The following is a 70278-nucleotide window of genomic DNA, read 5'->3' as shown; positions in this document are numbered from 1 at the left end:
AAATGCCCCTTGGAAGTGCGGTGGAGGTCGCTGTAGCTTAACAAGACAGTTTAAATGCCCCTTGGAAGAGACATGCAGGCCGCAGCAGCTTAACAAGACCGTTTAAATGCCCCTTGGAAGAGACGTGCAGGTCGCAGTAGCTTAACAAGACGGTTTAAATGCACCTTGGAAAAGACATGAAGGTCGCAGTAGCTTAACAAGACGGTTTAAATGCCCCTTGGAAAAGTGGTGGAGGTTACAGTAGCTTAACAAGACGATTTAAATGCCCCTTGGAAGAGGCTTGCAGGTCGCAGTAGCTTAAAAAGACTATTTAAATGTCCCTTGGAAGAGACGTGCAGGTCGCAGTAGCTTAATAAGACAGTTTAAATGCCCCTTGGAAGAGACGTGCAGGTCACAGTAGCTTAACAAGATGGTTTAAATGCCCATTGGAAGAGCGGTGGAGGTCGCAGTAGCTTAACAAGACAGTTTAAATGCCCCTTGGAAGAGACGTGCAGGTCGCAGTAGCTTAACAAGACGGTATAAATGCCCGTTGGAAGAGGCTTGCAGGTCGCAGTAGCTTACCAAGACTATTTAAATGTCCCTTGGAAGAGACGTGCAGGTCGCAGTAGCTTAACAAGACGGTTTAAATGCCAATTGGAAGAGACGAGCAGGTCGCAGATGCTTAACAAGACAGTTTAAATGCCCCTTGGAAGAGACGTGCAGGTCGCAGTAGCTTAACAAGATGGTTTAAATGCCCCTTGGAAGAGACATGCAGGTCGCAGTAGCTTAACAAGACGGTTTAGATGCCCCTTGGAAAAGTGGTGGAGGTTACAGAAGCTTAACAAGACGGTTTAAATGCCCCTTGGAAGAGACGAGCAGGTCGCAGAAGCTTAACAAGACGCTTTAAATGCCCCTTGGATGAGAGGTGGAGGTCGCAGTAACTTAACAAGATGGTTTAAATGCCTCTTGGAAGAGAGGTGGAGGTCGCAGTAGCTTAACAAGACAGTTTAAATGCACCTTGGAAGAGACGTACAGGTCGCAGTAGCTTAAAAAGACGGTTTAAATGCCCCTTGGAAGAGACATGCAGGTCGCAGTAGCTTAACAAAGCCCTTTAAATGCCCTTTAACAGAGACATGCAGGTCGCAGTAGCTTAACAAAGCGTTTTAAATGCCCCTTGGAAGAGACATGCAGGTCGCAGTAGCTTAACAAGACGGTTTAAATGCCCCTTGGAAGAGACATGCAGGTCGCAGAAGCTTAACAAGACGGTTTAAATGCCCTTGGAAGAGACGTGCAGGTCGCAGTAGCTTAACAAGACGGTTGAATTGCCCCTTGAAAGAGAGGTGGAGGTCGCAGTAGCTTAACAAGACAATTTAAATGCCCCTTGGAAGAGACATGCAGGTCGCAGTAGCTTAATAAGACGGTTTAAATGCCCCTTGGAAGAGACGTGCATGTCGCAGTAGCTTAACAAGACGATTTAAATACCCCTTAGAAGAGACGTGCAGGTCGCAGTAGCTTAACAAGACGGTTTAAATGCCCCTTGCAAGAGACGTGCAGGTCGCAGTAGCTTAACAAAATGGTTTAAATGCCCCTTGGAAGATCGGTGGAGGTCGCAGTAGCGTAACAAGACGGTTTAAATGCCCCTTGGAAAAGACGTTCAGTTCGCAGTAGCTTAACAAGATGTTTTAAATGCCCCTTGGAAGAGACATGCAGGTCGTAGTAGCTTAACAAGACGGTATCAATGCCCCTTGGAAAAGACTTGCTGGTCGCAGTAGCTTACCAAGACGGTTTAAATGGCCCTTCGAAGAGAAGTGCGGGTCGCAGTAACTTAACAAGACGTTTAAATGCCCCTTGGAAGAGCGGTGGAGGTCGCAGTAGCTTAAAAAGACGGTTTAAATGCCCCTTGGTAGAGACATGCAGGTCGCAGTAGCTTAACAAGACGGTTTAAATGCCCCTTGGAAGAGACGTGCAGGTCACAGTAGCTTAACAAGACGGTTTAAATGCCCCTTGGAAGAGACGTGCAGGTTGCAGTAGCTTAACAAGATGGTTTAAATGCCCCTTGGAAGAGACGTGCAGGTTGCAGTAGCTTAACAAGACGGTTTAAATGCCCCTTGGAAGAGACGAGCAGGTCGCAGTAGCTTACCAAGACGATTTAAATGCCCCATGGAAGAGACGTGCAGGTCGCAGTAGCTTAAAAAGACGGTTTAAATGCCCCATGGAAGAGACGTGCAGGTCGCAGTAGCTTACCAAGACGATTTAAATGCCCCGTGGAAGAGACGTGCAGGTCACAGTAGCTTATCAAGAAGGTTTAAATGCCCCTTGAAAGAGCGGTGGATGTCGCAGAAGCTTAACAAGACAGTTTAAATGCCCCTTGGAAGAGACATGCAGGTCGCAGCAGCTTAACTAGACTGTTTAAATGCCCCTTGGAAGAGACGTGCAGGTCGCAGTAGCTTAACAAGACAGTTTAAATGTCCCTTGGTAGAGACATGCAGGTCGAAATACCTTAACAAGACGGTTTAAATGCCCCATGGAGGAGACGTGCAGGTCGCAGTAGCTTAACAAGAAAGTTTAAATGCCCCTTGGAAGAGCGATGGAGGTCTCAGTAGCTTAACAAGACAGTTTAAATGCCCCTTGGAAGACACATGCAGGTCGCAGCAGCTTAACAAGACTGTTTAAATGCCCCTTGGAAGAGACGTGCATGTCACAGTAGCTTAACAAGACGGTTTAAATGCCCCTTGGAAAAGACGTGCAAGTCGCAGTAGATTAAAAAGACGGTTTAAATGCGCCTTGGAAGAGACGTGCAGGTCGGAGTAGCTTAGCAAGACGGTTTAAATGCCACTTGGAAAAGTGGTGGAGGTTACAGTAGCTTAAAAAGACGGTTTAAATGCCCCTTGGAAGAGACATGCAGGTCGCAGTAGCTTAACAAGATGGTTTAAATGCCCCTTGGAAGAGACGAGCAGGTCGCAGCAGCTTAACAAGACTGCTTAAATGCCCCTTGGAAGAGGCTTGCAGGTCGCAGTAGCTTAACAAGACAGTTTAAGTGCCCCTTGGAAGAGCGGTGGAGGTCACAGTAGCTTAACATGATGATTTAAATGCCCCTTGGAAGAGGCTTGCAGGTCGCAGTAGCTTACCAAAACAGTTTAAATGCCCCTTGAAAGAGCGGTGGATGTCGCAGTAGCTTAACAAGAAAGTTTAAATGCCCCTTGGAAGAGACGTGCAAGTCGCAGTAGCTTAAAAAGGCGGTTTAAATGCGCCTTGGAAGAGACGTGCAGGTCGCAGTAGCTTACCAAGATTGTTTAAATGCCCCTTGGAAGAGACGTGCAAGTCGCAGAGGCTTAACAAGACAGTTAAAATCCCCCTTAGAAGAGACGTGCAGGTCGCAGTAGCTTAACAAGATGGTTTAAATGCCCCTTGGAAGAGACGTGTAGGTCGCAGTAGCTTAACAAGAGGGTGTAAATGCCCCTTGGAAGAGGCTTGCAGGTCGTAGAAGCTTACCAAGACGGTTTAATTGCCCCTTGGAAGAGACGTGCAGGTCGCAGTAGCTTAACAAGAAGGTTTAAATGCCCCTTGGAAGAGACGTGCAGGTCGCAGTAGCTTAACAACACGGTTTAAATGCCCCTTGGAAAAGTGGTGGAGCTTACAGGAGCTTAACAAGACGGTTTAAATGCCCCTATGAAGAGATGTACAAGTCGCAGAAGCTTAAAAAGACGGTTTAAATGCGCCTTGGAAGAGACGATCAGGTCGCAGTAGCTTAACAAGACGGTTTATATGCCCCTTAGAAGAGACGTGCAGGTCGCAGTAGCTTAACAAGACGGTTTAAATCCCCCTTGGAAGAGACGTGCAGGTCGCAGTAGCTTAACAAGAGTGTTTAAATGCCCCTTATAATAGGCTTGCAGGTCGCATTAGCTTAACAAGACAGTTTAAATGCCCCTTGAAAAAGTGGTGGAGGTTACAGTAGCTTAACAAGACAGTTTAAATGCCCCTTGGAAGAGACGTGCAGGTCGCAGTAGTTTAAAAAGACTGTTTAAATGCGCCTTGGAAGAGACGTTCAGGTCGCAGTAGCTTAACAAGATGGTTTAAATGCCCATTGGAATAGACAAGCAGGTCGCAGTAGCTTAACAAGATGGTTTAAATGCCCCTTGGAAGAGACGTGCAGGTCACAGTAGCTTATCAAGACAGTTTAAATGCCCCTTGAAAGAGACGTGCAGGTCGCAGTAGCTTAACAAGACAGTTTAAATGCCCCTTGGAATAGACATGCAGGTCACAGCAGCTTAACAAGACTGTTTAAATGCCCCTTGGAAGAGACATGCAGGTCGCAGCAGCTTAACAAGACTGTTTAAATGCCCCTTGGAAGAGTCTTACAGGTCGCAGTAGCTTAACAAGACGGTTTAAATGTCCCTTGGAAGAGACGTGCAAGTCGCAGTAGCTTAACAAGACGGTTTAAATGCCCCATGGAGGAGACGTGCAGGTCGCAGTAGCTTAACAAGACGGTTTAAATGCCCCTTGGAAGAGACGTGCAGGTCACAGTAGCTTAACAAAACGGTTTAAATGCCCCTTGGAAGAGACATGCAGGTCGCAGTAGCTTAACAAGACTGTTGAAATGCCCCTTGGAAGAGACGTGCAGGTCGCAGTAGCTTAACAAGACAGTTTAAATGCCCCTTGGAAGAGACGTGCAGGTCGCAGTAGCTTAACAAGACGGTTTAAATGCCCCTTGGAAGAGACATGCAGGTCGCAGTAGCTTAACAAGAGTGTTTAAATGCCCCTTATAATAGGCTTGCAGGTCGCATTAGCTTAACAAGACAGTTTAAATGCCCCTTGGAAAAGTGGTGGAGGTTACAGTAGCTTAACAAGACAGTTTAAATGCCCCTTGGAAGAGACGTGCAGGTCGCAGTAGCTTAACAAGACGGTTTAAATCCCCCTTGGAAGAGACGTGCAGGTCGCAGTAGTTAACAAGAATGTTTAAATGCCCCTTGGAATAGGCTTGCAGGCCGCATTAGCTTACCAAGATGTTTTAAATGCCCTTTGGAAAAGTGGTGGAGGTTACAGTAGCTTAACAAGACGGTTTAAATGTCCCTTGGAAGAGACGTGCAAGTCACAGTAGCTTAAAAAGACGATTTAAATGCCCCTTGGAAGAGACGTGCAGGTCGTAGTAGCTTAACAAGTCGGTTTAAATCCCCCTTGGAAGAGACATGCAGGTCGCAGTAGCTTAACAAGACGGTTTAAATGCCCCTTGGAAGAGACGTACAAGTCGCAGTAGCTTAATAAGACTTTTTAAATGCCCCTTGGAAGAGATGTGCAAGTCGCAGTTGCTTAATAAGACGGTTTAAATGCCCCTTGGAAGAGAGGTGGAGGTCGCAGTAGATAAACAAGACAGTTTAAATGCCCCTTGGAAGAGTCGTGCAGGTCGCAGTAGCTTAACAAGATGGTTTAAATACCAATTGGAAGAGACTTGCAGGTCGCAGTAGCTTAACAAGACGGTTTAAATGCCCCTTGGAAGTGCGGAGGAGGTCGCAGTAGCTTAACAAGACTGTTTCAATGCCCCTTGGAAGAGACACGCAGGTCGCAGCAGCTTAACAAGACGGTTTAAATGCCCCTTGGAAGAGACATGCAGGTCGCAGTAGCTTAACAAAGCGTTTTAAATGCCCCTTCGAAGAGACGTGCAGGTCACAGTAGCTTAACAAGACAGTTTAAATGCCCCTAGGAAAAGTGGAGGAGGATACAGTAGCTTAAAAAGACGGTTTAAATGCCCCTTGGAAGAGACGTGCAAGTCGCAGTAGCTTAACAAGACAGTTTAAATGCGCCTTAGAAGAGACGTGCAGGTCACAGAAGCTTAACAAGACAGTTTAAATGCCCCTTGGAAGTGCGGTGGAGGTCGCAGTAGCTTAACAAGACGGTTTAAATGCCCCTTTTAAGAAACATGCAGGTCGCAGCAGCTTAACAAGACGGTTTAAATGCCCCTTGGAAGAGCGGTGGAGGTTGCAGTAGCTTAACAAGACAGTTTAAATGCCCCTTGGAAGAGACGTGATGGTCGCAGTAGCTTAACAAGACGGTTTAAATGCCCCTTGGAAGTGCGGTGGAGGTCGCAGTAGCTTAACAAGACGGTTTAAATGCCCCTTTTAAGAAACATGCAGGTCGCAGCAGCTTAACAAGACGGTTTAAATGCCCTTTGGAAGAGACGTGCAGGTCGCAGTAGCTTAACAAGACGGTTTAAATGCCCCTTGGAAAAGTGGTGGAGGTTACAGTAGATTAACAAGACGATTTAAATGCCCCTTGGAAGAGACGTGAAAGTCGCAGTAGCTTAACAAGACTGTTTAAATGCCCCTTAGAAGAGACGTGCAGGTCGCAGATGCTTAACAAGACAGTTTAAATGCCCCTTGGAAGAGACGTGCAGGTCGCAGTAGCTTAACAAGATGGTTTAAATGCCCCTTGGAAGTGCGGTGGAGGTCGCTGTAGCTTAACAAGACAGTTTAAATGCCACTTGGATGAGACATGCAGGCCGCAGCAGCTTAACAAGACCGTTTAAATGCCCCTTGGAAGAGACGTGCAGGTCGCAGTAGCTTAACAAGACGGTTTAAATGCACCTTGGAAAAGTGGTGGAGGTTACAGTAGCTTAACAAGACGATTTAAATGCCCCTTGGAAGAGGCTTGCAGGTCGCAGTAGCTTACCAAGACTATTTAAATGTCCCTTGGAAGAGACGTGCAGGTCGCAGTAGCTTAATAAGACAGTTTAAATGCCCCTTGGAAGAGACGTGCAGGTCGCAGTAGCTTAACAAGATGGTTTAAATGCCCATTGGAAGAGCGGTGGAGGTCGCAGTAGCTTAACAAGACAGTTTTAATGCCCCTTGGAAGAGACGTGCAAGTCGCAGTAGCTTAACAAGACGGTATAAATGCCCGTTGGAAGAGGCTTGCAGGTCGCAGTAGCTTACCAAGACTATTTAAATGTCCCTTGGAAGAGACGTGCAGGTCGCAGTAGCTTAACAAGACGGTTTAAAAGCCCCTTGGAAGAGCGGTGGAGGTTACAGTAGCTTAACAAGACGGTTTAAATGCCCCTTGGAAGAGAAATGCAGGTCGCAGTAGCTTAGCAAGACGGTTTAAATGCCCCTTGGAAGAGACGTGGAGGTCGCAGTAGCTTAACAAGACTGTTTAAATGTCCCTTGGAAGAGACATGCATGTCGCAGTAGCTTAACAAAGCATTTTAAATGCCCCTTGGAAGAGACGTGCAGGTCGCAGTAGCTTAACAAGACGGTTTAAATGCCCCTTGGAAAAGTGGTGGAGGTTACAGTAGCTTAAGAAGACGGTTTAAATGCCCCTTGGAATAGGCTTGCAGGTCGCAGAAGCTTAACAAGACGGTTTGAATGCCACTTGGAAGAGACGTGCAGGTCGCAGTAGCTTACCAAGACAGTTTAAATGCCCCTTGGAAGAGACATACAGGTCGCAGTAGCATAATAAGACAGTTTAAGCGCCCCTTGGAAGAGACATGCAGGTCGCAGTAGCATAATAAGACAGTTTAAATGCCCCTTGGAAGAGATGTGCAGGTCGCAGTAGCTTAATAAGATGGTTTAAATGCCCCTTGTAAGAGAGGTGGAGGTCGCAGTAGCTTAACAAGACAGTTTAAATGCCACTTGGAAGAAACATGCAGGTCGAAGCAGCTTAACAAGACTGTTTAAATGCCCCTTGGAAGAGTCTTACAGGTCGCAGTAGCTTAACAAGACGGTTTAAATGTCCATTGGAAGAGACGTGCAAGTCGCAGTAGCTTAACAAGACGGTTTAAATGCCCCATGGAGGAGACGTGCAGGTCGCAGTAGCTTAACAAGACGGTTTAAATGCCCCTTGGAAGAGACGTGCAGGTCGCAGTAGCTTAACAAGACAGTTTAAATGCCCCTTGGAAGAGACGTGCAGGTCGCAGTAGCTTAACAAGACGGTTTAAATGCCCCTTGGAAGAGACATGCAGGTCGCAGCAGCTTAACAAAACGGTTTAAATGCCCCTTGGAAGAGACGTGGAGGTCGCAGTAGCTTAACAAGACTGTTGAAATGCCCCTTGGAAGAGACATGCAGGACGCAGTAGCTTAACAAAGCGTTTTAAATGCCCCTTGGAAGAGACGTGCAGGTTGCAGTAGGTTAACAAGACGGTTTAAATGCCCCTTGGAAAAGTGGTGGAGGTCGTAGTGGCTTAACAAGACAGTTTAAATGCCCCTTGGAAGAGACTTGCAGGTCGCAGTAGCTTAACAAGACGGTTTAAATGACACTTGGAAGAGACTTGCAGGTCGCAGTAGCTTAAGAAGACGGTGTAAATGCCCCTTGGAAGAGACGTGCAAGTCGCAGAAGCTAAACAAGACAGTTTAAATGCCCCTTGGAAGAGACGTGCAGGTCGCAGTAGCTTAACAAGATGGTTTAAATGCCCCTTGGAAGAGCGGTGGAGGTCGTAGTAGCTTAAGAAGACAGTTTAAATGCCCCTTGGAAGAGACATGCAGGTCGCAGTAGCTTAACAAGAGGGTTTAAATGCCCCTTGGAAGAGGCTTGCAGGTCGCAGTAGCTTACCAAGACGATTTAAATGCCCCTTGGAAGAGACGTGCAGGTCGCAGTAGCTTAGCAAGACAGTTTAAATGTCCCTTGGAAGAGCGGTGGAGGTCGCAGTAGCTTAACAAGACAGTTTAAATGCCACTTGGAAGAGACGTGCAGGTCGCAGTAGCTTAACAAGACGGTTTAAATGCCCCTTGGAAGAGGCTTGCAGGTCGCAGTAGCTTACCAAGACGGTTTAAATGCCCCTTTGAAGAGACGTGCAGGTCGCAGTAGCTTAACAAGACGGTTTAAATCCCCCTTGGAAGAGACGTGCAGGTCGCAGTAGCTTAACAAGAGTGTTTAAATGCCCCTTATAATAGGCTTGCAGGTCGCATTAGCTTAACAAGACAGTTTAAATGCCCCTTGGAAAAGTGGTGGAGGTTACAGTAGCTTAACAAGACAGTTTAAATGCCCCTTGGAAGAGACGTGCAGGTCGCAGTAGTTTAAAAAGACTGTTTAAATGCGCCTTGGAAGAGACGTTCAGGTCGCAGTAGCTTAACAAGATGGTTTAGATGCCCCTTGGAATAGACAAGCAGGTCACAGTAGCTTAACAAGATGGTTTAAATGCCCCTTGGAAGAGACGTGCAGGTCACAGTAGCTTATCAAGACAGTTTAAATGCCCCTTGAAAGAGACGTGCAGGTCGCAGTAGCTTAACAAGACAGTTTAAATGCCCCTTGGAATAGACATGCAGGTCACAGCAGCTTAACAAGACTGTTTAAATGCCCCTTGGAAGAGACATGCAGGTCGCAGCAGCTTAACAAGACTGTTTAAATGCCCCTTGGAAGAGACTTACAGGTCGCAGTAGCTTAACAAGACGGTTTAAATGTCCCTTGGAAGAGACGTGCAAGTCGCAGTAGCTTAACAAGACGGTTTAAATGCCCCATGGAGGAGACGTGCAGGTCGCAGTAGCTTAACAAGACGGTTTAAATGCCCCTTGGAAGAGACGTGCAGGTCACAGTAGCTTAACAAAACAGTTTAAATGCCCCTTGGAAGAGACATGCAGGTCGCAGTAGCTTAACAAGACTGTTGAAATGCCCCTTGGAAGAGACGTGCAGGTCGCAGTAGCTTAACAAGACAGTTTAAATGCCCCTTGGAAGAGACGTGCAGGTCGCAGTAGCTTAACAAGACGGTTTACATGCCCCTTGGAAGAGACATGCAGGTCGCAGCAGCTTAACAAAACGGTTTAAATGCCCCTTGGAAGAGACGTGGAGGTCGCAGTAGCTTAACAAGACTGTTGAAATGCCCCTTGGAAGAGACATGCAGGTCGCAGTAGCTTAACAAAGCGTTTTAAATGCCCCTTGGAAGAGACGTGCAGGTTGCAGTAGCTTAACAAGACGGTTTAAATGCCCCTTGGAAAAGTGGTGGAGGTCGTAGTAGCTTAACAAGACAGTTTAAATGCCCCTTGGAAGAGACTTGCAGGTCGCAGTAGCTTAACAAGACGGTTTAAATGCCCCTTGGAAGAGACGTGCATGTCGCAGTAGCTTAACAAGACGGTTTAAATCCCCCTTGGAAGTGACGTGCAGGTCGCAGTAGTTAACAAGACGGTTTAAATGCCCCTTGGAAGAGACGAGCAGGTCGCAGTAGCTTAACAAGACGGTTTAAATGCCCCTTGGAAGAGACGTGCAGGTCGCAGTAGCTTAACAAGACGGTTTAAATCCCCCTTGGAAGAGACGTGCAGGTCGCAGTAGTTAACAAGAGTGTTTAAATGCCCCTTGGAATAGGCTTGCAGGCCGCATTAGCTTACTAAGATGTTTTAAATGCCCCTTGGAAAAGTGGTGGAGGTTACAGTAGCTTAACAAGACGGTTTAAATGTCCCTTGGAAGAGACGTGCAAGTCACAGTAGCTTAAAAAGACGGTTTAAATGCCCCTTGGAAGAGACGTGCAGGTCGTAGTAGCTTAACAAGTCGGTTTAAATCCCCCTTGGAAGAGACATGCAGGTCGCAGTAGCTTAACAAGACGGTTTAAATGCCCCTTGGAAGAGACGTACAAGTCGCAGTAGCTTAATAAGACTTTTTAAATGCCCCTTGGAAGAGATGTGCAAGTCGCAGTTGCTTAATAAGACGGTTTAAATGCCCCTTGGAAGAGAGGTGGAGGTCGCAGTAGATAAACAAGACAGTTTAAATGCCCCTTGGAAGAGTCGTGCAGGTCGCAGTAGCTTAACAAGATGGTTTAAATACCAATTGGAAGAGACTTGCAGGTCGCAGTAGCTTAACAAGACGGTTTAAATGCCCCTTGGAAGTGCGGAGGAGGTCGCAGTAGCTTAACAAGACTGTTTCAATGCCCCTTGGAAGAGACACGCAGGTCGCAGCAGCTTAACAAGACGGTTTAAATGCCCCTTGGAAGAGACATGCAGGTCGCAGTAGCTTAACAAAGCGTTTTAAATGCCCCTTCGAAGAGACGTGCAGGTCACAGTAGCTTAACAAGACGGTTTAAATGCCCCTAGGAAAAGTGGAGGAGGATACAGTAGCTTAAAAAGACGGTTTAAATGCCCCTTGGAAGAGACGTGCAAGTCGCAGTAGCTTAACAAGACAGTTTAAATGCGCCTTAGAAGAGACGTGCAGGTCACAGAAGCTTAACAAGACAGTTTAAATGTCCCTTGGAAGTGCGGTGGAGGTCGCAGTAGCTTAATAAGACGGTTTAAATGCCCCTTTTAAGAAACATGCAGGTCGCAGCAGCTTAACAAGACGGTTTAAATGCCCATTGGAAGAGCGGTGGAGGTCGCAGTAGCTTAACAAGACAGTTTAAATGCCCCTTGGAAGAGACGTGCAAGTCGCAGTAGCTTAACAAGACGGTATAAATGCCCGTTGGAAGAGGCTTGCAGGTCGCAGTAGCTTACCAAGACTATTTAAATGTCCCTTGGAAGAGACGTGCAGGTCGCAGTAGCCTAACAAGACGGTTTAAATGCCCCTTGGAAGAGCGGTGGAGGTTACAGTAGCTTAACAAGACGGTTTAAATGCCCCTTGGAAGAGAAATGCAGGTCGCAGCAGCTTAGCAAGACGGTTTAAATGCCCCTTGGAAGAGACGTGGAGGTCGCAGTAGCTTAACAAGACTGTTTAAATGTCCCTTGGAAGAGACATGCAGGTCGCAGTAGCTTAACAAAGCATTTTAAATGCCCCTTGGAAGAGACGTGCAGGTCGCAGTAGCTTAACAAGACGGTTTAAATGCCCCTTGGAAAAGTGGTGGAGGTTACAGTAGCTTAAGAAGACGGTTTAAATGCCCCTTGGAATAGGCTTGCAGGTCGCAGAAGCTTAACAAGACGGTTTGAATGCCACTTGGAAGAGACGTGCAGGTCGCAGTAGCTTACCAAGACAGTTTAAATGCCCCTTGGAAGAGACATACAGGTCGCAGTAGCATAATAAGACAGTTTAAACGCCCCTTGGAAGAGACATGCAGGTCGCAGTAGCATAATAAGACAGTTTAAATGCCCCTTGGAAGAGATGTGCAGGTCGCAGTAGCTTAATAAGATGGTTTAAATGCCCCTTGTAAGAGAGGTGGAGGTCGCAGTAGCTTAACAAGACAGTTTAAATGCCACTTGGAAGAAACATGCAGGTCGAAGCAGCTTAACAAGACTGTTTAAATGCCCCTAGGAAAAGAAGTGCAGGTCGCAGAGGCTTAACAAGACGGTTTACATGCCCCTTGGAAGAGACGTGCAGGTCGCAGTAGCTTAACAAGACGGTTTAAATGCCCCGTGGAAAAGTGGTGGAGGTTACAGTAGCTTAACAAGATGGTTTAAATGCCCCTTATAAGAGACGTGCAAGTTACAGTAGCTTAACAAGACGGTTTAAATGCCCCTTGGAAGAGATGCGCAGGTCGCAGTAGCTTAACAAGATGGTTTAAGTGCTCTTTGGAAGAGACATGCAGGTCACAGCAGCTTAAAAAGACGGTTTAAATGCCCCTTGGAAGAGACGTGCAGGTCGCAGAGGCTTAACAAGATGGTTTAAATGCCCATTGGAAGAGACATGCAGGTCGCAGCAGCTTAACAAGACTGTTTAAATGCCCCTTGGAAGAGTCTTACAGGTCGCAGTAGCTTAACAAGACGGTTTAAATGTCCATTGGAAGAGACGTGCAGGTCGCAGTAGCTTAACAAGAGTGTTTAAATGCCCCTTATAATGGGCCTGCAGGTCGCATTAGCTTAACAAGACAGTTTAAATGCCCCTTGGAAAAGTGGTGGAGGTTACAGTAGCTTAACAAGACAGTTTAAATGCCCCTTGGAAGAGACGTGCAGGTCGCAGTAGTTTAAAAAGACTGTTTAAATGCGCCTTGGAAGAGACGGTCAGGTCGCAGTAGCTTAACAAGATGGTTTAAATGCCCCTTGGAATAGACAAACAGGTCGCAGTAGCTTAACAAGATGGTTTAAATGCCCCTTGGAAGAGAAGTGCAGGTCACAGTAGCTTATCAAGACAGTTTAAATGCCCCTTGAAAGAGACGTGCAGGTCGCAGTAGCTTAACAAGACAGTTTAAATGCCCCTTGGAATAGACATGCAGGTCACAGCAGCTTAACAAGACTGTTTAAATGCCCCTTGGAAGAGACTTACAGGTCGCAGTAGCTTAACAAGACGGTTTAAATGTCCCTTGGAAGAGACGTGCAAGTCGCAGTAGCTTAACAAGACGGTTTAAATGCCCCATGGAGGAGACGTGCAGGTCGCAGTAGCTTAACAAGACGGTTTAAATGCCCCTTGGAAGAGACGTGCAGGTCACAGTAGCTTAACAAAACGGTTTAAATGCCCCTTGGAAGAGACATGCAGGTCGCAGTAGCTTAACAAGACTGTTGAAATGCCCCTTGGAAGAGACGTGCAGGTCGCAGTAGCTTAACAAGACAGTTTAAATGCCCCTTGGAAGAGACGTGCAGGTCGCAGTAGCTTAACAAGACGGTTTAAATGCCCCTTGGAAGAGACATGCAGGTCGCAGCAGCTTAACAAAACGGTTTAAATGCCCCTTGGAAGAGACGTGGAGGTCGCAGTAGCTTAACAAGACTGTTGAAATGCCCCTTGGAAGAGACATGCAGGTCGCAGTGGCTTAACAAAGCGTTTTAGATGCCCCTTGGAAGAGACGTGCAGGTTGCAGTAGCTTAACTAGACGGTTTAAATGCCCCTTGGAAAAGTGGTGGAGGTCGTAGTAGCTTAACAAGACAGTTTAAATGCCCCTTGGAAGAGACTTGCAGGTCGCAGTAGCTTAACAAGACGGTTTAAATGACACTTGGAAGAGACGTGCAGGTCGCAGTAGCTTAAGAAGACGGTGTAAATGCCCCTTGGAAGAGACGTGCAAGTCGCAGAAGCTAAACAAGACAGTTTAAATGCCCCTTGGAAGAGACGTGCAGGTCGCAGTAGCTTAACAAGATGGTTTAAATGCCCCTTGGAAGAGCGGTGGAGGTCGTAGTAGCTTAAGAAGACAGTTTAAATGCCCCTTGGAAGAGACATGCAGGTCGCAGTAGCTTAACAAGAGGGTTTAAATGCCCCTTGGAAGAGGCTTGCAGGTCGCAGTAGCTTACCAATACTATTTAAATGCCCCTTGGAAGAGACGTGCAGGTCGCAGTAGCTTAGCAAGACAGTTTAAATGTCCCTTGGAAGAGCGGTGGAGGTCGCAGTAGCTTAACAAGACAGTTTAAATGCCACTTGGAAGAGACGTGCAGGTCGCAGTAGCTTAACAAGACGGTTTAAATGCCCCTTGTAAGAGGCTTGCAGGTCGCAGTAGCTTACCAAGACGGTTTAAATGCCCCTTGGAAGAGGCTTGCAGGTCGCAGTAGCTTACCAAGACGGTTTAAATGCCCCTTTGAAGAGACGTGCAGGTCGCTGTAGCTTAACAAGACGGTTTAAATGCCCCTTGGAAGAGACGTGCAGGTCGCAGTAGCTTAACAAGACGGTTTAAATCCCCCTTGGAAGAGACGTGCAGGTCGCAGTAGTTAACAAGACGGTTTAAATGCCCCTTGGAAGAGACGAGCAGGTCGCAGTAGCTTAACAAGACGGTTTAAATGCCCCTTGGAAGAGACGTGCAGGTCGCAGTAGCTTAACAAGACGGTTTAAATCCCCCTTGGAAGAGACGTGCAGGTCGCAGTAGTTAACAAGACTGTTTAAATGCCCCTTGGAATAGGCTTGCAGGCCGCATTAGCTTACCAAGATGTTTTAAATGCCCCTTGGAAAAGTGGTGGAGGTTACAGTAGCTTAACAAGACGGTTTAAATGCCCCTTGGAAGAGACGTGCAAGTCACAGTAGCTTAAAAAGACGGTTTAAATGCCCCTTGGAAGAGACGTGCAGGTCGTAGTAGCTTAACAAGTCGGTTTAAATCCCCCTTGGAAGAGACATGCAGGTCGCAGTAGCTTAACAAGACGGTTTAAATGCCCCTTGGAAGAGACGTACAAGTCGCAGTAGCTTAATAAGACTTTTTAAATGCCCCTTGGAAGAGATGTGCAAGTCGCAGTTGCTTAATAAGACGGTTTAAATGCCCCTTGGAAGAGAGGTGGAGGTCGCAGTAGATAAACAAGACAGTTTAAATGCCCCTTGGAAGAGTCGTGCAGGTCGCAGTAGCTTAACAAGATGGTTTAAATACCAATTGGAAGAGACTTGCAGGTCGCAGTAGCTTAACAAGACGGTTTAAATGCCCCTTGGAAAAGTGGTGGAGGTTACAGTAGCTTAACAAGACGATTTAAATGCCCCTTGGAAGAGGCTTGCAGGTCGCAGTAGCTTACCAAGACTATTTAAATGTCCCTTGGAAGAGACGTGCAGGTCGCAGTAGCTTAATAAGACAGTTTAAATGCCCCTTGGAAGAGACGTGCAGGTCGCAGTAGCTTAACAAGACGGTATAAATGCCCGTTGGAAGAGGCTTGCAGGTCGCAGTAGCTTACCAAGACTATTTAAATGTCCCTTGGAAGAGACGTGCAGGTCGCAGTAGCTTAACAAGACGGTTTAAATGCCCCTTGGAAGAGCGGTGGAGGTTACAGTAGCTTAACAAGACGGTTTAAATGCCCCTTGGAAGAGAAATGCAGGTCGCAGCAGCTTAGCAAGACGGTTTAAATGCCCCTTGGAAGAGACGTGGAGGTCGCAGTAGCTTAACAAGACTGTTTAAATGTCCCTTGGAAGAGACATGCAGCTCGCAGTAGCTTAACAAAGCATTTTAAATGCCCCTTGGAAGAGACGTGCAGGTCGCAGTAGCTTAACAAGACGGTTTAAATGCCCCTTGGAAAAGTGGTGGAGGTTACAGTAGCTTAAGAAGACGGTTTAAATGCCCCTTGGAATAGGCTTGCAGGTCGCAGAAGCTTAACAAGACGGTTTGAATGCCACTTGGAAGAGACGTGCAGGTCGCAGTAGCTTACCAAGACAGTTTAAATGCCCCTTGGAAGAGACATACAGGTCGCAGTAGCATAATAAGACAGTTTAAACGCCCCTTGGAAGAGACATGCAGGTCGCAGTAGCATAATAAGACAGTTTAAATGCCCCTTGGAAGAGATGTGCAGGTCGCAGTAGCTTAATAAGATGGTTTAAATGCCCCTTGTAAGAGAGGTGGAGGTCGCAGTAGCTTAACAAGACAGTTTAAATGCCACTTGGAAGAAACATGCAGGTCGAAGCAGCTTAACAAGACTGTTTAAATGCCCCTAGGAAAAGACGTGCAGGTCGCAGAGGCTTAACAAGACGGTTTACATGCCCCTTGGAAGAGACGTGCAGGTCGCAGTAGCTTAACAAGACGGTTTAAATGCCCCGTGGAAAAGTGGTGGAGGTTACAGTAGCTTAACAAGATGGTTTAAATGCCCCTTATAAGAGACGTGCAAGTTACAGTAGCTTAACAAGACGATTTAAATGCCCCTTGGAAGAGGCTTGCAGGTCGCAGTAGCTTACCAAGACTATTTAAATGTCCCTTGGAAGAGACGTGCAGGTCGCAGTAGCTTAATAAGACGGTTTAAATGCCCCTTGGAAGAGACGTGCAGGTCGCAGTAGCTTAACAAGATGGTTTAAATGCCCATTGGAAGAGCGGTGGAGGTCGCAGTAGCTTAACAAGACAGTTTAAATGCCCCTTGGAAGAGACGTGCAAGTCGCAGTAGCTTAACAGGACGGTATAAATGCCCGTTGGAAGAGGCTTGCAGGTCGCAGTAGCTTACCAAGACTATTTAAATGTCCCTTGGAAGAGACGTGCAGGTCGCAGTAGCCTAACAAGACGGTTTAAATGCCCCTTGGAAGAGCGGTGGAGGTTACAGTAGCTTAACAAGACGGTTTAAATGCCCCTTGGAAGAGAAATGCAGGTCGCAGCAGCTTAGCAAGACGGTTTAAATGCCCCTTGGAAGAGACGTGGAGGTCGCAGTAGCTTAACAAGACTGTTTAAATGTCCCTTGGAAGAGACATGCAGGTCGCAGTAGCTTAACAAAGCATTTTAAATGCCCCTTGGAAGAGACGTGCAGGTCGCAGTAGCTTAACAAGATGGTTTAAATGCCCCTTGGAAAAGTGGTGGAGGTTACAGTAGCTTAAGAAGACGGTTTAAATGCCCCTTGGAATAGGCTTGCAGGTCGCAGAAGCTTAACAAGACGGTTTGAATGCCACTTGGAAGAGACGTGCAGGTCGCAGTAGCTTACCAAGACAGTTTAAATGCCCCTTGGAAGAGACATACAGGTCGCAGTAGCATAATAAGACAGTTTAAACGCCCCTTGGAAGAGACATGCAGGTCGCAGTAGCATAATAAGACAGTTTAAATGCCCCTTGGAAGAGATGTGCAGGTCGCAGTAGCTTAATAAGATGGTTTAAATGCCCCTTGTAAGAGAGGTGGAGGTCGCAGTAGCTTAACAAGACAGTTTAAATGCCACTTGGAAGAAACATGCAGGTCGAAGCAGCTTAACAAGACTGTTTAAATGCCCCTAGGAAAAGACGTGCAGGTCGCAGAGGCTTAACAAGACGGTTTACATGCCCCTTGGAAGAGACGTGCAGGTCGCAGTAGCTTAACAAGACGGTTTAAATGCCCCGTGGAAAAGTGGTGGAGGTTACAGTAGCTTAAAAAGACGGTTTAAATGCCCCTTGGAAGAGATGCGCAGGTCGCAGTAGCTTAACAAGATGGTTTAGTGCTCTTTGGAAGAGACATGCAGGTCGCAGCAGCTTAAAAAGACGGTTTAAATGCCCCTTGGAAGAGACGTGCAGGTCGCAGAGGCTTAACAAGATGGTTTAAATGCCCATTGGAAGAGACATGCAGGTCGCAGCAGCTTAACAAGACTGTTTAAATGCCCCTTGGAAGAGTCTTACAGGTCGCAGTAGCTTAACAAGACGGTTTAAATGTCCATTGGAAGAGACGTGCAAGTCGCAGTAGCTTAACAAGACGGTTTAAATGCCCCATGGAGGAGACGTGCAGGTCGCAGTAGCTTAACAAGACGGTTTAAATGCCCCTTGGAAGAGACGTGCAGGTCACAGTAGCTTAACAAAACGGTTTAAATGCCCCTTGGAAGAGACATGCAGGTCGCAGTAGCTTAACAAGACTGTTGAAATGCCCCTTGGAAGAGACGTGCAGGTCGCAGTAGCTTAACAAGACAGTTTAAATGCCCCTTGGAAGAGACGTGCAGGTCGCAGTAGCTTAACAAGACGGTTTAAATCCCCCTTGGAAGAGACATGCAGGTCGCAGCAGCTTAACAAGACTGTTGAAATGCCCCTTGGAAGAGACGTGCAGGTCGCAGTAGCTTAACAAGACAGTTTAAATGCCCCTTGGAAGAGACGTGCAGGTCGTAGTAGCTTAACAAGTCGGTTTAAATCCCCCTTGGAAGAGACATGCAGGTCGCAGTAGCTTAACAAGACGGTTTAAATGCCCCTTGGAAGAGACGTACAAGTCGCAGTAGCTTAATAAGACTTTTTAAATGCCCCTTGGAAGAGATGTGCAAGTCGCAGTTGCTTAATAAGACGGTTTAAATGCCCCTTGGAAGAGAGGTGGAGGTCGCAGTAGATAAACAAGACAGTTTAAATGCCCCTTGGAAGAGTCGTGCAGGTCGCAGTAGCTTAACAAGATGGTTTAAATACCAATTGGAAGAGACTTGCAGGTCGCAGTAGCTTAACAAGACGGTTTAAATGCCCCTTGGAAAAGTGGTGGAGGTTACAGTAGCTTAACAAGACGATTTAAATGCCCCTTGGAAGAGGCTTGCAGGTCGCAGTAGCTTACCAAGACTATTTAAATGTCCCTTGGAAGAGACGTGCAGGTCGCAGTAGCTTAATAAGACAGTTTAAATGCCCCTTGGAAGAGACGTGCAGGTCGCAGTAGCTTAACAAGACGGTATAAATGCCCGTTGGAAGAGGCTTGCAGGTCGCAGTAGCTTACCAAGACTATTTAAATGTCCCTTGGAAGAGACGTGCAGGTCGCAGTAGCTTAACAAGACGGTTTAAATGCCCCTTGGAAGAGCGGTGGAGGTTACAGTAGCTTAACAAGACGGTTTAAATGCCCCTTGGAAGAGAAATGCAGGTCGCAGCAGCTTAGCAAGACGGTTTAAATGCCCCTTGGAAGAGACGTGGAGGTCGCAGTAGCTTAACAAGACTGTTTAAATGTCCCTTGGAAGAGACATGCAGGTCGCAGTAGCTTAACAAAGCATTTTAAATGCCCCTTGGAAGAGACGTGCAGGTCGCAGTAGCTTAACAAGACGGTTTAAATGCCCCTTGGAAAAGTGGTGGAGGTTACAGTAGCTTAAGAAGACGGTTTAAATGCCCCTTGGAATAGGCTTGCAGGTCGCAGAAGCTTAACAAGACGGTTTGAATGCCACTTGGAAGAGACGTGCAGGTCGCAGTAGCTTACCAAGACAGTTTAAATGCCCCTTGGAAGAGACATACAGGTCGCAGTAGCATAATAAGACAGTTTAAACGCCCCTTGGAAGAGACATGCAGGTCGCAGTAGCATAATAAGACAGTTTAAATGCCCCTTGGAAGAGATGTGCAGGTCGCAGTAGCTTAATAAGATGGTTTAAATGCCCCTTGTAAGAGAGGTGGAGGTCGCAGTAGCTTAACAAGACAGTTTAAATGCCACTTGGAAGAAACATGCAGGTCGAAGCAGCTTAACAAGACTGTTTAAATGCCCCTAGGAAAAGACGTGCAGGTCGCAGAGGCTTAACAAGACGGTTTACATGCCCCTTGGAAGAGACGTGCAGGTCGCAGTAGCTTAACAAGACGGTTTAAATGCCCCGTGGAAAAGTGGTGGAGGTTACAGTAGCTTAACAAGATGGTTTAAATGCCCCTTATAAGAGACGTGCAAGTTACAGTAGCTTAACAAGACGATTTAAATGCCCCTTGGAAGAGGCTTGCAGGTCGCAGTAGCTTACCAAGACTATTTAAATGTCCCTTGGAAGAGACGTGCAGGTCGCAGTAGCTTAATAAGACGGTTTAAATGCCCCTTGGAAGAGACGTGCAGGTCGCAGTAGCTTAACAAGATGGTTTAAATGCCCATTGGAAGAGCGGTGGAGGTCGCAGTAGCTTAACAAGACAGTTTAAATGCCCCTTGGAAGAGACGTGCAAGTCGCAGTAGCTTAACAAGACGGTATAAATGCCCGTTGGAAGAGGCTTGCAGGTCGCAGTAGCTTACCAAGACTATTTAAATGTCCCTTGGAAGAGACGTGCAGGTCGCAGTAGCCTAACAAGACGGTTTAAATGCCCCTTGGAAGAGCGGTGGAGGTTACAGTAGCTTAACAAGACGGTTTAAATGCCCCTTGGAAGAGAAATGCAGGTCGCAGCAGCTTAGCAAGACGGTTTAAATGCCCCTTGGAAGAGACGTGGAGGTCGCAGTAGCTTAACAAGACTGTTTAAATGTCCCTTGGAAGAGACATGCAGGTCGCAGTAGCTTAACAAAGCATTTTAAATGCCCCTTGGAAGAGACGTGCAGGTCGCAGTAGCTTAACAAGATGGTTTAAATGCCCCTTGGAAAAGTGGTGGAGGTTACAGTAGCTTAAGAAGACGGTTTAAATGCCCCTTGGAATAGGCTTGCAGGTCGCAGAAGCTTAACAAGACGGTTTGAATGCCACTTGGAAGAGACGTGCAGGTCGCAGTAGCTTACCAAGACAGTTTAAATGCCCCTTGGAAGAGACATACAGGTCGCAGTAGCATAATAAGACAGTTTAAACGCCCCTTGGAAGAGACATGCAGGTCGCAGTAGCATAATAAGACAGTTTAAATGCCCCTTGGAAGAGATGTGCAGGTCGCAGTAGCTTAATAAGATGGTTTAAATGCCCCTTGTAAGAGAGGTGGAGGTCGCAGTAGCTTAACAAGACAGTTTAAATGCCACTTGGAAGAAACATGCAGGTCGAAGCAGCTTAACAAGACTGTTTAAATGCCCCTAGGAAAAGACGTGCAGGTCGCAGAGGCTTAACAAGACGGTTTACATGCCCCTTGGAAGAGACGTGCAGGTCGCAGTAGCTTAACAAGACGGTTTAAATGCCCCGTGGAAAAGTGGTGGAGGTTACAGTAGCTTAACAAGATGGTTTAAATGCCCCTTATAAGAGACGTGCAAGTTACAGTAGCTTAACAAGACGGTTTAAATGCCCCTTGGAAGAGATGCGCAGGTCGCAGTAGCTTAACAAGATGGTTTAAGTGCTCTTTGGAAGAGACATGCAGGTCGCAGCAGCTTAAAAAGACGGTTTAAATGCCCCTTGGAAGAGACGTGCAGGTCGCAGAGGCTTAACAAGATGGTTTAAATGCCCATTGGAAGAGACATGCAGGTCGCAGCAGCTTAACAAGACTGTTTAAATGCCCCTTGGAAGAGTCTTACAGGTCGCAGTAGCTTAACAAGACGGTTTAAATGTCCATTGGAAGAGACGTGCAAGTCGCAGTAGCTTAACAAGACGGTTTAAATGCCCCATGGAGGAGACGTGCAGGTCGCAGTAGCTTAACAAGACGGTTTAAATGCCCCTTGGAAGAGACGTGCAGGTCACAGTAGCTTAACAAAACGGTTTAAATGCCCCTTGGAAGAGACATGCAGGTCGCAGTAGCTTAACAAGACTGTTGAAATGCCCCTTGGAAGAGACGTGCAGGTCGCAGTAGCTTAACAAGACAGTTTAAATGCCCCTTGGAAGAGACGTGCAGGTCGCAGTAGCTTAACAAGACGGTTTAAATCCCCCTTGGAAGAGACATGCAGGTCGCAGCAGCTTAACAAGACTGTTGAAATGCCCCTTGGAAGAGACGTGCAGGTCGCAGTAGCTTAACAAGACAGTTTAAATGCCCCTTGGAAGAGACGTGCAGGTCGTAGTAGCTTAACAAGTCGGTTTAAATCCCCCTTGGAAGAGACATGCAGGTCGCAGTAGCTTAACAAGACGGTTTAAATGCCCCTTGGAAGAGACGTACAAGTCGCAGTAGCTTAATAAGACTTTTTAAATGCCCCTTGGAAGAGATGTGCAAGTCGCAGTTGCTTAATAAGACGGTTTAAATGCCCCTTGGAAGAGAGGTGGAGGTCGCAGTAGATAAACAAGACAGTTTAAATGCCCCTTGGAAGAGTCGTGCAGGTCGCAGTAGCTTAACAAGATGGTTTAAATACCAATTGGAAGAGACTTGCAGGTCGCAGTAGCTTAACAAGACGGTTTAAATGCCCCTTGGAAAAGTGGTGGAGGTTACAGTAGCTTAACAAGACGATTTAAATGCCCCTTGGAAGAGGCTTGCAGGTCGCAGTAGCTTACCAAGACTATTTAAATGTCCCTTGGAAGAGACGTGCAGGTCGCAGTAGCTTAATAAGACAGTTTAAATGCCCCTTGGAAGAGACGTGCAGGTCGCAGTAGCTTAACAAGACGGTATAAATGCCCGTTGGAAGAGGCTTGCAGGTCGCAGTAGCTTACCAAGACTATTTAAATGTCCCTTGGAAGAGACGTGCAGGTCGCAGTAGCTTAACAAGACGGTTTAAATGCCCCTTGGAAGAGCGGTGGAGGTTACAGTAGCTTAACAAGACGGTTTAAATGCCCCTTGGAAGAGAAATGCAGGTCGCAGCAGCTTAGCAAGACGGTTTAAATGCCCCTTGGAAGAGACGTGGAGGTCGCAGTAGCTTAACAAGACTGTTTAAATGTCCCTTGGAAGAGACATGCAGCTCGCAGTAGCTTAACAAAGCATTTTAAATGCCCCTTGGAAGAGACGTGCAGGTCGCAGTAGCTTAACAAGACGGTTTAAATGCCCCTTGGAAAAGTGGTGGAGGTTACAGTAGCTTAAGAAGACGGTTTAAATGCCCCTTGGAATAGGCTTGCAGGTCGCAGAAGCTTAACAAGACGGTTTGAATGCCACTTGGAAGAGACGTGCAGGTCGCAGTAGCTTACCAAGACAGTTTAAATGCCCCTTGGAAGAGACATACAGGTCGCAGTAGCATAATAAGACAGTTTAAACGCCCCTTGGAAGAGACATGCAGGTCGCAGTAGCATAATAAGACAGTTTAAATGCCCCTTGGAAGAGATGTGCAGGTCGCAGTAGCTTAATAAGATGGTTTAAATGCCCCTTGTAAGAGAGGTGGAGGTCGCAGTAGCTTAACAAGACAGTTTAAATGCCACTTGGAAGAAACATGCAGGTCGAAGCAGCTTAACAAGACTGTTTAAATGCCCCTAGGAAAAGACGTGCAGGTCGCAGAGGCTTAACAAGACGGTTTACATGCCCCTTGGAAGAGACGTGCAGGTCGCAGTAGCTTAACAAGACGGTTTAAATGCCCCGTGGAAAAGTGGTGGAGGTTACAGTAGCTTAACAAGATGGTTTAAATGCCCCTTATAAGAGACGTGCAAGTTACAGTAGCTTAACAAGACGATTTAAATGCCCCTTGGAAGAGGCTTGCAGGTCGCAGTAGCTTACCAAGACTATTTAAATGTCCCTTGGAAGAGACGTGCAGGTCGCAGTAGCTTAATAAGACGGTTTAAATGCCCCTTGGAAGAGACGTGCAGGTCGCAGTAGCTTAACAAGATGGTTTAAATGCCCATTGGAAGAGCGGTGGAGGTCGCAGTAGCTTAACAAGACAGTTTAAATGCCCCTTGGAAGAGACGTGCAAGTCGCAGTAGCTTAACAGGACGGTATAAATGCCCGTTGGAAGAGGCTTGCAGGTCGCAGTAGCTTACCAAGACTATTTAAATGTCCCTTGGAAGAGACGTGCAGGTCGCAGTAGCCTAACAAGACGGTTTAAATGCCCCTTGGAAGAGCGGTGGAGGTTACAGTAGCTTAACAAGACGGTTTAAATGCCCCTTGGAAGAGAAATGCAGGTCGCAGCAGCTTAGCAAGACGGTTTAAATGCCCCTTGGAAGAGACGTGGAGGTCGCAGTAGCTTAACAAGACTGTTTAAATGTCCCTTGGAAGAGACATGCAGGTCGCAGTAGCTTAACAAAGCATTTTAAATGCCCCTTGGAAGAGACGTGCAGGTCGCAGTAGCTTAACAAGATGGTTTAAATGCCCCTTGGAAAAGTGGTGGAGGTTACAGTAGCTTAAGAAGACGGTTTAAATGCCCCTTGGAATAGGCTTGCAGGTCGCAGAAGCTTAACAAGACGGTTTGAATGCCACTTGGAAGAGACGTGCAGGTCGCAGTAGCTTACCAAGACAGTTTAAATGCCCCTTGGAAGAGACATACAGGTCGCAGTAGCATAATAAGACAGTTTAAACGCCCCTTGGAAGAGACATGCAGGTCGCAGTAGCATAATAAGACAGTTTAAATGCCCCTTGGAAGAGATGTGCAGGTCGCAGTAGCTTAATAAGATGGTTTAAATGCCCCTTGTAAGAGAGGTGGAGGTCGCAGTAGCTTAACAAGACAGTTTAAATGCCACTTGGAAGAAACATGCAGGTCGAAGCAGCTTAACAAGACTGTTTAAATGCCCCTAGGAAAAGACGTGCAGGTCGCAGAGGTTTAACAAGACGGTTTACATGCCCCTTGGAAGAGACGTGCAGGTCGCAGTAGCTTAACAAGACGGTTTAAATGCCCCGTGGAAAAGTGGTGGAGGTTACAGTAGCTTAACAAGACGGTTTAAATGCCCCTTGGAAGAGATGCGCAGGTCGCAGTAGCTTAACAAGATGGTTTAGTGCTCTTTGGAAGAGACATGCAGGTCGCAGCAGCTTAAAAAGACGGTTTAAATGCCCCTTGGAAGAGACGTGCAGGTCGCAGAGGCTTAACAAGATGGTTTAAATGCCCATTGGAAGAGACATGCAGGTCGCAGCAGCTTAACAAGACTGTTTAAATGCCCCTTGGAAGAGTCTTACAGGTCGCAGTAGCTTAACAAGACGGTTTAAATGTCCATTGGAAGAGACGTGCAAGTCGCAGTAGCTTAACAAGACGGTTTAAATGCCCCATGGAGGAGACGTGCAGGTCGCAGTAGCTTAACAAGACGGTTTAAATGCCCCTTGGAAGAGACGTGCAGGTCACAGTAGCTTAACAAAACGGTTTAAATGCCCCTTGGAAGAGACATGCAGGTCGCAGTAGCTTAACAAGACTGTTGAAATGCCCCTTGGAAGAGACGTGCAGGTCGCAGTAGCTTAACAAGACAGTTTAAATGCCCCTTGGAAGAGACGTGCAGGTCGCAGTAGCTTAACAAGACGGTTTAAATCCCCCTTGGAAGAGACATGCAGGTCGCAGCAGCTTAACAAGACTGTTGAAATGCCCCTTGGAAGAGACGTGCAGGTCGCAGTAGCTTAACAAGACAGTTTAAATGCCCCTTGGAAGAGACGTGCAGGTCGTAGTAGCTTAACAAGTCGGTTTAAATCCCCCTTGGAAGAGACATGCAGGTCGCAGTAGCTTAACAAGACGGTTTAAATGCCCCTTGGAAGAGACGTACAAGTCGCAGTAGCTTAATAAGACTTTTTAAATGCCCCTTGGAAGAGATGTGCAAGTCGCAGTTGCTTAATAAGACGGTTTAAATGCCCCTTGGAAGAGAGGTGGAGGTCGCAGTAGATAAACAAGACAGTTTAAATGCCCCTTGGAAGAGTCGTCCAGGTCGCAGTAGCTTAACAAGATGGTTTAAATACCAATTGGAAGAGACTTGCAGGTCGCAGTAGCTTAACAAGACGGTTTAAATGCCCCTTGGAAAAGTGGTGGAGGTTACAGTAGCTTAACAAGACGATTTAAATGCCCCTTGGAAGAGGCTTGCAGGTCGCAGTAGCTTACCAAGACTATTTAAATGTCCCTTGGAAGAGACGTGCAGGTCGCAGTAGCTTAAAAAGACAGTTTAAATGCCCCTTGGAAGAGACGTGCAGGTCGCAGTAGCTTAACAAGACGGTATAAATGCCCGTTGGAAGAGGCTTGCAGGTCGCAGTAGCTTACCAAGACTATTTAAATGTCCCTTGGAAGAGACGTGCAGGTCGCAGTAGCTTAACAAGACGGTTTAAATGCCCCTTGGAAGAGCGGTGGAGGTTACAGTAGCTTAACAAGACGGTTTAAATGCCCCTTGGAAGAGAAATGCAGGTCGCAGCAGCTTAGCAAGACGGTTTAAATGCCCCTTGGAAGAGACGTGGAGGTCGCAGTAGCTTAACAAGACTGTTTAAATGTCCCTTGGAAGAGACATGCAGGTCGCAGTAGCTTAACAAAGCATTTTAAATGCCCCTTGGAAGAGACGTGCAGGTCGCAGTAGCTTAACAAGACGGTTTAAATGCCCCTTGGAAAAGTGGTGGAGGTTACAGTAGCTTAAGAAGACGGTTTAAATGCCCCTTGGAATAGGCTTGCAGGTCGCAGAAGCTTAACAAGACGGTTTGAATGCCACTTGGAAGAGACGTGCAGGTCGCAGTAGCTTACCAAGACAGTTTAAATGCCCCTTGGAAGAGACATACAGGTCGCAGTAGCATAATAAGACAGTTTAAACGCCCCTTGGAAGAGACATGCAGGTCGCAGTAGCATAATAAGACAGTTTAAATGCCCCTTGGAAGAGATGTGCAGGTCGCAGTAGCTTAATAAGATGGTTTAAATGCCCCTTGTAAGAGAGGTGGAGGTCGCAGTAGCTTAACAAGACAGTTTAAATGCCACTTGGAAGAAACATGCAGGTCGAAGCAGCTTAACAAGACTGTTTAAATGCCCCTAGGAAATGACGTGCAGGTCGCAGAGGCTTAAGAAGACGGTTTACATGCCCCTTGGAAGAGACGTGCAGGTCGCAGTAGCTTAACAAGACGGTTTAAATGCCCCGTGGTAAAGTGGTGGAGGTTACAGTAGCTTAACAAGATGGTTTAAATGCCCCTTATAAGAGACGTGCAAGTTACAGTAGCTTAACAAGACGATTTAAATGCCCCTTGGAAGAGGCTTGCAGGTCGCAGTAGCTTACCAAGACTATTTAAATGTCCCTTGGAAGAGACGTGCAGGTCGCAGTAGCTTAATAAGACGGTTTAAATGCCCCTTGGAAGAGACGTGCAGGTCGCAGTAGCTTAACAAGATGGTTTAAATGCCCATTGGAAGAGCGGTGGAGGTCGCAGTAGCTTAACAAGACAGTTTAAATGCCCCTTGGAAGAGACGTGCAAGTCGCAGTAGCTTAACAAGACGGTATAAATGCCCGTTGGAAGAGGCTTGCAGGTCGCAGTAGCTTACCAAGACTATTTAAATGTCCCTTGGAAGAGACGTGCAGGTCGCAGTAGCCTAACAAGACGGTTTAAATGCCCCTTGGAAGAGCGGTGGAGGTTACAGTAGCTTAACAAGACGGTTTAAATGCCCCTTGGAAGAGAAATGCAGGTCGCAGCAGCTTAGCAAGACGGTTTAAATGCCCCTTGGAAGAGACGTGGAGGTCGCAGTAGCTTAACAAGACTGTTTAAATGTCCCTTGGAAGAGACATGCAGGTCGCAGTAGCTTAACAAAGCATTTTAAATGCCCCTTGGAAGAGACGTGCAGGTCGCAGTAGCTTAACAAGATGGTTTAAATGCCCCTTGGAAAAGTGGTGGAGGTTACAGTAGCTTAAGAAGACGGTTTAAATGCCCCTTGGAATAGGCTTGCAGGTCGCAGAAGCTTAACAAGACGGTTTGAATGCCACTTGGAAGAGACGTGCAGGTCGCAGTAGCTTACCAAGACAGTTTAAATGCCCCTTGGAAGAGACATACAGGTCGCAGTAGCATAATAAGACAGTTTAAACGCCCCTTGGAAGAGACATGCAGGTCGCAGTAGCATAATAAGACAGTTTAAATGCCCCTTGGAAGAGATGTGCAGGTCGCAGTAGCTTAATAAGATGGTTTAAATGCCCCTTGTAAGAGAGGTGGAGGTCGCAGTAGCTTAACAAGACAGTTTAAATGCCACTTGGAAGAAACATGCAGGTCGAAGCAGCTTAACAAGACTGTTTAAATGCCCCTAGGAAAAGACGTGCAGGTCGCAGAGGCTTAACAAGACGGTTTACATGCCCCTTGGAAGAGACGTGCAGGTCGCAGTAGCTTAACAAGACGGTTTAAATGCCCCGTGGAAAAGTGGTGGAGGTTACAGTAGCTTAACAAGATGGTTTAAATGCCCCTTATAAGAGACGTGCAAGTTACAGTAGCTTAACAAGACGGTTTAAATGCCCCTTGGAAGAGATGCGCAGGTCGCAGTAGCTTAACAAGATGGTTTAAGTGCTCTTTGGAAGAGACATGCAGGTCGCAGCAGCTTAAAAAGACGGTTTAAATGCCCCTTGGAAGAGACGTGCAGGTCGCAGAGGCTTAACAAGATGGTTTAAATGCCCATTGGAAGAGACATGCAGGTCGCAGCAGCTTAACAAGACTGTTTAAATGCCCCTTGGAAGAGTCTTACAGGTCGCAGTAGCTTAACAAGACGGTTTAAATGTCGATTGGAAGAGAAGTGCAAGTCGCAGTAGCTTAACAAGACGGTTTAAATGCCCCATGGAGGAGACGTGCAGGTCGCAGTAGCTTAACAAGACGGTTTAAATGCCCCTTGGAAGAGACGTGCAGGTCACAGTAGCTTAACAAAACGGTTTAAATGCCCCTTGGAAGAGACATGCAGGTCGCAGTAGCTTAACAAGACTGTTGAAATGCCCCTTGGAAGAGACGTGCAGGTCGCAGTAGCTTAACAAGACAGTTTAAATGCCCCTTGGAAGAGACGTGCAGGTCGCAGTAGCTTAACAAGACGGTTTAAATGCCCCTTGGAAGAGACATGCAGGTCGCAGCAGCTTAACAAAACGGTTTAAATGCCCCTTGGAAGAGACGTGGAGGTCGCAGTAGCTTAACAAGACTGTTGAAATGCCCCTTGGAAGAGACATGCAGGACGCAGTAGCTTAACAAAGCGTTTTAAATGCTCCTTGGAAGAGACGTGCAGGTTGCAGTAGCTTAACAAGACGGTTTAAATGCCCCTTGGAAAAGTGGTGGAGGTCGTAGTAGCTTAACAAGACAGTTTAAATGCCCCTTGGAAGAGACTTGCAGGTCGCAGTAGCTTAACAAGACGGTTTAAATGACACTTGGAAGAGACGTGCAGGTCGCAGTAGCTTAAGAAGACGGTGTAAATGCCCCTTGGAAGAGACGTGCAAGTCGCAGAAGCTAAACAAGACAGTTTAAATGCCCCTTGGAAGAGACGTGCAGGTCACAGTAGCTTAACAAGATGGTTTAAATGCCCCTTGGAAGAGCGGTGGAGGTCGTAGTAGCTTAAGAAGACAGTTTAAATGCCCCTTGGAAGAGACATGCAGGTCGCAGTAGCTTAACAAGAGGGTTTAAATGCCCCTTGGAAGAGGCTTGCAGGTCGCAGTAGCTTACCAAGACGATTTAAATGCCCCTTGGAAGAGACGTGCAGGTCACAGTAGCTTAGCAAGACAGTTTAAATGTCCCTTGGAAGAGCGGTGGAGGTCGCAGTAGCTTAACGAGACAGTTTAAATGCCACTTGGAAGAGACGTGCAGTTCGCAGTAGCTTAACAAGACGGTTTAAATGCCCCTTGGAAGAGGCTTGCAGGTCGCAGTAGCTTACCAAGACGGTTTAAATGCCCCTTTGAAGACACGTGCAGGTCGCAGTAGCTTAACAAGACGGTTTAAATCCCCCTTGGAAGAGACGTGCAGGTCGCAGTAGCTTAACAAGAGTGTTTAAATGCCCCTTATAATGGGCTTGCAGGTCGCATTAGCTTAACAAGACAGTTTAAATGCCCCTTGGAAAAGTGGTGGAGGTTACAGTAGCTTAACAAGACAGTTTAAATGCCCCTTGGAAGAGACGTGCAGGTCGCAGTAGTTTAAAAAGACTGTTTAAATGCGCCTTGGAAGAGACGGTCAGGTCGCAGTAGCTTAACAAGATGGTTTAAATGCCCCTTGGAATAGACAAACAGGTCGCAGTAGCTTAACAAGATGGTTTAAATGCCCCTTGGAAGAGACGTGCAGGTCACAGTAGCTTATCAAGACAGTTTAAATGCCCCTTGAAAGAGACGTGCAGGTCGCAGTAGCTTAACAAGACAGTTTAAATGCCCCTTGGAATAGACATGCAGGTCACAGCAGCTTAACAAGACTGTTTAAATGCCCCTTGGAAGAGACATGCAGGTCGCAGCAGCTTAACAAGACTGTTTAAATGCCCCTTGGAAGAGACTTACAGGTCGCAGTAGCTTAACAAGACGGTTTAAATGTCCCTTGGAAGAGACGTGCAAGTCGCAGTAGCTTAACAAGACGGTTTAAATGCCCCATGGAGGAGACGTGCAGGTCGCAGTAGCTTAACAAGACGGTTTAAATGCCCCTTGGAAGAGACGTGCAGGTCACAGTAGCTTAACAAAACGGTTTAAATGCCCCTTGGAAGAGACATGCAGGTCGCAGTAGCTTAACAAGACTGTTGAAATGCCCCTTGGAAGAGACGTGCAGGTCGCAGTAGCTTAACAAGACAGTTTAAATGCCCCTTGGAAGAGACGTGCAGGTCGCAGTAGCTTAACAAGACGGTTTAAATGCCCCTTGGAAGAGACATGCAGGTCGCAGCAGCTTAACAAAACGGTTTAATTGCCCCTTGGAAGAGAAGTGGAGGTCGCAGTAGCTTAACAAGACTGTTGAAATGCCCCTTGGAAGAGACATGCAGGTCGCAGTGGCTTAACAAAGCGTTTTAAATGCCCCTTGGAAGAGACGTGCAGGTTGCAGTAGCTTAACTAGACGGTTTAAATGCCCCTTGGAAAAGTGGTGGAGGTCGTAGTAGCTTAACAAGACAGTTTAAATGCCCCTTGGAAGAGACTTGCAGGTCGCAGTAGCTTAACAAGACGGTTTAAATGACACTTGGAAGAGACGTGCAGGTCGCAGTAGCTTAAGAAGACGGTGTAAATGCCCCTTGGAAGAGACGTGCAAGTCGCAGAAGCTAAACAAGACAGTTTAAATGCCCCTTGGAAGAGACGTGCAGGTCGCAGTAGCTTAACAAGATGGTTTAAATGCCCCTTGGAAGAGCGGTGGAGGTCGTAGTAGCTTAAGAAGACAGTTTAAATGCCCCTTGGAAGAGACATGCAGGTCGCAGTAGCTTAACAAGAGGGTTTAAATGCCCCTTGGAAGAGGCTTGCAGGTCGCAGTAGCTTACCAATACTATTTAAATGCCCCTTGGAAGAGACGTGCAGGTCGCAGTAGCTTAGCAAGACAGTTTAAATGTCCCTTGGAAGAGCGGTGGAGGTCGCAGTAGCTTAACAAGACAGTTTAAATGCCACTTGGAAGAGACGTGCAGGTCGCAGTAGCTTAACAAGACGGTTTAAATGCCCCTTGGAAGAGGCTTGCAGGTCGCAGTAGCTTACCAAGACGGTTTAAATGCCCCTTGGAAGAGGCTTGCAGGTCGCAGTAGCTTACCAAGACGGTTTAAATGCCCCTTTGAAGAGACGTGCAGGTCGCTGTAGCTTAACAAGACGGTTTAAATGCCCCTTGGAAGAGACGTGCAGGTCGCAGTAGCTTAACAAGACGGTTTAAATCCCCCTTGGAAGAGACGTGCAGGTCGCAGTAGTTAACAAGACGGTTTAAATGCCCCTTGGAAGAGACGAGCAGGTCGCAGTAGCTTAACAAGACGGTTTAAATGCCCCTTGGAAGAGACGTGCAGGTCGCAGTAGCTTAACAAGATGGTTTAAATCCCCCTTGGAAGAGACGTGCAGGTCGCAGTAGTTAACAAGACTGTTTAAATGCCCCTTGGAATAGGCTTGTAGGCCACATTAGCTTACCAAGATGTTTTAAATGCCCCTTGGAAAAGTGGTGGAGGTTACAGTAGCTTAACAAGACGGTTTAAATGCCCCTTGGAAGAGACGTGCAAGTCACAGTAGCTTAAAAAGACGGTTTAAATGCCCCCTGGAAAAGACGTGCAGGTCGTAGTAGCTTAACAAGTCGGTTTAAATCCCCCTTGGAAGAGACATGCAGGTCGCAGTAGCTTAACAAGACGGTTTAAATGCCCCTTGGAAGAGACGTACAAGTCGCAGTAGCTTAATAAGACTTTTTAAATGCCCCTTGGAAGAGATGTGCAAGTCGCAGTTGCTTAATAAGACGGTTTAAATGCCCCTTGGAAGAGAGGTGGAGGTCGCAGTAGATAAACAAGACAGTTTAAATGCCCCTTGGAAGAGTCGTGCAGGTCGCAGTAGCTTAACAAGATGGTTTAAATACCAATTGGAAGAGACTTGCAGGTCGCAGTAGCTTAACAAGACAGTTTAAATGCCCCTTGGAAGTGCGGAGGAGGTCGCAGTAGCTTAACAAGACTGTTTCAATGCCCCTTGGAAGAGACACGCAGGTCGCAGCAGCTTAACAAGACGGTTTAAATGCCCCTTGGAAGAGACATGCAGGTCGCAGTAGCTTAACAAAGCGTTTTAAATGCCCCTTCGAAGAGACTTGCAGGTCACAGTAGCTTAACAAGACGGTTTAAATGCCCCTAGGAAAAGTGGAGGAGGATACAGTAGCTTAAAAAGACGGTTTAAATGCCCCTTGGAAGAGACGTGCAAGTCGCAGTAGCTTAACAAGACAGTTTAAATGCGCCTTAGAAGAGACGTGCAGGTCACAGAAGCTTAACAAGACAGTTTAAATGCCCCTTGGAAGTGCGGTGGAGGTCGCAGTAGCTTAACAAGACGGTTTAAATGCCCCTTTTAAGAAACATGCAGGTCGCAGCAGCTTAACAAGACGGTTTAAATGCCCCTTGGAAGAGCGGTGGAGGTTGCAGTAGCTTAACAAGACAGTTTAAATGCCCCTTGGAAGAGACGTGATGGTCGCAGTAGCTTAACAAGACGGTTTAAATGCCCCTTGGAAGTGGGGTGGAGGTCTCAGTAGCTTAACAAGACGGTTTAAATACCCCTTTTAAGAAACATGCAGGTCGCAGCAGCTTAACAAGACGGTTTAAATGCCCTTTGGAAGAGACGTGCAGGTCGCAGTAGCTTAACAAGACGGTTTAAATGCCCCTTGGAAAAGTGGTGGAGGTTACAGTAGATTAACAAGACGATTTAAATGCCCCTTGGAAGAGACGTGAAAGTCGCAGTAGCTTAACAAGACTGTTTAAATGCCCCTTAGAAGAGACGTGCAGGTCGCAGATGCTTAACAAGACAGTTTAAATGCCCCTTGGAAGAGACGTGCAGGTCGCAGTAGCTTAACAAGATGGTTTAAATGCCCCTTGGAAGTGCGGTGGAGGTCGCTGTAGCTTAACAAGACAGTTTAAATGCCCCTTGGAAGAGACATGCAGGCCGCAGCAGCTTAACAAGACCGTTTAAATGCCCCTTGGAAGAGACGTGCAGGTCGCAGTAGCTTAACAAGACGGTTTAAATGCACCTTGGAAAAGACATGCAGGTCGCAGTAGCTTAACAAAGCGTTTTAAATGCCCCTTGGAAGAGACGTGCAGGTCGCAGTAGTTTAACAAGACGGTTTAAATGCCCCTTGGAAAAGTGGTGGAGGTTACAGTAGCTTAACAAGACGATTTAAATGCCCCTTGGAAGAAGCTTGCAGGTCGCAATAGCTTACCAAGACTATTTAAATGTCACTTGGAAGAGACGTGCAGGTCGCAGTAGCTTAATAAGACAGTTTAAATGCCCCTTGGAAGAGACGTGCAGGTCGCAGTAGCTTAACAAGATGGTTTAAATTCCCATTGGAAGAGCGGTGGAGGTCGCAGTAGCTTAACAAGACAGTTTAAATGCACCTTGGAAGAGACGTGCAGGTCGCAGTAGCTTAACAAGACGGTATAAATGCCCGTTGGAAGAGACTTGCAGGTCGCAGTAGCTTACCAAGACTATTTAAATGTCCCTTGGAAGAGACGTGCAGGTCGCAGTAGCTTAACAAGACGGTTTAAATGCCCCTTGGAAGAGCGGTGGAGGTTACAGTAGCTTAACAAGACGGTTTAAATGCCCCTTGGAAGAGAAATGCAGGTCGCAGCAGCTTAGCAAGACGGTTTAAATGCCCCTTGGAAGAGACGTGGAGGTCGCAGTAGCTTAACAAGACTGTTTAAATGTCCCTTGGAAGAGACATGCAGGTCGCAGTAGCTTAACAAAGCATTTTAAATGCCCCTTGGAAGAGACGTGCAGGTCGCAGTAGCTTAACAAGACGGTTTAAATGCCCCTTGGAAAAGTGGTGGAGGTTACAGTAGCTTAAGAAGACGGTTTAAATGCCCCTTGGAATAGGCTTGCAGGTCGCAGAAGCTTAATAAGACGGTTTGAATGCCACTTGGAAGAGACGTGCAGGTCGCAGTAGCTTACCAAGACAGTTTAAATGCCCCTTGGAAGAGACATACAGGTCGCAGTAGCATAATAAGACAGTTTAAACGCCCCTTGGAAGAGACATGCAGGTCGCAGTAGCATAATAAGACAGTTTAAATGCCCCTTGGAAGAGATGTGCAGGTCGCAGTAGCTTAATAAGATGGTTTAAATGCCCCTTGTAAGAGAGGTGGAGGTCGCAGTAGCTTAACAAGACAGTTTAAATGCCACTTGGAAGAAACATGCAGGTCGAAGCAGCTTAACAAGACTGTTTAAATGCCCCTAGGAAAAGACGTGCAGGTCGCAGAGGCTTAACAAGACGGTTTACATGCCCCTTGGAAGAGACGTGCAGGTCGCAGTAGCTTAACAAGACGGTTTAAATGCCCCGTGGAAAAGTGGTGGAGGTTACAGTAGCTTAACAAGATGGTTTAAATGCCCCTTATAAGAGACGTGCAAGTTACAGTAGCTTAACAAGACGGTTTAAATGCCCCTTGGAAGAGATGCGCAGGTCGCAGTAGCTTAACAAGATGGTTTAAGTGCTCTTTGGAAGAGACATGCAGGTCGCAGCAGCTTAAAAAGACGGTTTAAATGCCCCTTGGAAGAGACGTGCAGGTCGCAGAGGCTTAACAAGATGGTTTAAATGCCCATTGGAAGAGACATGCAGGTCGCAGCAGCTTAACAAGACTGTTTAAATGCCCCTTGGAAGAGTCTTACAGGTCGCAGTAGCTTAACAAGACGGTTTAAATGTCCATTGGAAGAGACGTGCAAGTCGCAGTAGCTTAACAAGACGGTTTAAATGCCCCATGGAGGAGACGTGCAGGTCGCAGTAGCTTAACAAGACGGTTTAAATGCCCCTTGGAAGAGACGTGCAGGTCACAGTAGCTTAACAAAACGGTTTAAATGCCCCTTGGAAGAGACATGCAGGTCGCAGTAGCTTAACAAGACTGTTGAAATGCCCCTTGGAAGAGACGTGCAGGTCGCAGTAGCTTAACAAGACAGTTTAAATGCCCCTTGGAAGAGACGTGCAGGTCGCAGTAGCTTAACAAGACGGTTTAAATGCCCCTTGGAAGAGACATGCAGGTCGCAGCAGCTGAACAAAACGGTTTAAATGCCCCTTGGAAGAGACGTGGAGGTCGCAGTAGCTTAACAAGACTGTTGAAATGCCCCTTGGAAGAGACATGCAGGACGCAGTAGCATAACAAAGCGTTTTAAATGCCCCTTGGAAGAGACGTGCAGGTTGCAGTAGCTTAACAAGACGGTTTAAATGCCCCTTGGAAAAGTGGTAGAGGTCGTAGTAGCTTAACAAGACAGTTTAAATGCCCCTTGGAAGAGACGTGCAGGTCGCAGTAGCTTAAGAAGACGGTGTAAATGCCCCTTGGAAGAGACGTGCAAGTCGCAGAAGCTAAACAAGACAGTTTAAATGCCCCTTGGAAGAGACGTGCAGGTCGCAGTAGCTTAACAAGATGGTTTAAATGCCCCTTGGAAGAGCGGTGGAGGTCGTAGTAGCTTAAGAAGACAGTTTAAATGCCCCTTGGAAGAGACATGCAGGTCGCAGTAGCTTAACAAGAGGGTTTAAATGCCCCTTGGAAGAGGCTTGCAGGTCGCAGTAGCTTACCAAGACGATTTAAATGCCCCTTGGAAGAGACGTGCAGGTCACAGTAGCTTAGCAAGGCAGTTTAAATGTCCCTTGGAAGAGCGGTGGAGGTCGCAGTAGCTTAACAAGACAGTTTAAATGCCACTTGGAAGAGACGTGCAGGTCGCAGTAGCTTAACAAGACGGTTTAAATGCCCCTTGGAAGAGGCTTGCAGGTCGCAGTAGCTTACCAAGACGGTTTAAATGCCCCTTTGAAGACACGTGCAGGTCGCAGTAGCTTAACAAGACGGTTTAAATCCCCCTTGGAAGAGACGTGCAGGTCGCAGTAGCTTAACAAGAGGGTTTAAATGCCCCTTATAATGGGCTTGCAGGTCGCATTAGCTTAACAAGACAGTTTAAATGCCCCTTGGAAAAGTGGTGGAGGTTAGAGTAGCTTAACAAGACAGTTTAAATGCCCCTTGGAAGAGACGTGCAGGTCGCAGTAGTTTAAAAAGACTGTTTAAATGCGCCTTGGAAGAGACGGTCAGGTTGCAGTAGCTTAACAAGATGGTTTAAATGCCCCTTGGAATAGACAAACAGGTCGCAGTAGCTTAACAAGATGGTTTAAATGCCCCTTGGAAGAGACGTGCAGGTCACAGTAGCTTATCAAGACAGTTTAAATGCCCCTTGAAAGAGACGTGCAGGTCGCAGTAGCTTAACAAGACAGTTTAAATGCCCCTTGGAATAGACATGCAGGTCACAGCAGCTTAACAAGACTGTTTAAATGCCCCTTGGAAGAGACATGCAGGTCGCAGCAGCTTAACAAGACTGTTTAAATGCCCCTTGGAAGAGACTTACAGGTCGCAGTAGCTTAACAAGACGGTTTAAATGTCCCTTGGAAGAGACGTGCAAGTCGCAGTAGCTTAACAAGACGGTTTAAATGCCCCATGGAGGAGACGTGCAGGTCGCAGTAGCTTAACAAGACGGTTTAAATGCCCCTTGGAAGAGACGTGCAGGTCACAGTAGCTTAACAAAACGGTTTAAATGCCCCTTGGAAGAGACATGCAGGTCGCAGTAGCTTAACAAGACTGTTGAAATGCCCCTTGGAAGAGACGTGCAGGTCGCAGTAGCTTAACAAGACAGTTTAAATGCCCCTTGGAAGAGACGTGCAGGTCGCAGTAGCTTAACAAGACGGTTTAAATGCCCCTTGGAAGAGACATGCAGGTCGCAGCAGCTTAACAAAACAGTTTAAATGCCCCTTGGAAGAGACGTGGAGGTCGCAGTAGCTTAACAAGACTGTTGAAATGCCCCTTGGAAGAGACATGCAGGTCGCAGTGGCTTAACAAAGCGTTTTAAATGCCCCTTGGAAGAGACGTGCAGGTTGCAGTAGCTTAACTAGACGGTTTAAATGCCCCTTGGAAAAGTGGTGGAGGTCGTAGTAGCTTAACAAGACAGTTTAAATGCCCCTTGGAAGAGACTTGCAGGTCGCAGTAGCTTAACAAGACGGTTTAAATGACACTTGGAAGAGACGTGCAGGTCGCAGTAGCTTAAGAAGACGGTGTAAATGCCCCTTGGAAGAGACGTGCAAGTCGCAGAAGCTAAACAAGACAGTTTAAATGCCCCTTGGAAGAGACGTGCAGGTCGCAGTAGCTTAACAAGATGGTTTAAATGCCCCTTGGAAGAGCGGTGGAGGTCATAGTAGCTTAAGAAAACAGTTTAAATGCCCCTTGGAAGAGACATGCAGGTCGCAGTAGCTTAACAAGAGCGTTTAAATGCCCCTTGGAAGAGGCTTGCAGGTCGCAGTAGCTTACCAATACTATTTAAATGCCCCTTGGAAGAGACGTGCAGGTCGCAGTAGCTTAGCAAGACAGTTTAAATGTCCCTTGGAAGAGCGGTGGAGGTCGCAGTAGCTTAACAAGACAGTTTAAATGCCACTTGGAAGAGACGTGCAGGTCGCAGTAGCTTAACAAGACGGTTTAAATGCCCCTTGGAAGAGGCTTGCAGGTCGCAGTAGCTTACCAAGACGGTTTAAATGCCCCTTGGAAGAGGCTTGCAGGTCGCAGTAGCTTACCAAGACGGTTTAAATGCCCCTTTGAAGAGACGTGCAGGTCGCTGTAGCTTAACAAGACGGTTTAAATGCCCCTTGGAAGAGACGTGCAGGTCGCAGTAGCTTAACAAGACGGTTTAAATCCCCCTTGGAAGAGACGTGCAGGTCGCAGTAGTTAACAAGACGGTTTAAATGCCCCTTGGAAGAGACGAGCAGGTCGCAGTAGCTTAACAAGACGGTTTAAATGCCCCTTGGAAGAGACGTGCAGGTCGCAGTAGCTTAACAAGATGGTTTAAATCCCCCTTGGAAGAGACGTGCAGGTCGCAGTAGTTAACAAGACTGTTTAAATGCCCCTTGTAATAGGCTTGCAGGCCGCATTAGCTTACCAAGATGTTTTAAATGCCCCTTGGAAAAGTGGTGGAGGTTACAGTAGCTTAACAAGACGGTTTAAATGCCCCTTGGAAGAGACGTGCAAGTCACAGTAGCTTAAAAAGACGGTTTAAATGCCCCTTGGAAGAGACGTGTAGGTCGTAGTAGCTTAACAAGTCGGTTTAAATCCCCCTTGGAAGAGACAAGCAGGTCGCAGTAGCTTAACAAGACGGTTTAAATGCCCCTTGGAAGAGACGTACAAGTCGCAGTAGCTTAATAAGACTTTTTAAATGCCCCTTGGAAGAGATGTGCAAGTCGCAGTTGCTTAATAGGACGGTTTAAATGCCCCTTGGAAGAGAGGTGGAGGTCGCAGTAGATAAACAAGACAGTTTAAATGCCCCTTGGAAGAGTCGTGCAGGTCGCAGTAGCTTAACAAGATGGTTTAAATACCAATTGGAAGAGACTTGCAGGTCGCAGTAGCTTAACAAGACAGTTTAAATGCCCCTTGGAAGTGCGGAGGAGGTCGCAGCAGCTTAACAAGACTGTTTCAATGCCCCTTGGAAGAGACACGCAGGTCGCAGCAGCTTAACAAGACGGTTTAAATGCCCCTTGGAAGAGACATGCAGGTCGCAGTAGCTTAACAAAGCGTTTTAAATGCCCCTTCGAAGAGACTTGCAGGTCACAGTAGCTTAACAAGACGGTTTAAATGCCCCTAGGAAAAGTGGAGGAGGATACAGTAGCTTAAAAAGACGGTTTAAATGCCCCTTGGAAGAGACGTGCAAGTCGCAGTAGCTTAACAAGACAGTTTAAATGCGCCTTAGAAGAGACGTGCCGGTCACAGAAGCTTAACAAGACAGTTTAAATGCCCCTTGGAAGTGCGGTGGAGGTCGCAGTAGCTTAACAAGACGGTTTAAATGCCCCTTTTAAGAAACATGCAGGTCGCAGCAGCTTAACAAGACTGTTTAAATGCCCCTTGGAAGAGCGGTGGAGGTTGCAGTTGCTTAACAAGACAGTTTAAATGCCCCTTGGAAGAGACGTGATGGTCGCAGTAGCTTAACAAGACGGTTTAAATGCCCCTTGGAAGTGCGGTGGAGGTCGCAGTAGCTTAACAAGATGGTTTAAATACCCCTTTTAAGAAACATGCAGGTCGCAGCAGCTTAACAAGACGGTTTAAATGCCCTTTGGAAGAGACGTGCAGGTCGCAGTAGCTTAACAAGACGGTTTAAATGCCCCTTGGAAAAGTGGTGGAGGTTACAGTAGATTAACAAGACGATTTAAATGCCCCTTGGAAGAGACGTGAAAGTCGCAGTAGCTTAACAAGACTGTTTAAATGCCCCTTAGAAGAGACGTGCAGGTCGCAGATGCTTAACAAGACAGTTTAAATGCCCCTTGGAAGAGACGTGCAGGTCGCAGTAGCTTAACAAGATGGTTTAAATGCCCCTTGGAAGTGCGGTGGAGGTCGCTGTAGCTTAACAAGACAGTTTAAATGCCCCTTGGAAGAGACATGCAGGCCGCAGCAGCTTAACAAGACCGTTTAAATGCCCCTTGGAAGAGACGTGCAGGTCGCAGTAGCTTAACAAGACGGTTTAAATGCACCTTGGAAAAGACATGCAGGTCGCAGTAGCTTAACAAAGCGTTTTAAATGCCCCTTGGAAGAGACGTGCAGGTCGCAGTAGTTTAACAAGACGGTTTAAATGCCCCTTGGAAAAGTGGTGGAGGTTACAGTAGCTTAACAAGACGATTTAAATGCCCCTTGGAAGAAGCTTGCAGGTCGCAATAGCTTACCAAGACTATTTAAATGTCCCTTGGAAGAGACGTGCAGGTCGCAGTAGCTTAACAAGACGGTTTAAATGCCCCTTGGAAGAGCGGTGGAGGTTACAGTAGCTTAACAAGACGGTTTAAATGCCCCTTGGAAGAGAAATGCAGGTCGCAGCAGCTTAGCAAGACGGTTTAAATGCCCCTTGGAAGAGACGTGGAGGTCGCAGTAGCTTAACAAGACTGTTTAAATGTCCCTTGGAAGAGACATGCAGGTCGCAGTAGCTTAACAAAGCATTTTAAATGCCCCTTGGAAGAGACGTGCAGGTTGCAGTAGCTTAACAAGACGATTTAAATGCCCCTTGGAAAAGTGGTGGAGGTTACAGTAGCTTAAGAAGACGGTTTAAATACCCCTTGGAATAGGCTTGCAGGTCGCAGAAGCTTAACAAGACGGTTTGAATGCCACTTGGAAGAGACGTGCAGGTCGCAGTAGCTTACCCAGACAGTTTAAATGCCCCTTGGAAGAGACATGCAGGTCGCAGTAGCATAATAAGACAGTTTAAACGCCCCTTGGAAGAGACATGCAGGTCGCAGAAGCATAATAAGACAGTTTAAATGCCCCTTGGAAGAGATGTGCAGGTCGCAGTAGCTTAATAAGATGGTTTAAATGCCCCTTGTAAGAGAGGTGGAGGTCGCAGTAGCTTAACAAGACAGTTTAAATGCCACTTGGAAGAAACATGCAGGTCGAAGCAGCTTAACAAGACTGTTTAAATGCCCCTAGGAAAAGACGTGCAGGTCGCAGAGGCTTAACAAGACGGCTTACATGCCCCTTGGAAGAGACGTGCAGGTCGCAGTAGCTTAACAAGACGGTTTAAATGCCCCGTGGAAAAGTGGTGGAGGTTACAGTAGCTTAACAAGATGGTTTAAATGCCCCTTATAAGAGACGTGCAAGTTACAGTAGCTTAACAAGACGGTTTAAATGCCCCTTGGAAGAGATGCGCAGGTCGCAGTAGCTTAACAAGATGGTTTAAGTGCTCTTTGGAAGAGACATGCAGGTCGCAGCAGCTTAAAAAGACGGTTTAAATGCCCCTTGGAAGAGACGTGCAGGTCGCAGGGGCTTAACAGGATGGTTTAAATGCCCATTGGAAGAGCGGTGCATGTCGCAGTAGCTTAACAAGATGGTTTAAATGCCCCTTTGAAGAGCGGTGGAGGTCGCAGTAGCTTAACAAGACAGTTTAAATGCCCCTTGGAAGAGACATGGAGGTCGCAATAGCTTAACAATATTGTTTAAATGCCCCTTGGAAGAGACGTGGAGGTCGCAGTAGCTTAGCAAGATGGTTTAAATGCCCCTTGAAAGAGGCTTGCAGGTCGCAGTAGCTTACCAAGACAGTTTAAATGCCCCTTGGAAGAGACGTGCAGGTCGCAGTAGCTTAACAATATTGTTTAAATGCCCCTTGGAAGAGACGTGGAGGTCGCAGTAGCTTAGCAAGATGGTTTAAATGCCCCTTGGAAGAGACATGCAGTTCGCAGCAGCTTAAAAAGATGGTTTAAATGCCCCTTGGAAGAGACGTGCAGGCCGCAGTGGTTTAACAAGACGGTTTAAATGCCCCCTGGAAGAGACATGCAGGTCGCAGTAGCTTAACAAGATGGTTTAAATGCCCCTTGTAAAAGTGGTCGTGGTTACAGTAGCTTAAAAGACAGTTTAAATGCCCCTTGGAAGAGACGAGCAGGTCACAGTAGCTTAGCAAGATGGTTTAAATGGCCCTTGGAAGAGACGTGCAGGTCGCAGTAGCTTAACATGACGGTTTAAATCCCCCTTGGAAGAGACGTGCAGGTCGCAGTAGCTTAACAAGACGGTTTAAATGCCCCTTGGAAGAGCGGTGGAGGTCGCAGTAGCTTAACAACACAGTTTCAATGCCCCTTGAAAGAGACGTGCAGGTCGCGGTAGCTTAACAAGACGGTTTAAATGCCCCTTGGAAGTGCGGTGGAGGTCGCAGTAGCTTAACAAGACGGTTTAAATGCCCCTTGGAAGAGACATGCAGGTCGCAGCAGCTTAACAAGATGGTTTAAATCCCCTTGGAAGAGACGTGCAGGTAGCAGTGGCTTAACAAGACGGTTTAAAGGCCCCTTGGAAGAGACGCGCAGGTCGCAGTAGATTAACAAGACGGTTTAAATGCCCCTTGGAAGAGACGTGCAGTTCGCAGTAGCTTAACAAGACAGTTTAAATGCCCTTTGGAAAAGTGGTGGCGGTTACAGTAGCTTAACAAGAAAGTTTAAATGCTCCCTTGGAAGAGACATGCAAGTCGCAGTAGCTTAAAAAGACGGTTTAAATGCGCCTTGGAAGAGACGTGCAGGTCGCAGTAGCTTAACAAGACGGTTTAAATGCCCCTTGGAATAGACGAGCAGGTCGCAGTAGCTTAACAAGATGGTTTAAATGCCCCTTGGAAGAGACGTGCAGGTCGCAGCAGCTTAACAAGAGGGTTTAAATGCCCCTTGGAATAGGCTTGCAGATCGCAGAAGCTTAACAAGACGGTTTGAATACCACTTGGAAGAGACGTGCAGGTCGCAGTAGCTTACCAAGACAGTTTAAATGCCCCTTGGAAGAGACGTGCAGGTCGCAGTAGCATAATAAGACAGTTTAAACGCCCCTTGGTAGAGACATGCAGGTCGCAGTAGCATAATAAGACAGTTTAAATGCCCCTTGGAAGAGATGTGCAGGTCGCAGTAGCTTAATAAGATGGTTTAAATGCCCCTTGTAAGAGAGGTGGAGGTCGCAGTAGCTTAACAGGACAGTGTAAATGCCCCTTGGAAGAGACGTGCAGGTCGCAGTAGCTTAAAAAGACGGTTTAAATGCCACTTGGAAGAGACGTGCAGGTCGCAGTAGCTTAACAAGACGGTTTAAATGCCCCTTGGAAGAGCGGTGGAGGTCGCAGTAGCTTAACAAGACAGTTTACATGCCCCTTGAAAGTTACGTGCAGGTCGCAGTAGCTTAACAAGACGGTTCAAATGCCTATTGGAAGAGTGTTGGAGGTCGCAGGAGCTTAACAAGAGAGTTTAAATGCCCCTTGGATGAGAAATGCAGGTCGCAGTAGCTTAATAAGACGGTTTAAATACCCCTTGGAAGAGAGGTGGAGGTCGCAGTGGCTTAGCAAGACAGTTTAAATGCCCCTTGGAAGAGACGTGCAGGTCGCAGTAGCTTAACAAGACGGTTTAAATGCCCCTTGGAAGAGACGTGCAGGTCGCAGTAGCTAAACAAGACGGTTTAAATGCCCCTTGGAAGAGCGGTGGAGGTCGCAGTAGCTTAACAAGATAGTTTAAATGCCCCTTGAAAGAGACGTGCAGGTCGCAGCAGCTTAACAAGACGGTTTAAATGCCCCTTGGAAGTGCGGTGGAGGTCGCAGTAGCTTAACAAGATGGTTTAAATGCCCCTAGGAAGAGACATGCAGGTCGCAGTAGCTTAACAAAGCGTTTTAAAAGCCCCTTGGTAGTGCGGTGGAGGTCGCAGTAGCTTAACAAGACGGTTTAAATGCCCCTTGGAAAAGTGGTGGAGGTTACAGTAGCTTAAGAAGATGGTTTAAATGCCCCTTGGAAGAGACGTGCAAGTCGCAGTAGCTTAACAAGAATGTTTAAATGCCCCTTAGAAGAGACGTGCAGGTTGCAGAAGCTAAACAAGACAGTTTAAATGCCCCTTGGAAGAGACATGCAGGTCGCAGTAGCTTAACAAGATGGTTTAAATGCCCCTTGGAAGAGCGGTGGAGGTCGCAGTAGCTTAAGAAGACAGTTTAAATGCCCCTTGGAAGAGACATGCAGGTCACAGTAGCTTAACAAGAGGGTTTAAATGCCCATTGGAAGAGGCTTGCAGGTCGCAGTAGCTTACCAAGACGATTTAAATGCCCCTTGGAAGAGACGTGCAGGTCGCAGTAGCTTAACAAGACAGTTTAAATGCCCCTTGAAAGAGCGGTGGGATCGCAGTAGCTTAACAAGACAGTTTAAATGCCACTTGGAAGAAACATGCATGTCGAAGCAGCTTAACAAGACGGTTTAAATGCCCCTTGGAAGATACATGCAGGTCGCAGTAGCTTAACAAGACGGTTTAAATGCACCTTGGAAGAGACGTGCAGGTCGCACTAGCTTAACAAGACAGTTTAAATGCCACTTGGAAGAAACATGCATGTCGAAGCAGCTTAACAAGACTGTTTAAATGCCCCTAGGAAAAGACGTGCAGGTCGCAGGAGCTTAAAAAGAAGGTTTAAATGCGCCTTGGAATAGACATGCAGGTCGCAGTAGCTTAACAAGACAGTTTATATGCCCCTTGGAAGTGCGGTGGAGGTCGCAGTAGCTTAACAAGATGATTTAAATGCCCCTTGGAAGAGACATGCAGGTCACAGCAGCTTAACAAGACGGTTTAAATGCCCCTTGGAAGAGACGTGGAGGTCGCAGTAGCTTAACAAGACGGTTAAAATGCCCCTTGGAAGAGACATGCAGGTCGCAGTAGCTTAACAAAGCGTTTTCAAAGCCCCTTGGTAGTGCGGTGGAGGTCGCAGTAGCTTAACAAGACGGTTTAAATGCCCCTTGGAAAAGTGGTGGAGGTTACAGTAGCTTAAGAAGATGGTTTAAATGCACCTTGGAAGAGACGTGCAAGTCGCAGTAGCTTAACAAGACTGTTTAAATGCCCCTTAGAAGAGACGTGCAGTTAGCAGTAGCTTAACAAGACGGTTTAAATCCCCCTTGGAAGAGACATGCAGGTCACAGGATCTTAACAAGAGGGTTTAAATGCCCCTTAGAGTAGGCTTGCAGATCGCAGTAGCTTAACAAGACAGTTTAAATGCCCCTTGGAAGAGACATGCTGGTCGCAGTAGCTTAAAAAGACGGTTTAAATGCGCCTTGGAAGAGACGTGCAGGTCGCAGTAGCTTAACAAGATGGTTTAAATGGCCCTTGGAAGAGACGTGCAGGTCGCAGTACCTTAACAAGACGGTTTAAATGCCCCTTGGAAGAGACGTGCAGGTTGAAGTAACTTAATAAGACGGTTTAAATGCCTCTTGGAAGAGATGTTCATGTCGCAGTAGCTTAATAAGATGTTTTAAATGCCCCTTGGAAGAGAGGTGGAGGTTGCAGTAGCTTAACAAGACAGTTTAAATGCCCCTTGGAAGAGACGTGCAGGTTGCAGTAGCTTAATAAGACGGTTTAAATGCCGCTGGGAAGAGCGGTGGAGGTCGCAGTAGCTTAACAAGACGGTTTAAATGCCCCTTGAAAGAGACGTGCAGGTCGCAGTAGCTTAACAAGACGGTTTAAATGCCCCATGGACGTGCGGTGGAGGTCGCAGTAGCTTAACAAGACGGTTTAAATGCCCCTTGGAAGAGACATTCAGGTCGCAGCAGCTTAACAAGATGGTTTAAATCCCCTTGGAAGAGACATGCAGGTAGCAGTGGCTTAACAAGACGGTTTCATTGCCCCTTGGAAGAGACATGCAGGTCGCAGTAGCTTAAAACGACGGTTTAAATGCCCCATGGAAGAGACGTGCAGGTCGCAGTAGCTTAACAAGACAGTTTAAATGCCCCTTGGAAAAGTGGTGGAGGTTACAGTAGCTTAACAAGAAAGTTTAAATGCCCCTTGGAAGAGACATGCAAGTCGCAGTAGCTTAAATAGACGGTTTAAATGCGCCTTGGAAGAGACGTGCAGGTCGCAGTAGCTTAACAAGACGGTTAAAATGCCCCTTGGAATAGACGAGCAGGTCGCAGTAGCTTAACAAGACGTTTTAAATGCCCCTTGGAAGAGACGTGCAGGTCTCAGTAGCTTAACAAGACGGTTTAAATCCCCCTTGGCAGAGACGTGCAGGTCGCAGCAGCTTAACAAGAGGGTTTAAATGCCCCCTGGAATAGGCTTGCAGGTCGCAGAAGCTTAACAGGACAGTTTGAATGCCCCTTGGAAGAGACGTGCAGGTCGCAGTAGCTTACCAAGACAGTTTAAATGCCCCTTGGAAGAGACATGCAGGTCGCATTAGCATAATAAGACAGTTTAAATGCCCCTTGGAAGAGACATGCAGGTCGCAGTAGCATAATAAGACAGTTTAAATGCCCCTTGGAAGAGATGTGCAGGTCGCAGTAGCTTAATAAGATGGTTTAAATGCCCCTTGTAAGAGAGGTGGAGGTCGCAGTAGCTTAACAGGACAGTTTAAATGCCCTTTGGAAGAGACGTGCAGGTCGCAGTAGCTTAAAAAGACGGTTTAAATGCCACTTGGAAGAGACGTGCAGGTCGCAGTAGCTTAACAAGACAGTTTAAATGCCCCTTGAAAGAGCGGTGGAGGTCGCAGTAGCTTAACAAGACAGTTTAAATGCCACTTGGAAGAAACATGCATGTCGAAGCAGCTTAACAAGACGGATTAAATGCCCCTTGGAAGAGACATGCAGGTCGCAGTAGCTTAACAAGACGGTTTAAATGCACCTTGGAAGAGACGTGCAGGTCGCACTAGCTTAACAAGACAGTTTAAATGCCACTTGGAAGAAACATGCATGTCGAAGCAGCTTAACAAGACTGTTTAAATGCCCCTAGGAAAAGACGTGCAGGTCGCAGGAGCTTAAAAAGAAGGTTTAAATGCGCCTTGGAAGAGAAGTGCAGGTCGCAGTAGCATAAAAAAACGGTTTAAATGCCCCTTGGAAAAGCGGTGGAGGTCGCAGTAGCTTAACACGAAGGTTTAAATGCCCCTTGAAATAGACATGCAGGTCGCAGTAGCTTAACAAGACCGTTTAAATGCCCCTTGGAAAAGACGTGCAGGTCGCAGAGGCTTAACAAGACGGTTTAAATGACCCTTGGAAGAGACATGCAGGTCGCAGTAGCTTAACAAGACGGTTTAAAAGCCCCTTGGAAGAGACGTGCAAGTCGCAGGAGCTTAAAAAGAAGGTTTAATTGCGCCTTGGAAGAGAAGTGCAGGTCGCAGTAGCATAGCAAGACGGTTTAAATGCACCTTGGAAGAGACATGCAGGTCGCAGTAGCTTAACAAGACAGTTTAAATGCCCCTTGGAAGAGACGTGCAGGTCGCAGTAGCTTAATAAGACCTTTTAAATGTCCCTTGGAAGAGACATGCAGGTCGCAGTAGCTTAATAAGATGGTTTAAATGCCCCTTGGAAGAGACGTGCAGGTCGCAGTATCTTAACAAGACTGTTTAAATGCCCCTTGGAAGAGAAGTGCAAGTTACAGTAGCTTAACAAGACGGTTTAAATTTCCCTTGGAAGAGATGTGCAGGTCGCAGTAGCTTAACAAGACGGTTTAAATGCCTCTTGGAAGAGATGTGCAGGTCGCAGTAGCTTAATAAGATGTTTTAAATGCCCCTTGGAAGAGAGGTGGAGGTCGCAGTAGCTTAACAAGACAGTTTAAATGACCCTTGGAAGAGACGTGCAGGTCGCAGTAGCTTAACAAGACGGTTTAAATGCCACTTGGAAGAGACGTGCAGGTTGCAGTAGTTTAATAAGACGGTTTAAATGCCCCATGGAAGAGCGGTGGAGGTCGCAGTAGCTTAACAAGACAGTTTAAATGCCCCTTGAAAGAGACGTGCAGGTCGCAGTAGCTTAACAAGACGATTTGAATGCCCCTTGGAAGAGACGTGCAGTTAGCAGTAGCTTAACAAGACGGTTTAAATCCCCCTTGGAAGAGACATGCAGGTCACAGGATCTTAACAAGAGGGTTTAAATGCCCCTTAGAGTAGGCTTGCAGATCGCAGTAGCTTAACAAGACAGTTTAAATGCCCCTTGGAAGAGACATGCTGGTCGCAGTAGCTTAAAAAGACGGTTTAAATGCGCCTTGGAAGAGACGTGCAGGTCGCAGTAGCTTAACAAGATGGTTTAAATGGCCCTTGGAAGAGACGTGCAGGTCGCAGTACCTTAACAAGACGGTTTAAATGCCCCTTGGAAGAGACGTGCAGGTTGAAGTAACTTAATAAGACGGTTTAAATGCCTCTTAGAAGAGATGTGCATGTCGCAGTAGCTTAATAAGATGTTTTAAATGCCCCTTGGAAGAGAGGTGGAGGTTGCAGTAGCTTAACAAGACAGTTTAAATGCCCCTTGGAAGAGACGTGCAGGTTGCAGTAGCTTAATAAGACGGTTTAAATGCCGCTTGGAAGAGCGGTGGAGGTCGCAGTAGCTTAACAAGACGGTTTAAATGCCCCTTGAAAGAGACGTGCAGGTCGCAGTAGCTTAACAAGACGGTTTAAATGCCCCATGGACGTGCGGTGGAGGTCGCAGTAGCTTAACAAGACGGTTTAAATGCCCCTTGGAAGAGACATTCAGGTCACAGCAGCTTAACAAGTTGGTTTAAATCCCCTTGGAAGAGACGTGCAGGTAGCAGTGGCTTAACAACACGGTTTAAATGCCCCTTGGAAGAGACATGCAGGTCGCAGTAGCTTAAAACGACGGTTTAAATGCCCCTTGGAAGAGACGTGCAGGTCGCAGTAGCTTAACAAGACAGTTTAAATGCCCCTTGGAAAAGTGGTGGAGGTTACAGTAGCTTAACAAGAAAGTTTAAATGCCCCTTGCAAGAGACATGCAAGTCGCAGTAGCTTAAATAGACGGTTTAAATGCGCCTTGGAAGAGACGTGCAGGTCGGAGTAGCTTAACAAGACGGTTAAAATGACCCTTGGAATAGACGAGCAGGTCGCAGTAGCTTAACAAGACGGTTTAAATGCCCCTTGGAAGAGACGTGCAGGTCTCAGTAGCTTAACAAGACGGTTTAAATCCCCCTTGGCAGAGACGTGCAGGTCGCAGCAGCTTAACAAGAGGGTTTAAATGCCCCTTGGAATAGGCTTGCAGGTCGCAGAAGCTTAACAAGACGGTTTGAATGCCCCTTGGAAGAGACGTGCAGGTCGCAGTAGCTTAGTAAGACAGTTTAAATGCCCCTTGGAAGAGACATGCAGGTCGCAGTAGCATAATAAGACAGTTTAAATGCCCCTTGGAAGAGACATGCAGGTCGCAGTAGCATAATAAGACAATTTAAATACCCCTTGTAAGAGAGGTGGAGGTCGCAGTAGCTTAACAGGACAGTTTAAATGCCCCTTGGAAGAGACGTGCAGGTCGCAGTAGCTTAAAAAGACGGTTTAAATGCCACTTGGAGGAGACGTGCAGGTCGCAGTAGCTTAAAAAGACCTTTTAAATGCCCCTTGGAAGAGCGGTGGAGGTCGCAGTAGCTTAACAAGACAGTTTAAATGCCCCTTGAAAGTTACGTGCAGGTCGCAGTAGCTTAACAAGACGGTTCAAATGCCCATTGGAAGAGTGGTGGAGGTCGCAGGAGCTTAACAAGAGAGTTTAAATGCCCCTTGGATGAGACATGCAGGTCGCAGTAGCTTAATAAGACGGTTTAAATACCCCTTGGAAGAGAGGTGGAGGTCGCAGTGGCTTAGCAAGACAGTTTAAATGCCCCTTGGAAGAGACGTGCAGGTCGCAGTAGCTTAACAAGACGGTTTAAATGCCCCTTGGAAGAGACGTGCAGGTCGCAGTAGCTAAACAAGACGGTTTAAATGCCCCTTGGAAGAGCGGTGGAGGTCGCAGTAGCTTAACAAGATGGTTTAAATGCCCCTTGGAAGAGACGTGCAGGTCGCAGCAGCTTAACAAGATGGTTTAAATGCCCCTTGGAAGAGCGGTGGAGGTCGCAGTAGCTTAACAAGATAGTTTAAATGCCCCTTGGAAGAGACGTGCAGGTCGCAGCAGCTTAACAAGACGGTTTAAATGCCCCTTGGAGGTGCGGTGGAGGTCGCAGTAGCTTAACAAGATGGTTTAAATGCCCCTTGGAAGAGACATGCAGGTCACAGCAGCTTAACAAGACGGTTTAAATGCCCCTTGGAAAAAACGTGGAGGTCGCAGTAGCTTAACAAGACGGTTTAAATGCCCCTTGGAAGAGACATGCAGGTCGCAGTAGCTTAACAAAGCGTTTTAAAAGCCCCTTGGTAGTGCGGTGGAGGTCGCAGTAGCTTAACAAGACGGTTTAAATGCCCCTTGGAAAAGTGGTGGAGGTTACAGTAGCTTAAGAAGATGGTTTAAATGCCCCTAGGAAGAGACGTGCAAGTCGCAGTAGCTTAACAAGACTGTTTAAATGCCCCTTAGAAGAGACGTGCAGGTCGCAGAAGCTAAACAAGACAGTTTAAATGCCCCTTGGAAGAGACGTGCAGGTCGCAGTAGCTTAACAAGATGGTTTAAATGCCCCTTGGAAGAGCGGTGGAGGTCGCAGTAGCTTAAGAAGACAGTTTAAATGCCCCTTTGAAGAGACATGCAGGTCGCAGTAGCTTAAGAAGACAGTTTAAATGCCCCTTTGAAGAGACATGCAGGTCGCAGTAGCTTAACAAGAGGGTTTAAATGCCCATTGGAAGAGGCTTGCAGGTCGCAGTAGCTTACCAAGACGATTTAAATGCCCCTTGGAAGAGACGTGCAGGTCGCAGTAGCTTAACAAGACAGTTTAAATGCCCCTTGAAAGAGCGGTGGAGGTCGCAGTAGCTTAACAAGACAGTTTAAATGCCACTTGGAAGAAACATGCATGTCGAAGCAGCTTAACAAGACGGTTTAAATGTTTAAATGCCCCTTGGAAGAGACATGCAGGTCGCAGTAGCTTAACAAGACGGTTTAAATGCACCTTGGAAGTGCGGTGGAGGTCGCAGTAGCTTAATAAGATGGTTTAAATGCCCCTTGGAAGAGACATGCAGGTCACAGTAGCTTAACAAGACGATTTAAATGCCCCTTGGAAGAGACGTGGAGGTCGCAGTAGCTTAACAAGACGGTTTAAATGCCCCTTGGAAGAGACATGCAGGTCGCAGTAGCTTAACAAAGCGTTTTAAAAGCCCCTTGGTAGTGCGGTGGAGGTTACAGTAGCTTAAGAAGACGGTTTAAATGCACCTTGGAAGAGACGTGCAAGTCGCAGTAGCTTAACAAGACTGTTTAAATGCCCCTTGAAAGAGCGGTGGAGGTCGCAGTAGCTTAACAAGACAGTTTAAATGCCCCTTGGAAGAGACATGCAGGTCGCAGTAGCTTAACAAGACGGTTTAAATGCACCTTGGAAGAGACAAACAGGTCGCACTAGCTTAACAAGACAGTTTAAATGCCACTTGGAAGAAACATGCATGTCGAAGCAGCGTAACAAGACTGTTTAAATGCCCCTAGGAAAAGACGTGCAGGTCGCAGGAGCTTAAAAAGAAGGTTTAAATGCGCCTTGGAATAGACATGCAGGTCGCAGTAGCTTAACAAGACGGTTTAAATGCCCCTTGGAAGTGCGGTGGAGGTCGCAGTAGCTTAATAAGATGGTTTAAATGCCCCTTGGAAGAGACATGCAGGTCACAGTAGCTTAACAAGACGATTTAAATGCCCCTTGGAAGAGACGTGGAGGTCGCAGTAGCTTAACAAGACGGTTTAAATGCCCCTTGGAAGAGACATGCAGGTCGCAGTAGCTTAACAAAGCGTTTTAAAAGCCCCTTGGTAGTGCGGTGGAGGTTACAGTAGCTTAAGAAGACGGTTTAAATGCACCTTGGAAGAGACGTGCAAGTCGCAGTAGCTTAACAAGACTGTTGAAATGCCCCTTAGAAGAGACGTGCAGGTCGCAGAAGCTAAATAAGACAGTTTAAATGCCCCTTGGAAGAGACGTGCAGGTCGCAGTAGCTTAACAAGATGGTTTAAATGCCCCTTGGAAGAGCGGTGGAGGTCGCAGTAGCTTAAGAAGACAGTTTAAATGCCCCTTGGAAGAGACATGCAGGTCGCAGTAGCTTAACAAGAGGGTTTAAATGCCCATTGGAAGAGGCTTGCAGGTTGCAGTAGCTTACCAAGATGATTTAAATGCCCCTTGGAAGAGACTTGCAGGTCGCAGTAGCTTAACAAGACAGTTTAAATGCCACTTGGAAGAAACATGCATGTCGAAGCAGCTTAACAAGACGGATTAAATGCCCCTTGGAAGAGACATGCAGGTCGCAGTAGCTTAACAAGACGGTTTAAATGCACCTTGGAAGAGACGTGCAGGTCGCACTAGCTTAAGAAGACAGTTTAAATGCCACTTGGAAGAAACATGCATGTCGAAGCAGCTTAACAAGACTGTTTAAATGCCCCTAGGAAAAGACGTTCAGGTCGCAGGAGCTTAAAAAGAAGGTTTAAATGAGCCTTGGAAGAGAAGTGCAGGTCGCAGTAGCATAAAAAAACGGTTTAAATGCCCCTTGGAAAAGCGGTGGAGGTCGCAGTAGCTTAACACGAAGGTTTAAATGCCCCTTGGAATAGACATGCAGGTCGCAGTAGCTTAACAAGACGGTTTAAATGCCCCTTGGAAAAGACGTGCAGGTCGCAGAGGCTTAACAAGACGGTTTAAATGACCCTTGGAAGAGACGTGCAAGTCGCAGGAGCTTAAAAAGAAGGTTTAATTGCGCCTTGGAAGAGAAGTGCAGGTCGCAGTAGCATAGCAAGACGGTTTAAATGCACCTTGGAAGAGACATGCAGGTCGCAGTAGCTTAACAAGACAGTTTAAATGCCCCTTGGAAGAGACGTGCAGGTCGCAGTAGCTTAATAAGACGTTTTAAATGTCCCTTGGAAGAGACATGCAGGTCGCAGTAGCTTAATAAGATGGTTTAAATGCCCCTTGGAAGAGACGTGCAGGTCGCAGTATCTTAACAAGACTGTTTAAATGCCCCTTGGAAGAGAAGTGCAAGTTACAGTAGCTTAACAAGACGGTTTAAATTTCCCTTGGAAGAGATGTGCAGGTCGCAGTAGCTTAACAAGATGGTTTAAATGCCTCCTGGAAGAGATGTGCAGGTCGCAGTAGCTTAATAAGATGTTTTAAATGCCCCTTGGAAGAGAGGTGGAGGTCGCAGTAGCTTAACAAGACAGTTTAAATGACCCTTGGAAGAGACGTGCAGGTCGCAGTAGCTTAACAAGACGCTTTAAATGCCACTTGGAAGAGACGTGCAGGTTGAAGTAGCTTAATAAGACGGTTTAAATGCCCCATGGAAGAGCGGTGGAGGTCGCAGTAGCTTAACAAGACAGTTTAAATGCCCCTTGAAAGAGACGTGCAGGTCGCAGTAGCTTAACAAGACGATTTAAATGCCCCTTGGAAGAGACGTGCAGTTAGCAGTAGCTTAACAAGATGGTTTAAATCCCCCTTGGAAGAGACATGCAGGTCACAGGATCTTAACAAGAGGGTTTAAATGCCCCTTAGAGTAGGCTTGAAGGTCGCAGTAGCTTAACAAGACAGTTGAAATGCCCCTTGGAAGAGACATGCTGGTCACAGTAGCTTAAAAAGACGGTTTAAATGCGCCTTGGAAGAGACGTGCAGGTCGCAGTAGCTTAACAAGATGGTTTAAATGGCCCTTGGAAGAGACGTGCAGGTCGCAGTAGCTTAACAAGACGGTTTAAATGCCCCTTGGAAGAGACGTGCAGGTTGAAGTAACTTAATAAGACGGTTTAAATGCCTCTTGGAAGAGATGTGCATGTCGCAGTAGCTTAATAAGATGTTTTAAATGCCCCATGGAAGAGAGGTGGAGGTTGCAGTAGCTTAACAAGACAGTTTAAATGCCCCTTGGAAGAGACGTGCAGGTTGCAGTAGCTTAATAAGATGGTTTAAATACCGCTTGGAAGAGCGGTAGAGGTCGCAGTAGCTTAACAAGACGGTTTAAATGCCCCTTGAAAGAGACGTGCAGGTCGCAGTAGCTTAATAAGACGGTTTAAATGCCCCATGGACGTGCAGTGGAGGTCGCAGTAGCTTAACAAGACGGTTTAAATGCCCCTTGGAAGAGACATTCAGGTCGCAGCAGCTTAACAAGATGGTTTAAATCCCCTTGGAAGAGACGTGCAGGTAGCAGTGGCTTAACAAGACGGTTTAAATGCCCCTTGGAAGAGACATGCAGGTCGCAGTAGCTTAAAACGACGGTTTAAATGCCCCTTGGAAGAGACGTGCAGGTCGCAGTAGCTTAACAAGACAGTTTAAATGCCCCTTGGAAAAGTGGTGGAGGTTACAGTAGCTTAACAAGAAAGTTTAAATGCCCCTTGGAAGAGACATGCAAGTCGCAGTAGCTTAAATAGACTGTTTAAATGCGCCTTGGAAGAGACGTGCAGGTCGCAGTAGCTTAACAAGACGGTTAAAATGCCCCTTGGAATAGACGAGCAGGTCGCAGTACCTTAACAAGACGGTTTAAATGCCCCTTGGAAGAGACGTGCAGGTCGCAGTAGCTTAACAAGACGGTTTAAATGCCCCTTAGAAGAGTGGTGGAGGTCGCAGTAGCTTAACAAGACAGTTTAAATGCCCCTTGGAAGAGACATGCAGGTCGCAGTAGCATAATAAGACGGTTTAAATGCCCCTTGGAAGAGATGTGCAGGTCGCAGTAGCTTAATAAGACGGTTTAAATGCCCCTTGGAAGAGAGGTGGAGGTCGCAGTAGCTTAACAAGACAGTTTAAATGCCCCTTGGAAGAGACGTGCAGGTCGCAGTAACTTAACAAGACGGTTTAAATGCCACTTGGAAGAGACGTGCAGGTCGCAGTAGCTTAACAAGACGGTTTAAATGCCCCTTGGAAGAGCGGTGGAGGTCGCAGTAGCTTAACAAGACAGTTTAAGTGCCCCTTGAAAGAGACGTGCAGGTCGCAGTAGCTTAACAAGACAGTTTAAATGCCCCTTGGAAGAGTGGTGGAGGTCGCAGTAGCTTAACAAGACAGTTTAAATGCCCCTTGGAAGAGACATGCAGGTCGCAGTAGCTTAACAAGACGGTTTAAATGCCCCTTGGAAGATCGGTGGAGGTCGCAGTAGCTTAACAAGACAGTTTAAATGCCCCTTGGAAGAGACCTGCAGTTTGCAGTAGCTTAACAAGACGGTTTAAATGCCCCTTGGAAGAGCGGTGGAGGTCGCAGTAGCTTAACAAGACTGTTTAACTGCCCCTTGAAAGAAACGTGCGGGTAAAAGTAGCTTAACAAGACGGTTTAAATGCCACTTGGAAGAGACGTGCAGGTCGCAGTAGCTTAACAAGACGGTTTAAATGCCCCTTGGAAGAGACGTGCAGGTCGCAGTAGCTTAACAAGACAGTTTAAGTGTCCCTTGGAAGAGCGGTGGAGGTCGCGTTAGCTTAACAAGACAGTTTAAATGCCCATTGGAAGTGCGGTGAAGGTCGCAGTAGCATAGCAAGACGGTTTAAATGCACCTTGGAAGAGACATGCAGGTCGCAGTAGCTTAACAAGACAGTTTAAATGCCCCTTGGAAGAGACGTGCAGGTCGCAGTAGCTTAATAAGACGTTTTAAATGTCCCTTGGAAGAGACATGCAGGTCGCAGTAGCTTAATAAGATGGTTTAAATGCCCCTTGGAAGAGACGTGCAGGTCGCAGTATCTTAACAAGACTGTTTAAATGCCCCTTGGAAGAGAAGTGCAAGTTACAGTAGCTTAACAAGACGGTTTAAATTTCCCTTGGAAGAGATGTGCAGGTCGCAGTAGCTTAACAAGATGGTTTAAATGCCTCCTGGAAGAGATGTGCAGGTCGCAGTAGCTTAATAAGATGTTTTAAATGCCCCTTGGAAGAGAGGTGGAGGTCGCAGTAGCTTAACAAGACAGTTTAAATGACCCTTGGAAGAGACGTGCAGGTCGCAGTAGCTTAACAAGACGCTTTAAATGCCACTTGGAAGAGACGTGCAGGTTGAAGTAGCTTAATAAGACGGTTTAAATGCCCCATGGAAGAGCGGTGGAGGTCGCAGTAGCTTAACAAGACAGTTTAAATGCCCCTTGAAAGAGACGTGCAGGTCGCAGTAGCTTAACAAGACGATTTAAATGCCCCTTGGAAGAGACGTGCAGTTAGCAGTAGCTTAACAAGACGGTTTAAATCCCCCTTGGAAGAGACATGCAGGTCACAGGATCTTAACAAGAGGGTTTAAATGCCCCTTAGAGTAGGCTTGAAGGTCGCAGTAGCTTAACAAGACAGTTGAAATGCCCCTTGGAAGAGACATGCTGGTCACAGTAGCTTAAAAAGACGGTTTAAATGCGCCTTGGAAGAGACGTGCAGGTCGCAGTAGCTTAACAAGATGGTTTAAATGGCCCTTGGAAGAGACGTGCAGGTCGCAGTAGCTTAACAAGACGGTTTAAATGCCCCTTGGAAGAGACGTGCAGGTTGAAGTAACTTAATAAGACGGTTTAAATGCCTCTTGGAAGAGATGTGCATGTCGCAGTAGCTTAATAAGATGTTTTAAATGCCCCATGGAAGAGAGGTGGAGGTTGCAGTAGCTTAACAAGACAGTTTAAATGCCCCTTGGAAGAGACGTGCAGGTTGCAGTAGCTTAATAAGATGGTTTAAATACCGCTTGGAAGAGCGGTAGAGGTCGCAGTAGCTTAACAAGACGGTTTAAATGCCCCTTGAAAGAGACGTGCAGGTCGCAGTAGCTTAACAAGACGGTTTAAATGCCCCATGGACGTGCGGTGGAGGTCGCAGTAGCTTAACAAGACGGTTTAAATGCCCCTTGGAAGAGACATTCAGGTCGCAGCAGCTTAACAAGATGGTTTAAATCCCCTTGGAAGAGACGTGCAGGTAGCAGTGGCTTAACAAGACGGTTTAAATGCCCCTTGGAAGAGACATGCAGGTCGCAGTAGCTTAAAACGACGGTTTAAATGCCCCTTGGAAGAGACGTGCAGGTCGCAGTAGCTTAACAAGACAGTTTAAATGCCCCTTGGAAAAGTGGTGGAGGTTACAGTAGCTTAACAAGAAAGTTTAAATGCCCCTTGGAAGAGACATGCAAGTCGCAGTAGCTTAAATAGACTGTTTAAATGCGCCTTGGAAGAGACGTGCAGGTCGCAGTAGCTTAACAAGACGGTTAAAATGCCCCTTGGAATAGACGAGCAGGTCGCAGTACCTTAACAAGACGGTTTAAATGCCCCTTGGAAGAGACGTGCAGGTCGCAGTAGCTTAACAAGACGGTTTAAATGCCCCTTAGAAGAGTGGTGGAGGTCGCATTAGCTTAACAAGACAGTTTAAATGCCCCTTGGAAGAGACATGCAGGTCGCAGTAGCATAATAAGACGGTTTAAATGCCCCTTGGAAGAGATGTGCAGGTCGCAGTAGCTTAATAAGACGGTTTAAATGCCCCTTGGAAGAGAGGTGGAGGTCGCAGTAGCTTAACAAGACAGTTTAAATGCCCCTTGGAAGAGACGTGCAGGTCGCAGTAACTTAACAAGACGGTTTAAATGCCACTTGGAAGAGACGTGCAGGTCGCAGTAGCTTAACAAGACGGTTTAAATGCCCCTTGGAAGAGCGGTGGAGGTCGCAGTAGCTTAACAAGACAGTTTAAGTGCCCCTTGAAAGAGACGTGCAGGTCGCAGTAGCTTAACAAGACAGTTTAAATGCCCCTTGGAAGAGTGGTGGAGGTCGCAGTAGCTTAACAAGACAGTTTAAATGCCCCTTGGAAGAGACATGCAGGTCGCAGTAGCTTAACAAGACGGTTTAAATGCCCCTTGGAAGATCGGTGGAGGTCGCAGTAGCTTAACAAGACAGTTTAAATGCCCCTTGGAAGAGACCTGCAGTTTGCAGTAGCTTAACAAGACGGTTTAAATGCCCCTTGGAAGAGCGGTGGAGGTGGCAGTAGCTTAACAAGACTGTTTAACTGCCCCTTGAAAGAAACGTGCGGGTAAAAGTAGCTTAACAAGACGGTTTAAATGCCACTTGGAAGAGACGTGCAGGTCGCAGTAGCTTAACAAGACGGTTTAAATGCCCCTTGGAAGAGACGTGCAGGTCGCAGTAGCTTAACAAGACAGTTTAAATGCCCATTGGAAGTGCGGTGAAGGTCGCAGTAGCTTAACAAGACGGTTTAAATGCCCTTTGGAAGAGACATGCAGGTCACAGCTGCTTAACAAGACGGTTTAAATGCCCCTTGGAAGAGACGTGGAGGTCGCAGTAGCTTAACAAGACGGTTTAAATGCCCCTTGGAAGAGACATGCAGGTCGCAGTAGCTTAACAAGACTGTTTAAATGCCCCTTAGAAGAGATGCGCAGTTCTCCGAAGCTAAACAAGACAGTTTAAATGCCCCTTGGAAGAGACGTGCAGGTCGCAGTAGCTTAACAAGATGGTTTAAATGCCCCTTGGAAGAGCGTTGGAGGTCGCAGTAGCTTAAGAAGACAGTTTAAATGCCCCTTGGAAGAGACGTGCAGGTCGCAGGAGCTTAACAAGAGGGTTTAAATGCCCTTTGGAAGAGGCTTGCAGGTCGCAGTAGCTTACCAAGATGATTTAAATGCCCCTTGGAAGAGACGTGCAGGTCGCAGTAGCTTAACAATACAGTTTAAATGCCCCTTGGAAGAGCGGTGGAGGTCGCAGTAGCTTAACAAGACAGTTTAAATGCCACTTGGTAGAAACATGCAGGTCGAAGCAGCTTAACAAGACTGTTTAAATGCCCCTAGGTAAAGACGTGCAGGTCGAAGAGGCTTTAAAAGACGGTTAAATGCCCCTTGGAAGAGAAATGCAGGTCGAAGTAGCTTAACAAGATGGTTTAAATGCACCTTGTAAGAGACGTGCAGGTCGCAGTAGCTTAACAAGACAGTTTAAATGCACCTTGTAAGAGACGTGCAGGTCGCAGTAGCTTAACAAGACGGTTTAAATGCCCCTTGGAAGAGACGTGCACATCGCAGTAGCTTAATAAGACGGTTTAAATGCCTCTTGGAAGAGATGTGCAGGTCGCAGTAGCTTAACAAGACAGTTTAAATGCCCCTAAAAAGAGAAGTGCAGGTCGCAGGAGCTTAACAAGAGGGTTTAAATGCCCCTTGGAAGAGACGTGCAGGTCGCAGAAGCTTAACAAGATGGTTTAAATGCCCCTTGGAAGAGACATGCAGGTCGCAGTAGCTTAACAAGACTGTTGCGATGTCCCTTGGAAAAGTGGTGGAGGTTACAGTAACTTAACAATACGGTTTAAATGCTCCTTGGAAGAGACGTTCAAGTCACAGTAGCTTAAAAAGACGGTTTAAATGCGCATTGGAAGAGATGTGCAGGTCGCAGTAGCTTAATAAGACGGTTTAAATGCCCCTTGGAAGAGACGTGCAGGTCGCAGTAGCTTAACAAGACGGTTTAAATGCCCCTTGGAAGAGACGTGCAGGTAGCAGTAGCTTAACAAGAGGGTTTAAATGGTCCTTGGAAGAGACGAGCAGGTCGCAGGAGCTTAATAACAGGGTTTAAATGCCCCTTGGAAGAGACGTACAAGTCACAGTAGCGTAAAAAGACGGTTTAAATGCGCTTTGTAAGAGACGTGCAGGCCGCAGAAGCTTAACAAGACAGTTTAAATGCCCCTTGGAAGAGACGTGCAGGTCGCAGTAGCTTAACAAGAGTTTTTAAATGCCCCTTTCAAGAGACGTGCAGGTCGCAGGACCTTAACAAGAAGGTTTAAATGCCCCTTGGAAGAGATGTGCAGGTCGCAGTAGCTTAACAAGACAGTTTAAATGCCACTTGGAAGAAACATGCAGATCGAAGCAGCTTAATAAGACTGTTTAAATGCCCCTAGGAAAAGACGTGCAGGTCGCAGAGGCTTAACAAGACGGTTTAAATGCCCCTTGGAAGAGACATGCAGGTCGCAGTAGCTTAACAAGACGGTTTAAATGCCCCTTGGAAGACACGTGCAGGTCGCAGTAGCTTAACAAGACGGTTTAAATGCCCCGTGGAAAAGTGGTGGAGGTTACAGTAGCTTAACAAGACGGTTTAAATGCCCCTTGGAAGAGACATGCAGGTCGCAGAGGCTTAACAAGACGGTTTAAATGCCCCTTGGAAGAGACATGCAGGTCGCAGCAGCTTAAAAAGACCGTTTAAATGCCACTTGGAAGAGACGTGCAGGTCGCAGAGGCTTAACAAGACGGTTTAAATGCCCCTTGGAAGAGACGATCAAGTCGCAGGAGCTTAAAAAGGAGGTTTAAATGCGCCTTGGAAGAGAAGTGCAGGTCGCAGTAGCATAATAAGACGGTTTAAATGCCCCTTGGAAGAGACGTGCAGGTAGCAGTAGCTTAACAAGACGGTTTAAATCCCCCTTGGAAGAGACATGCGGTCGCAGGATCTTAACAAGAGGGTTTAAATGCCCCTTAGAATAGGCTTGCAGGTCGCAGTAGCTTAACAAGACGGTTTAAATGCGCCTTGGAAGAGACGTGCAGGTCGCAGTAGCTTAACAAGACGGTTTAAATGGCCCTTGGAAGAGACGTGCAGGTCGCAGTAGCTTAACAAGACGGTTTAAATCCCCCTTGGAAGAAACGTGCAGGACGCAGTAGCTTAACAAGATGGTTTAAATGCCCCCTTGGAATAGGCTTGCAGGTCGCAGTAGCTTACCAAGACGGTTTAAATGCCCCTTGGACGAGACGTGCAGGTCGCAGTAGCTTAACAATACGGTTTAAATGCCCCTTGGAAGAGCGGTGGGGGTCGCAGTAGCTTAACAAGACAGTTTAAATGCCCCTTGGAAGAGACGTACAGGTTGAAGTAGCTTAATAAGACGGTTTAAATGCCTCTTGGAAGAGATGTGCAGGTCGCAGTAGCTTAATAAGATGTTTTAAATGCCCCTTGGAAGAGAGGTGGAGGTCGCAGTAGCTTAACAAGACAGTTTAAATGACCCTTGGAAGAGACGTGCAGGTCGCAGTAGCTTAACAAGACGGTTTAAATGACACTTGGAAGAGACGTGCAGGTTGCAGTAGCTTAATAAGACGGTTTAAATGCCCCTTGGAAGAGCGGTGGAGGTCGCAGTAGCTTAACAAGACAGTTTAAATGCCTCTTGAAAGAGACGTGCAGGTCGCAGTAGCTTAACAAGACGATTTAAATGCCCCTTGGAAGAGACGTGCAGGTAGCAGTAGCTTAACAAGACGGTTTAAATCCCCCTTGGAAGAGACATGCAGGTCACAGGATCTTAACAAGAGGGTTTAAATGCCCCTTAGAATAGGCTTGCAGGTCGCAGTAGCTTAACAAGACAGTTTAAATGCCCCTTGGAAGAGACATGCTTGTCGCAGTAGCTTATAAAGACGGTTTAAATGCGCCTTGGAAGAGACCTGCAGGTCGTAGTAGCTTAACAAGACGGTTAAAATGGCCCTTGGAAGAGACGTGCAGGTCGCAGTAGCTAAACAAGACAGTTTAAATGCCCCTTGGAAGAGACGTGCTGGTTGAAGTAGCTTAATAAGGTGGTTTAAATGCCTCTTGGAAGAGATGTGCATGTCGCAGTAGCTTAATAAGATGTTTTAAATGCCCCTTGGAAGAGAGGTGGAGGTCGCAGTAGCTTAACAAGACAGTTTAAATGCCCCTTGGAAGAGACGTGCAGGTCGCAGTATCTTAACAAGACGGTTTAAATGCCACTTGGAATAGACGTGCAGGTTGCAGTAGCTTAAAAAGACGGTTTAAATGCCCCTTGGAAGAGCGGTGGAGGTCGCAGTAGCTTAACAAGACGGTTTAAATGCCCCTTGAAAGAGACGTGCAGGTCGCAGTAGCTTAACAAGACGGTTTAAATGCCCCATGGAGGTGCGGTGGAGGTCGCAGTAGCTTAACAAGACGGTTTAAATGCCCCTTGGAAGAGACATTCAGGTCGCAGCAGCTTAACAAGATGGTTTAAATCCCCTTGGAAGAGACATGCAGGTAGCAGTGGCTTAACAAGACGGTTTAAATGCCCCTTGGAAGAGACATGCAGGTCGCAGTAGCTTAACACAACGGTTTAAATGCCCCTTGGAAGAGACGTGCAGGTCGCAGTAGCTTAACAAGACAGTTTAAATGCCCCTTGGAAAAGTGGTGGAGGTTACAGTAGCTTAACAAGAAAGTTTAAATGCCCCTTGGAAGAGACAAGCAAGTCGCAGTAGCTTAAATAGACGGTTTAAATGCGCCTTGGAAGAAACGTGCAGGTCGCAGTAGCTTAACAAGATGGTTAAAATGCCCCTTGGAATAGACGAGCAGGTCGCAGTAGCTTAACAAGACGGTTTAAATGCCCCTTAGAAGAGACGTGCAGGTCGCATTAGCTTAACAAGAGGGTTTAAATCCCCTTTGGAACAGACGTGCAGGTCGCTGCAGCTTAACAAGAGGGTTTATATGCCCCTTGGAATTGGCTTGCAGGTCGCAGTAGCTTACCAGGAATGTTTAAATGCACCTTGAAAGAGTGGTGGAGGTCGCAGTAGCTTAACAAGACAGTTTAAATGCCCCTTGGAAGAGACATGCAGGTCGCAGTAGCATAATAAGACGGTCTAAATGCCCCTTGGAAGAGATGTGCAGGTCGCAGTAGCTTAATAAGACGGTTTAAATGCCCCTTGGAAGTGCGGTGAAGGTCGCAGTAGCTTAACAAGACGGTTTAAATGCCCTTTGGAAGAGACATGCAGGTCACAGCTGCTTAACAAGACGGTTTAAAAGCCCCTTGGAAGAGACGTGGAGGTCGCAGTAGCTTAACAAGACGGTTTAAATGCCCCTTGGAAGAGACATGCAGGTCGCAGTAGCTTAACAAGACTGTTTAAATGCCCCTTAGAAGAGATGCGCAGTTCTCCGAAGCTAAACAAGACAGTTTAAATGCCCCTTGGAAGAGACGTGCAGGTCGCAGTAGCTTAACAAGATGGTTTAAATGCCCCTTGGAAGAGCGTTGGAGGTCGCAGTAGCTTAAGAAGACAGTTTAAATGCCCCTTGGAAGAGACGTGCAGGTCGCAAGAGCTTAACAAGAGGGTTTAAATGCCCTTTGGAAGAGGCTTGCAGGTCGCAGTAGCTTACCAAGATGATTTAAATGCCCCTTGGAAGAGACGTGCAGGTCGCAGTAGCTTAACAATACAGTTTAAATGTCCCTTGGAAGAGCGGTGGAGTTCGCAGTAGCTTAACAAGACAGTTTAAATGCCACTTGGTAGAAACATGCAGGTCGAAGCAGCTTAACAAGACTGTTTAAATGCCCCTAGGAAAAGACGTGCAGGTCGAAGAGGCTTTAAAAGACGGTTAAATGCCCCTTGGAAGAGAAATGCAGGTCGAAGTAGCTTAACAAGATGGTTTAAATGCACCTTGTAAGAGACGTGCAGGTCGCAGTAGCTTAACAAGACAGTTTAAATGCACCTTGTAAGAGACGTGCAGGTCGCAGTAGCTTAACAAGACAGTTTAAATGCCCCTTGGAAGAGACGTGCAGGTCGCAGTAGCTTAATAAGACGGTTTAAATGCCCCTTGGAAGAGATGTGCAGGTCGCAGTAGCTTAACAAGACAGTTTAAATGCCCCTAAAAAGAGAAGTGCAGGTCGCAGGAGCTTAACAAGAGGGTTTAAATGCCCCTTGGAAGAGACGTGCAGTTCGCAGAAGCTTAACAAGATGGTTTAAATGCCCCTTGGAAGAGACATGCAGGTCGCAGTAGCTTAACAAGACTGTTGCGATGTCCCTTGGAAAAGTGGTGGAGGTTACAGTAACTTAACAAGACGGTTTAAATGCTCCTTGGAAGAGACATTCAAGTCACAGTAGCTTAAAAAGACGGTTTAAATGCGCATTGGAAGAGATTTGCAGGTCGCAGTAGCTTAATAAGACGGTTTAAATGCCCCTTGGAAGAGACGTGCAGGTCGCAGTAGCTTAACAAGACGGTTTAAATGCCCCTTGGAAGAGACGTGCAGGTAGCAGTAGCTTAACAAGAGGGTTTAAATGGTCCTTGGAAGAGACGAGCAGGTCGCAGGAGCTTAATAAGAGGGATTAAATGCCCCTTGGAAGAGACGTTCAAGTCACAGTAGCGTAAAAAGACGGTTTAAATGCGCCTTGTAAGAGACGTGCAGGCCGCAGAAGTTTAACAAGACAGTTTAAATGCCCCTTGGAAGAGATGTGCAGGTCGCAGTAGCTTAACAAGAGTTTTTAAATGCCCCTTTCAAGAGACGTGCAGGTCGCAGGACCTTAGCAAGAAGGTTTAAATGTCCCTTGGAAGAGATGTGCAGGTCGCAGTAGCTTAACAAGACAGTTTAAATGCCACTTGGAAGAAACATGCAGATCGAAGCAGCTTAACAAGACTGTTTAAATGCCCCTAGGAAAAGACGTGCAGGTCGCAGAGGCTTAACAAGACGGTTTAAATGCCCCTTGGAAGAGACATGCAGGTCGCAGTAGCTTAACAAGACGGTTTAAATGCCCCTTGGAAGACACGTGCAGGTCGCAGTAGCTTAACAAGACGGTTTAAATGCCCCGTGGAAAAGTGGTGGAGGTTACAGTAGCTTAACAAGACGGTTTAAATGCCCCTTGGAAGAGACATGCAGGTAGCAGTAGCTTAACAAGAGGGTTTAAATGGTCCTTGGAAGAGACGAGCAGGTCGCAGGAGCTTAATAACAGGGTTTAAATGCCCCTTGGAAGAGACGTACAAGTCACAGTAGCGTAAAAAGACGGTTTAAATGCGCTTTGTAAGAGACGTGCAGGCCGCAGAAGCTTAACAAGACAGTTTAAATGCCCCTTGGAAGAGACGTGCAGGTCGCAGTAGCTTAACAAGAGTTTTTAAATGCCCCTTTCAAGAGACGTGCAGGTCGCAGGACCTTAACAAGAAGGTTTAAATGCCCCTTGGAAGAGATGTGCAGGTCGCAGTAGCTTAACAAGACATTTTAAATGCCACTTGGAAGAAACATGCAGATCGAAGCAGCTTAATAAGACTGTTTAAATGCCCCTAGGAAAAGACGTGCAGGTCGCAGAGGCTTAACAAGACGGTTTAAATGCCCCTTGGAAGAGACATGCAGGTCGCAGTAGCTTAACAAGGCGGTTTAAATGCCCCTTGGAAGACACGTGCAGGTCGCAGTAGCTTAACAAGACGGTTTAAATGCCCCGTGGAAAAGTGGTGGAGGTTACAGTAGCTTAACAAGACGGTTTAAATGCCCCTTGGAAGAGACATGCAGGTCGCAGAGGCTTAACAAGACGGTTTAAATGCCCCTTGGAAGAGACATGCAGGTCGCAGCAGCTTAAAAAGACCGTTTAAATGCCACTTGGAAGAGACGTGCAGGTCGCAGAGGCTTAACAAGACGGTTTAAATGCCCCTTGGAAGAGACGATCAAGTCGCAGGAGCTTAAAAAGGAGGTTTAAATGCGCCTTGGAAGAGAAGTGCAGGTCGCAGTAGCATAACAAGACGGTTTAAATGCCCCTTGGAAGAGACATGCAGGTAGCAGTAGCTTAACAAGACGGTTTAAATCCCCCTTGGAAGAGATATGCAGGTCGCAGGATCTTAACAAGAGGGTTTAAATGCCCCTTAGAATAGGCTTGCAGGTCGCAGTAGCTTAACAAGACAGTTTAAATGGCCCTTGGAAGAGACGTGCAAGTCGCAGTAGCTTAAAAAGACGGTTTAAATGCGCCTTGGAAGAGACGTGCAGGTCGCAGTAGCTTAACAAGACGGTTTAAATGGCCCTTGGAAGAGACGTGCAGGTTGCAGTAGCTTAACAAGACGGTTTAAATCCCCCTTGGAAGAAACGTGCAGGACGCAGTAGCTTAACAAGATGGTTTAAATGCCCCCTTGGAATAGGCTTGCAGGTCGCAGTAGCTTACCAAGACGGTTTAAATGCCCCTTGGACGAGACGTGCAGGTCGCAGTAGCTTAACAAGACGGTTTAAATGCCCCTTGGAAGAGCGGTGGGGGTCGCAGTAGCTTAACAAGACAGTTTAAATGCCCCTTGGAAGAGACGTACAGGTTGAAGTAGCTTAATAAGACGGTTTAAATGCCTCTTGGAAGAGATGTGCAGGTCGCAGTAGCTTAATAAGATGTTTTAAATGCCCCTTGGAAGAGAGGTGGAGGTCGCAGTAGCTTAACAAGACAGTTTAAATGACCCTTGGAAGAGACGTGCAGGTCGCAGTAGCTTAACAAGACGGTTTAAATGACACTTGGAAGAGACGTGCAGGTTGCAGTAGCTTAATAAGACGGTTTAAATGCCCCTTGGAAGAGCGGTGGAGGTCGCAGTAGCTTAACAAGACAGTTTAAATGCCTCTTGAAAGAGACGTGCAGGTCGCAGTAGCTTAACAAGACGATTTAAATGCCCCTTGGAAGAGACGTGCAGGTAGCAGTAGCTTAACAAGACGGTTTAAATCCCCCTTGGAAGAGACATGCAGGTCACAGGATCTTAACAAGAGGGTTTAAATGCCCCTTAGAATAGGCTTGCAGGTCGCAGTAGCTTAACAAGACAGTTTAAATGCCCCTTGGAAGAGACATGCTGGTCGCAGTAGCTTATAAAGACGGTTTAAATGCGCCTTGGAAGAGACCTGCAGGTCGTAGTAGCTTAACAAGACGGTTTAAATGGCCCTTGGAAGAGACGTGCAGGTCGCAGTAGCTAAACAAGACAGTTTAAATGCCCCTTGGAAGAGACGTGGAGGTCGCAGTCGCTTAACAAGACGGTTTAAATGCCCCTTGGAAGAGACATGCAGGTCGCAGTAGCTTAACAAGACTGTTTAAATGCCCCTTAGAAGAGATGCGCAGTTCTCCGAAGCTAAACAAGACAGTTTAAATGCCCCTTGGAAGAGACGTGCAGGTCGCAGTAGCTTAACAAGATGGTTTAAATGCCCCTTGGAAGAGCGTTGGAGGTCGCAGTAGCTTAAGAAGACAGTTTAAATGCCCCTTGGAAGAGACGTGCAGGTCGCAGGAGCTTAACAAGAGGGTTTAAATGCCCTTTGGAAGAGGCTTGCAGGTCGCAGTAGCTTACCAAGATGATTTAAATGCCCCTTGGAAGAGACGTGCAGGTCGCAGTAGCTTAACAATACAGTTTAAATGTCCCTTGGAAGAGCGGTGGAGTTCGCAGTAGCTTAACAAGACAGTTTAAATGCCACTTGGTAGAAACATGCAGGTCGAAGCAGCTTAACAAGACTGTTTAAATGCCCCTAGGAAAAGACGTGCAGGTCGAAGAGGCTTTAAAAGACGGTTAAATGCCCCTTGGAAGAGAAATGCAGGTCGAAGTAGCTTAACAAGATGGTTTAAATGCACCGTGTAAGAGACGTGCAGGTCGCAGTAGCTTAACAAGACAGTTTAAATGCACCTTGTAAGAGACGTGCAGGTCGCAGTAGCTTAACAAGACAGTTTAAATGCCCCTTGGAAGAGACGTGCAGGTCGCAGTAGCTTAATAAGACGGTTTAAATGCCCCTTGGAAGAGATGTGCAGGTCGCAGTAGCTTAACAAGACAGTTTAAATGCCCCTAAAAAGAGAAGTGCAGGTCGCAGGAGCTTAACAAGAGGGTTTAAATGCCCCTTGGAAGAGACGTGCAGTTCGCAGAAGCTTAACAAGATGGTTTAAATGCCCCTTGGAAGAGACATGCAGGTCGCAGTAGCTTAACAAGACTGTTGCGATGTCCCTTGGAAAAGTGGTGGAGGTTACAGTAACTTAACAAGACGGTTTAAATGCTCCTTGGAAGAGACATTCAAGTCACAGTAGCTTAAAAAGACGGTTTAAATGCGCATTGGAAGAGATTTGCAGGTCGCAGTAGCTTAATAAGACGGTTTAAATGCCCCTTGGAAGAGACGTGCAGGTCGCAGTAGCTTAATAAGACGGTTTAAATGCCCCTTGGAAGAGACGTGCAGGTCGCAGTAGCTTAACAAGACGGTTTAAATGCCCCTTGGAAGAGACGTGCAGGTAGCAGTAGCTTAACAAGAGGGTTTAAATGGTCCTTGGAAGAGACGAGCAGGTCGCAGGAGCTTAATAAGAGGGATTAAATGCCCCTTGGAAGAGACGTACAAGTCACAGTAGCGTAAAAAGACGGTTTAAATGCGCCTTGTAAGAGACGTGCAGGCCGCAGAAGTTTAACAAGACAGTTTAAATGCCCCTTGGAAGAGATGTGCAGGTCGCAGTAGCTTAACAAGAGTTTTTAAATGCCCCTTTCAAGAGACGTGCAGGTCGCAGGACCTTAGCAAGAAGGTTTAAATGTCCCTTGGAAGAGATGTGCAGGTCGCAGTAGCTTAACAAGACAGTTTAAATGCCACTTGGAAGAAACATGCAGATCGAAGCAGCTTAACAAGACTGTTTAAATGCCCCTAGGAAAAGACGTGCAGGTCGCAGAGGCTTAACAAGACGGTTTAAATGCCCCTTGGAAGAGACATGCAGGTCGCAGTAGCTTAACAAGACGGTTTAAATGCCCCTTGGAAGACACGTGCAGGTCGCAGTACTTAACAAGACGGTTTAAATGCCCCGTGGAAAAGTGGTGGAGGTTACAGTAGCTTAACAAGACGGTTTAAATGCCCCTTGGAAGAGACATGCAGGTAGCAGTAGCTTAACAAGAGGGTTTAAATGGTCCTTGGAAGAGACGAGCAGGTCGCAGGAGCTTAATAACAGGGTTTAAATGCCCCTTGGAAGAGACGTACAAGTCACAGTAGCGTAAAAAGACGGTTTAAATGCGCTTTGTAAGAGACGTGCAGGCCGCAGAAGCTTAACAAGACAGTTTAAATGCCCCTTGGAAGAGACGTGCAGGTCGCAGTAGCTTAACAAGAGTTTTTAAATGCCCCTTTCAAGAGACGTGCAGGTCGCAGGACCTTAACAAGAAGGTTTAAATGCCCCTTGGAAGAGATGTGCAGGTCGCAGTAGCTTAACAAGACATTTTAAATGCCACTTGGAAGAAACATGCAGATCGAAGCAGCTTAATAAGACTGTTTAAATGCCCCTAGGAAAAGACGTGCAGGTCGCAGAGGCTTAACAAGACGGTTTAAATGCCCCTTGGAAGAGACATGCAGGTCGCAGTAGCTTAACAAGACGGTTTAAATGCCCCTTGGAAGACACGTGCAGGTCGCAGTAGCTTAACAAGACGGTTTAAATGCCCCGTGGAAAAGTGGTGGAGGTTACAGTAGCTTAACAAGACGGTTTAAATGCCCCTTGGAAGAGACATGCAGGTCGCAGAGGCTTAACAAGACGGTTTAAATGCCCCTTGGAAGAGACATGCAGGTCGCAGCAGCTTAAAAAGACCGTTTAAATGCCACTTGGAAGAGACGTGCAGGTCGCAGAGGCTTAACAAGACGGTTTAAATGCCCCTTGGAAGAGACGATCAAGTCGCAGGAGCTTAAAAAGGAGGTTTAAATGCGCCTTGGAAGAGAAGTGCAGGTCGCAGTAGCATAACAAGACGGTTTAAATGCCCCTTGGAAGAGACATGCAGGTAGCAGTAGCTTAACAAGACGGTTTAAATCCCCCTTGGAAGAGACATGCAGGTCGCAGGATCTTAACAAGAGGGTTTAAATGCCCCTTAGAATAGGCTTGCAGGTCGCAGTAGCTTAACAAGACAGTTTAAATGGCCCTTGGAAGAGACGTGCAAGTCGCAGTAGCTTAAAAAGACGGTTTAAATGCGCCTTGGAAGAGACGTGCAGGTCGCAGTAGCTTAACAAGACGGTTTAAATGGCCCTTGGAAGAGACGTGCAGGTTGCAGTAGCTTAACAAGACGGTTTAAATCCCCCTTGGAAGAAACGTGCAGGACGCAGTAGCTTAACAAGATGGTTTAAATGCCCCCTTGGAATAGGCTTGCAGGTCGCAGTAGCTTACCAAGACGGTTTAAATGCCCCTTGGACGAGACGTGCAGGTCGCAGTAGCTTAACAAGACGGTTTAAATGCCCCTTGGAAGAGCGGTGGGGGTCGCAGTAGCTTAACAAGACAGTTTAATTGCCCCTTGGAAGAGACGTACAGGTTGAAGTAGCTTAATAAGACGGTTTAAATGCCTCTTGGAAGAGATGTGCAGGTCGCAGTAGCTTAATAAGATGTTTTAAATGCCCCTTGGAAGAGAGGTGGAGGTCGCAGTAGCTTAACAAGACAGTTTAAATGACCCTTGGAAGAGACGTGCAGGTCGCAGTAGCTTAACAAGACGGTTTAAATGACACTTGGAAGAGACGTGCAGGTTGCAGTAGCTTAATAAGACGGTTTAAATGCCCCTTGGAAGAGCGGTGGAGGTCGCAGTAGCTTAACAAGACAGTTTAAATGCCTCTTGAAAGAGACGTGCAGGTCGCAGTAGCTTAACAAGACGATTTAAATGCCCCTTGGAAGAGACGTGCAGGTAGCAGTAGCTTAACAAGATGGTTTAAATCCCCCTTGGAAGAGACATGCAGGTCACAGGATCTTAACAAGAGGGTTTAAATGCCCCTTAGAATAGGCTTGCAGGTCGCAGTAGCTTAACAAGACAGTTTAAATGCCCCTTGGAAGAGACATGCTGGTCGCAGTAGCTTATAAAGACGGTTTAAATGCGCCTTGGAAGAGACCTGCAGGTCGTAGTAGCTTAACAAGACGGTTTAAATGGCCCTTGGAAGAGACGTGCAGGTCGCAGTAGCTAAACAAGACAGTTTAAATGCCCCTTGGAAGAGACGTGCTGGTTGAAGTAGCTTAATAAGATGGTTTAAATGCCTCTTGGAAGAGATGTGCATGTCGCAGTAGCTTAATAAGATGTTTTAAATGCCCCTTGGAAGAGAGGTGGAGGTCGCAGTAGCTTAACAAGACAGTTTAAATGCCCCTTGGAAGAGACGTGCAGGTCGCAGTATCTTAACAAGACGGTTTAAATGCCACTTGGAATAGACGTGCAGGTTGCAGTAGCTTAAAAAGACGGTTTAAATGCCCCTTGGAAGAGCGGTGGAGGTCGCAGTAGCTTAACAAGACGGTTTAAATGCCCCTTGAAAGAGACGTGCAGGTCGCAGTAGCTTAACAAGACGGTTTAAATGCCCCATGGAGGTGCGGTGGAGGTCGCAGTAGCTTA

Source organism: Phyllobates terribilis, unplaced genomic scaffold, assembly GCF_046119375.1.
Source record: "Phyllobates terribilis strain yellow unplaced genomic scaffold, ASM4611937v1 Scaffold_68__1_contigs__length_7421828, whole genome shotgun sequence".
NCBI classification, from domain to species: Eukaryota; Metazoa; Chordata; class Amphibia; order Anura; family Dendrobatidae; genus Phyllobates; species Phyllobates terribilis.
The sequence above is the reverse complement of the archived record's forward strand: the minus strand, read 5'-3'. Positions refer to the sequence as shown.